Source organism: Camellia sinensis, chromosome 3, assembly GCF_055761805.1.
Source record: "Camellia sinensis isolate YWXY chromosome 3, ASM5576180v1, whole genome shotgun sequence".
Lineage (NCBI taxonomy): Eukaryota > Viridiplantae > Streptophyta > Magnoliopsida > Ericales > Theaceae > Camellia > Camellia sinensis.
In genome coordinates this window covers 16,039,685-16,111,773 of record NC_138963.1, presented here as the reverse complement: position 1 = coordinate 16,111,773, position 72,089 = coordinate 16,039,685, and the positions used below count along the sequence as shown (strand labels likewise).

The window sequence follows — 72,089 nt, the reverse complement described above, 5'->3', positions numbered from 1 at the left end:
CCACAAAAAATCGATGGTTTTCTTTAATAAACTGAAAAATGGTTTACATTTATCTGAACTTCTACTTATAAACCTGTTCAGGGCTACGACCCTTCCTGTCAGCATCTGTACTTGTTTTGTCGATGTTGGGCTCTTCAAGTCAAGAATGGCCTTGATTTGATCTGGACTTGCCTCAATGCCTCTTCTAGAAACCAGGTATCCCAGAAACTTACCAGATCTAACTCCAAATGCACACTTCGAAGCATTAAGTCAGAGCCAATATGTCCTAAGAATATCGAAAACTGCTTTTAAGTCAGCCAGATGATTCTCAGGTTCTTTGGTCTTCACGACCATGTCATTAATGTATACTTCCACTGTTCTACCAATCAAATGTCTAAACATCTTGGTCACCAACCTCTGGTAGGTTGCTCTTGCATTTTTCAACATGAAATGCATCATTCTGTAACAATACAGCCCTTTTGGGGTGATAAATGCATCATTCTCCTCATCAGGGGGTGCATTGCTATCTGATGATACCCCCTGTAAACGTTCAGGAAACTCATCCTTCCATACCCTGAAGTGGCATCCACTAATTAATTGATCTTAGGGAGTGGGAAACTGTCTTTGGGACAAGCCTTATTCAGGCTAATGAAGTCTACGCAGAACCTCCACTTTTCATTCTTCTTTTTCACAACAACTGCGTTTGACAACCAAGTTGGGTAGTTTACCTCCCGAATGGCTCTGGCCTCCAATAATTTGTCCACTTCTTTCTTTACTGCCTCCATATGAACCAACGTTGGCCTTCTTGCCCACTGAATAACAGGTTTAGCCGACTTGTTTACATTTAGACTATGACATGTGACCTCGGGTTCAATGTCAAGCATCTCATAGGGTGTCCAGGCAAACACCTCTATGTTTGCTCGTAAGAATTATTCTAATTCCTTCTCTTCCTCCTCAGCCAAACCTGAGCCGAGAAGGAAGAAGCACTCTTCATCCCCTTATTGGACTAGGATCTTCTTTAAGGCTTCCTCGCTTTTGTCGGTCGGCTCTTTGCCGACATCATCCAGGACCTCTATGTCTTCGTCCTCGTCCTCAATCTCTACTGTTTCTGCTTCTTGCACGTTGTAGGTAGGTTTCATGGCTGCCATGGAGCAATTCTTTGCCTGCACCTGATCCCCTCTGACCTCCTCAATTCCATGCTCTGTTGGGAACCGCAACAGCCGGTGCAGTGTTGAGGGAACAACCCTTACTGAGTGTAACCATGGCCTTTCCAAGATAACGTTGTAAGGGGAGGTGGTGTCAATTATTGTGAACTCTATGCTTACCTTCTTGGTGCCTGCCTATGTTCCAAATTTATTGCTCTCAAAGGCCATGTCAGCGTTCCATTGAACCCGACCATTCGGCTGTTGGACTGCTCCAGATCATCTTGGTGAAGGCCAAACTCCTTTTAACATCTAACATACATGATGTCACAAAAAATGCCTTGGTTAATCAGAATGCGCCTTACCTGGCATTCTCCAATCTTGAGGGATACCATCAGAGCATCGTTGTGTGGATGCTGCACCATGTCTAGGTCGGCTTCAATAAAGGACACCATTGGTCCGTAGTACTCGTCTATCCTAGTCCTCTTTTGCTGGACCTGATACACATGTTATAGATGTTTCACCCTCTAAGTCTCCCCACGTACCTCATTCTCATTAACCCTCGAGTGAATCACATTGATCACTCGAGCTCCGTTTGGTTGTAGTGATGGTAGAGGTGGTGCTGTCAGTGCCTGGGGCAGCCTTACTTATTATTCCCTCGTTTGGGCCTCATCTACTAGGTCCCTTAAGTGACCTTGTCTGACCAGATCTTCCAAATGCGCCTTCAGGGCTCTATAACCCTGCGTTAGGTGTCCATCTTCATTGTGATAGGCACAGTGCTTCCCAAGGCTTCTTTCCATAAATTCGTCAGGAATCTTTTCTGGTGCTCTATAATACAGTTGGTTCTTGATCCTTTCCAGGACTTTATAAACCGGGATCCGGAACACTGTGGTGACTACCTGTGCAGCCCTCAGTCTTATTTCTTGTCTATTAAAATTTATATTACCTCGGCCTCACTTCGGCCAGCCGTTCCTCTTCTTTTGTTTTGACGCCTTCATTCTTGGCGTATCCTCTTCTACTCTCGCATATTTCTCGATCCTGGCCATGAGCTCCTCCATACTCTTCGGCAGAGTCTTTGCCAGTGATTTTCGAAGCATACAGTCATCCTCTAGGCCGTGCTTAAAAGATACGACCTCCAACTCCTGATTGCATCCTAGTATTCAGTTGAACACCTTGTAATACCTTTTGGCATAAGCCCTAAGGCTCTCATCTTCGTCGATTTTCAAAGCCATCAGGGAGTCTACCCTCAACGGCTGCAGTTTGTTTGTAACAAACCTGGCCACAAATATCTCAACTAGGCCTTCCAACTTTTCACAGTTCCTTTCGGCAACTTGTGAAACCAATCTGATGCGATTTTCCCAAAGGATGAGGGGAACACCTTGCATAGCAACGGTTCATTCTCGGTATACAGTGCCATTGAGTTCAACTATAAGAAGACGTGAAAGTTCGGATCGGACTTGCCGTCATATGTCTAGAATCTCGGCATATGGAACCTTTTTGAGGCCTCAAACCAATCCAGTTCTACAGAGAACGGCGTCCTCGGCTTAACGGGGGATGTGACCTTGGCATTCTACCTCTTCCTATGGAGGTAGTCCCTTAGATCCTCTTTAGTCTGACTAGGAGCTCGGCTGTCAATAGATTTTAGCCTTTTTGGTGCACTGCTCCCGGTGTCATTATGAGTCCTCTTGGACTTCTCTTCATTTATTGTGTCAAAACAAAGTTCCTTTCCTTGAACATGCCGACGTTCCTTCACATAAGTTCCCTTGGTTCGAGGTGTCCTTTGAGACTCTCCTCTCATTGATTCTGCTCACCCAGCGTCCCGCGAAGGCCGATGTGACATGCTGAGGAATTGCTGGGATTGCTTTATGCCCCCCTTTCTGGGCATCGTTCTTGGCCGCTGGAATCGGCGTGTCCTCCAATGGAAACGGTGGCTGCATGACGTTGTTCTGGATCATGAAGTTGACAACCGATTGTAGGCCTTCCAACTTGTTTGCCATTCTCTTTATCTCGTCGTCCCTCCTCAGGCATTTATCTTTCCGTACCTGGAAGTCACTTTCGTTGTAATACTCGCCTTGACATGCTTTCTTCGATGCGTCTCCCTCTTGGCCGACGTTCTTTTTCCTGGGATTCTGATCTCGAGGTCCTTCATTATCGTTCTCCTCCTTCACATTAGGATCGACGTTCTTGCCACTACCACTAGGGATGTCATTCCTGACTTTGTCTTTTTGCCCGTCATTGGCCATCTATTCTCCTTATGTTCCCACAGACGGCGCCAAATTGTGGGTATTGATTTTTGACCACACAACCAAACAGGAAAACTCAGCAAGAGAGCACCGACATAATAGATTAAGCCCGAACAACCTGTTACAGAAAAATAAGAATCTGGCGGTAGTTCGTCCACTCGAGGGCACTCCGACGATCAAGTCAACAATCAATTATCTCTCAAAGATCACAAATAGTGCTTAACTCACTGGATAGAGCATAAAAAGCGTACCTTAGACCCACGAGGATACCTTACTTTTATAATCAGCATTAACTTGATCCTTGTAGAAGCCTAGTTTCAATAGACTGTGGCTCAATTGCTCATCTTGGACTCCTAGCTAGATAGAGATAAACTCCTTAAGAGTTCAATCTTTATTCAGACTGAGGTCCTTCCCCATTCTAAGATTCTTGTCCCTTATCCGCTCATCTCGGATTCTGATATCTCCAAAGATAACCTCGGCCTAGCCGAGATTATCACGGTACGTGACCAAATCACGTGACATCTCGGCTGACACTTCGACGTCACTTTGATCACGTGTTGTCATTTACAAAATATGTCCGCACAATTTGTGATTAATGAACTAAAGCAATGGACATAGTTAAACGACGGATTAAAAAATGAATAATTGAGTAAAATTAGACATGATATAATAGAAAGGATTTTATGATGAAAGCGACTGCCAATTCGAAGTTCAAAATGAAAAATGGCTGGTAGCTCGAAATTTGTGGCCCGATTTTGGGCCGAATGGCAAAACGACGTCGTTTTGCCATTCTTTTTTTTTTTTTTTCCTTTTCTTTCTTCCTTTTCTTCTTCTTCTTCGTTGAAACCAGAAGAAGAACAGAGGGGAAGAGGAGAGAGAGAGCCTCCGCCCGCCGTCCTCGTCGCGAGGAGCTCGTCGCCTCCGCCCGCCGTCCTCGTCGCAGCTCGCAGCTCGTTCGTCGCCTCCGTCCGCCATCGCAGCTCGCAGCTCGTCGGCTTCGCCCGATCGTGCCTTCGCCCCCCTCCTCCGCCTCCAGCCCTAATAATTGGGCCCCCTCCAGTCCTTCTCCTCCTTCCTCCTCCTCCTCCTCCTCCCTCCTCCCTCCCTCCCTCCTCCTCCTCCTCTTTCTTCTTCCCCCTAATTTCGAGCCAAATTCGAGCTCCTATATTCGAGCTACCAACCGGGGTTGGTTCAAAATACTCTCCTTTCACAGTCTATGCAGAGTTTGATTTTAAATTTTTTTTTTTTTTATGGGAGTTGTTATTTTCACATGAAGCTATACTATTTAAATTTTGAATTTTAAAATTATTAAATTACCAAATTAGATAGCACTTGTTTAATGCAGTTTATTTTAATTATTATTATATATATTGAAGAATTTTTGTATGAATATTTTGTGCAATTTTTATTTACGAAGTAAAATAATTTAAAAAACCAAATTTTTTTTTATTAAAATCTTTAAATTCATTTTATTATTTATTGTGAAAAATTGTATAAATGGTTCATAGAAAAGTTTTTCTATCAGATGTAGATCAAAATTATAAAATCAAACCAAATCATTTTAAAATTATTTTACGAATGCATGTTTCAAAAACCAGACTTTAACGGTGTAAAATATGTATAGAGTAATGTTAGAAATTTTATGAGTGTGAAACTTACATCATATAGATCCCATGAAATTTTTGAAATTTTTAATATATATATATATAAATTTTTAGTAAAATTTTTAACATTTTTCATATATATATATATATATATATTTTTTAAGACATGAACATGACTTTAAACTCTAAATTTAGGATCCATTTGGTTTAGTTTTAGAATTATAATTTGAATGTGGAGCTGTGTTTTGTATTTTGAGTTTTTGAATTATGATTTGAAAAAAGAAAATTTATTTGATTATGAGTTTTGAAATGATTTATACTTTCTTATTTTATTTTTATTGATTGATATATAGAATGTGATAGGAGAGAGGAGAGATTACAGTGAAAAAATGATTAATTGATTGATTAATAATACTAATTAAAAAAAAGAAAAGATTTTGAAAGTAATTTTGAATTGTATTTTAAAAATTTATTTGATCATAAATTTTGATTCAAATCATGGTTTGAAAATAAAATTGAGTTTTAAAAATTAAACCAAATGCTACCTTGTATTTTAAAAGTATGATTTCATATAAAAACAACTTGAATTTGATACTAAATAATTTTAAAATTAGTTGAATTTAAAAATTGTATGTCAAAATTTTTTATTTGATTAAACAAAAATGTTAGAAATTTGATCAAAATTTTTATTAAAAGTCATAAGATGATTCTCACACTTACATAAAACGTTTTTAAAAATGTTAATAAAATTTTTAAAATTTCTAATATTAATTAAAAACAAGGTTCAGAGATGAATGATGATGATGTTTCACATAAAAAAGCAGAAGGCTTGAAAACCAGAAAGAAGGTGAAAAGGCCCTTTTCAACAGAGTCTCCACAAATCTACATCTTCTCCCTCTATGGTTCTCTAGACACCCTTTTCGCTGCTTTTCTCTCCTCCCAAGCTGAAACTTGACACCTCGCTTCGTAGCTTTTGACTCACTCTGGGTTTCACAGAACAATGCTCATCTTCTAATCCTCTCATCTCTCTCTCTACTGCAATGGGTGCTCGTTGCTCCAAGCTCTCTGTCTGCTGGTGGCATTCTCACCTCAAACCCTCCGTTCTCGAATCCTCTGATCTGGGCAAGTCTCTCTCTTTCCCTCTACTACATGTAAAACCTTGTTTTTCTTACTAATTTGATGGGCTTTCTCTATGAAAATTGTTGCAGAAAATGGGGGGAAAAGTGACAGAAACTCGTTACCCAGTTTCACTGAGTTCAGTTTAGAGGACCTTAAAGCTGCCACAAATGGGTTTTCTTCAGAAGGCATTGTATCAGAGCATGGAGAGAAAGCTCCCAACGTTGTTTACAAAGGGAAGCTTGAAAACGACCGGTGGATCGCCGTGAAGCGCTTCCACAAGACTGCCTGGCCTGAATCTCGTCAATTCATTGTTAGTTGAACTCAATTTCAGCTCTTTATTACAGTTTGAATTTGTGTTTTTCATTCATTGCTATTTTGTTTTGAAATTTAAACTCGATCTCAGTTCGTAATTGCAGTTTGAATTTGGGTTTTTCAGTTGTTGCCTTTTTGTTTTGAAATTTGAATTCAATTCATGTTAGTTGAACTCAATTTCAGTTCTTAATTACAGTTTGAATTTAAGTTTTTTCAGTTGTTGGGTTTGTTTTTGAAATTTGAATTGGTTTGATTGGTTGTGGATTAGGAGGAAGCAAGATCTGTGGGGAATCTTAGGAGCGAACGATTGGCGAATCTGATCGGATGTTGCTACGAAGGAAACGAGAGGCTGCTTGTTGCAGAGTTTATGCCAAATGAAACACTTGCCAAGCATCTTTTCCACTGTAGGTTCTCATGTGTTGTGTTTGGTCAATTGAATATATTTTTATGCTGAGAATATATTAATTGGTTTGGTTCAACAACCAGCATTTATTATTTGGTACTTGTTAACTATGGGCTTAAAATTTATACTAATGAATTATTTTAAGCTTGTGCTGAACAACTACATAATGGAAAATTTTATTTTACTTCATTCAACAATGATGAATGATGTACAGTTTCGTCATGTGAAGTAATTTAATCTCTTATTTGAAATCATCTACGTCATACTTTTGTGCTTAAATGTTATTATGTGCCTTGGATTGCTGTTTTTGCTTAATTATGTGATGAATTGGCTCAGGGGAGGCACATCCCATGAAATGGGCAATGAGGTTGAGGGTGGCCTTTTACTTGGCACAAGCTTTGGAATATTGCAGTAGTAAAGGGCGGGCCCTGTATCACGATCTCAATGCTTACAGAGTCTTGTTTGATCAGGTAAGTTGGTTTACACGGATACTTTCCTCATTTTAAATTTGTTTTAGCGGATGAAACTTATTTTTTGACTATGATGTCTACAGGATGGCAATCCTAGGCTCTCTTGCTTTGGCCTAATGAAAAACAGCAGAGATGGCAAGAGTTATAGTACAAACCTGGCTTTCACTCCTCCGGAGTACCTAAGAACAGGTACACAGTAGTTGATTCTGGATTGGTATCTGTTTTTGAAACAGCTGCAGCATCTTTTGCAAGTTCACAATCCAATCCATTTGCGGCTTCGGTGAACCCAAAAACAAAGTCAGTTTAATCTGGATCCATTATTCTGTGAGCTCGTGGTTTTATGGGGTTGGGAAAAATGTGTTGCCTACTTTGGCTGTGTGAAGATGTTTGTTCGTCAATAGATTACTCTTCTGATGTTACTATTTGATTTCCCCCCCCCCCCCCCCTCTCTCTCTCTCTCATATATACATTCTGCATTATTTTTTTTCTATAGTTGTACAGATGCCAACTATGTTTGATGTAAGGTTAAAAGTAACAAGATACTTGCCTATTTTTGGCAGGAAGAGTGACAGCAGAAAGTGTAGTTTACAGCTTCGGAACCCTGCTGCTAGATCTTTTGAGTGGCAAACATATTCCGCCAAGCCATGTAACTTTCATTTCCTTAATAGTCATTTTCACTGGATGTATAATTATCATATTCCCTCATAATGTAAATTTTATTGGATTACCAAACATTGATACAAGCTTGTGGTTACCACTAATATTTGTTAGGAATTCTAAAAGTCATGTCATGAAAGTGACACCTTCTTCTAGGGATGGCGTCGTTGGCACTCATTGAAGACTGTTTTTCTTCAACTAACACTTGATATTGACTTCCAAGTCAAATTCATAGATTTGGTTATTAAGGTTTCATTTGGTTTGATGGAATTCCTGTTTGAATTATTTGAGTACTGAAGTTTGAGAAGCTACTTTCTTTGTGCCTTTCTTGCAGGCACTCGACCTTATTCGTGACAAGAATTTCCTGATGCTGATGGATTCTTGTTTGGAGGGTCATTTCACGAATGATGATGGAACTGAGTTGGTGAGGTTTGCTTCCCGTTGTTTACAGTATGAAGCTCGTGAGAGGCCAAATGCAAAGTCCCTCGTTACTGCCCTCATGTCTCTTCAGAAAGAAACAGAGGTATTCCCAGAACAGATGAATTTGCCCCTTTTCTGCAACTACAAAATTTTGAAGTATCGTCATAATTGATGACTTCATGCCTTGTAATTTTGCTCCATAGTGTCCCTATTGATACTTCACCTCATTTTAGTGCTTGAGGAAAGCAAATTCATTTTGGTATATTTATATCTTCATCGAGAACATTTGTTTATGCATGGTAAAAATGATTTTCTGTCTAACTTATGCTAAACATTAATTGTAATATTTAAGGGAAACTATATGCACGGTTATGTTACTCTTATTTTTTATGATATTTGTGAGAACTTTCAAACAAAAGTTTGATTTGTAAGTATTCTTTTGCATGCTACTTACATTTTTTCGAATCATTTCCAAATGGCAGTAAGCATGTCTACTATAAAAGCTGTGACGAGTTGTTTTCTCATTCAATGCGTTCAATCAGGTTCCATCATATGTTTTGATGGGTATTCCACACGGAACTGCATCCTCAAAACAACCATTGCTGTTGACACCATTGGGAGAAGCTTGCTTACGAATGGATCTCACTGCCATACATGAAATATTGGAGAAGATTGGATACAAGGATGATGAGGGGATTGCAAACGAGGTGTGTTACTGCCATTTTCTAACTTGGTATTAGATAATTCTCTTTGTTCTATCAATGATGTAAACCTAGATGATGTGTTCTAATCTTGCTATGATCTATTTGCTGTTTTTGTGGTTTTTCGTGTTTGTGCTCTACATCTCTATATCAGTTTCATTGAATCCAACTTCATTTTTTCTCCCTTTTCAAATGCTGTAGTTAAGATTGGTTCACTCGTAATTGCCTAATATCATTGTTCTGGCTTTGCAGCTTTCTTTTCAAATGTGGACAAACCAAATGCAGGAGACCTTGAATTCCAAGAAGCGAGGAGATGCTGCTTTTCGAGCCAAGGACTTTGCAGCCGCCATTGATTGCTACACCCAAGTGAGTACTTTGTTTAAAATCTCATTCGAACTTAATTAAGTAATGTAAAATATTAAGGAAATGTATAAGTTATTCTTATGTCTCTTGTAGTTCATTGATGGCGGGACCATGGTATCACCAACCGTGTTTGCTAGACGCTGTTTATCGTGCTTGATGAGTGACATGGCGCAAGAAGCTCTTGGCGATGCTATGCAAGCCCAGGTGGTGTCTCCTGATTGGCCCACCGCCTTCTATCTTCAGGCGGCTGCCCTCTTCAGCCTTGGGATGGATACAGATGGCCAAGAATCACTCAAAGATGGCACAAACTTGGAAGCCAAAAGGAACAAAAATTGAAAATGTATAGGTTTTCCTTCTCTTTGCTTTTTCTAATCTTTGCTCTTGTTTCTTGTATTTATTTTAAGAAGTTCTCTTTTTTCCATTTTGGTATTTTCTTACATCAAAAGGGATAATGATTTGGCCTTGATTTTTCTTACACCAAAAAGGATAATTATTGTTGGCCTTGATTTTTCTTGTTTTAGCTCCTCTTGATCTGAGGGCATATTTTAATGCTATTATGCAATTTCAGTGAGAATCACACTTCTTTTCCGTCCTCCACATTAGAGGCTCTATTGCAATTGTTGTTTTTTGGGGGGACAATTCTGCAAAAAGCAGCACTACAAAAAATAAAAACTCAATGCAAAATTATGGTTGACAAGTTTTGATTTTTTTTTACTTTAAAGTCACTTGTTTTTAAAAAGATGTTACTGTTATATCATTCTCATCATAAATTTTGTACAAAAATTATTATATCAAAGCTACGAATTACTTTTGCTTTCAAAAAAAAAAAAAAAAGCTACGTATTACTTCAAATTAACAATTTGATGGGACTTGCAAAGATCCAAAAATTTTAAAAATAAAAAATAGAAAATAAATAAATAAATATTGATTATTTTCAATTTCCTATCTTCACATGAGTAGGAAATGCAAAGATAGGGGGGAAAAAATTAAATCTATTTTTTTAAGCGACCAAGAATTACCTTAGGGATAAAAGGGGTAAACTTCCAAGCAGCATTTCATGTACAAAAATTATTGAGAAATGATACGGATTTTTTTTTTTTTTTAATCCCACATACATATGTCAGTCAGAGATAGGAGGGAAAAAAAAATAAAAAAAATTGATCAATCACAATGCATTGAGATGGTGGGGGTTTTCAGAAAAAGGGTCCCAACTTTTTTCCAAAATTATCTGTTTGCAAAATCGGCTTTAATCAATTATTTAAAGAATAATACTTAGGACCTCTTTTTTTTGGGACCCCATAATCTTTTTTAGATCTCAATCATTGATGTATGTGTGAGACTCATTTATGTATGTGTAGGACACACAGCCTCAATGATTGAGATCTAAAGAGATTGTAAGGGTTTTCAAAAAAAAGATCTCAATCATTGTTGATAAAATTTTTAAAAAAATAAATATGTTTGAAATAATTTTTATGAAAAATATACAAAAAGTATAAAGAAAAGAAAAATTTTGACTTTTTAATAAAAATGGTTGGCTTTTTAACTTTTTTTTAATGACTTTTTAACTTTTAAGTTAAAATATTAAATTGTCAAACGATGCCACAATTTGCTTATTTTGAAAAATTGGTTAAAAGATAACTTTTTAATTTTTTTTTGTCTGTTTTGAATCATATTACCTTTTTACTTTTTTTTGTACTTTAAAATAAAAAATAAAAAAAGTCAAAATAAACTCAAAATAAACTCAAAAAAAATCCGCTCTCAACCTACTTTTTAAAATATGCCAAAATCCGTGTTAAAACGAATGTCTATAATCCTTCTTGTTTGTTAATAGGATCACATAAAAAATGGTTACATAAATCGTCGTTTTTCTTGAGCAATTTTAAATCAACTTGTTCCAAAATTCGGAACAAAAAATATTAACATGTTCTAAAAGCCGGAGCAAAAATCATTGCCTTATCAGAAACCATTAACATGGTTTAATATAATATAATTTTTAAACTGTTACAGAAAAACCAACAAGAGATATTCATAAAATGGATTAAGAAACTCTAGAATATGCAAATATGGATTCAACCAACTCTTAACAAGTAAGGAGGAACAACTATGACCTAATAGATAGATATACCTAGATGAACGTGGCAGGCTTAAAACCGTCTTGTTGCTAATCATCAAATCCTCGAAATTTTTGCAGAAAAGAACTGCCATCAGGGGTTTTCACGATCGGATGTTGAAGTGAAAGAGCCAAGATATGACGAATGCAAAGACCATGCAAGCAAGAAGGAAGTTCACTAAGCGGTGACCATTCAAACATCTTCGCATCTCTGCAGAGGGAGGAGCTGAGACAGCGTTTGTTGCTGTGACATTGGTCTCATTCGTTTGCTGTGTTGACTCAATGTCATTTGCGTTAAGTACATTACGTGCAACAGAATTGCAAATTTCGCAAGTCCTGAAATATAGACTCAAACTTAGGCATTCAACAGAAATTCATACTAAAACCATGTGATGTTACTAGTTTAAGCTAGATAACAATTTGAAGCTTAAAACACATAAGAATTCACATTCCAAGCATATAACAAAACGAAAGCTCAATTCAGCAGGCTCTTGACACAGGCAAGGATTACAGCAGCATTCATTTAAAGCCATGACAAACAAACACAAAAAATCAAACCTTCTGTGAATGAGGGAAGAGCTAAAATTGAGCATTAAAGTGTGTAGAACAATGAATCACTTATGACACGAACATTATCAGATGTCAATCTTTCTATTTTATGTTATTTTTCAGGTCTAATAGGTCTGGAGCTTTTTCAGGTAGTCAGATTGAAATCAGCTTCTCTTTTTTTTTTTTTAGTTTTTAGTTTTTCTTTTTTGTTTTTTTGTTTTTCACTTTTTTTGAGAATATGTAAAAGCATTGCATAATATAATGTTCCTAACCGCGGGGGAACTAGGATATGAGATGCGACTCCAAGGCCCTACCACTGAGCTACAACAGCACGCTCAATCCGGCTTCTCAATGATCGCAATCAAGTTCTATGTGGACAATGATTTCGGCCCATTTTGCTTTAGTGGTGCCCAGTCAATTGCGCAGCTCTCATCAGTGACAATATCATAGTAAGTGGAACTAGGATATTTTGCCAAGAAATGGTATACACTGTGGCAGTCACGACATTGATACTGATGTAGATAACATATGACACTACCCGCACACAATTAGTTAAAAGTGCAAAGAAACAGAAGTATCACAAAATCTGCACTGCAAATTCAGTGAATAATGCAAAAAGTCTTGGGACATCGCCTCGGCTACCACCCCTCAAAGTATAAAAAATGTCCATAGCAAAGTTAGAGAGCATGTTTGGTTGTGTTTTCGTTTCTGTTTTCATTTTCTAGAAAACGAAATACCCAAAAAGCTGTGTTCAAAATTTTGAAAACTGTTTCAGCCCAAAGAAAACAGTGGGTGATTTCAAACTTATCATTGTTTTTTTTTTCGAAAGCACAAAAAATAAAATCCAAAATTATGAACATTTGGAAAGGAAGGCTAGGTAGCAACCATAAGATATCTAGTATAAAAAGAAAATCTGGAATCTGCATATAACAAACAAAAAATATACACGGTGGAGTAGCAGCAAGTAACAATCATTTTGCCAAGAAAATGAATATTATCAATAAGGTGTCATATCTCCACTTTCATAAAGAAGAAAAGAATCTCAAACATGACAGAAAATAGCAAGGAATCGTTACTGTTACCCTAACTATTGCTTTACTTTTTTTTTTTAATTTAAATTTTCGATATTTTAATTAGCACAATCACTTTCAATTTTCCTTTAACTAATCAAAACTAATGTATCCCCCACAAACAGAGCAACCTTATACTTTATGCTTTAAATTTAACAAATCTCAGAAATTATAACAGCAGTCAAACACTAAAAACCACAAATAAAAACCATTTCATTTAAAAAATTGAAAACAAAAATATGAATGTGGGACTAAGAATTAAAGAATATTTTTTACAAAACCCACATGATTTTGATCTTATTTTCAGAACCCATTATTTTGAAAACATGACTCAATTAAGTTACTGTAAAACTCTTTGAAAGTCGAAAAACATCAAAATAAGTTCAAAACTTGGATAAGCATAAATAGAGGTATTCACTGACACACATTTCATAAAAATCAAAACTTGCATAACTAAGCTAAACTTGGGTATATCAAATTCATCATAAAAACATAAAAATTAAAAAAGACACTAATCAAATAATGCAATTAAATTAAAAATTTATATATATATATATATATAGAGAGAGAGAGAGAGAGAGAGAGAGAGAGAGCATAGAAAGCTATGATTTTTGACTCACTTATTTCCCTTAATCTTGAACCAAGCTTCAGCACAACTCTTATGTGCAGCAGCCAAGTCATCCTTGCAAGAACAACCCAATTCGATTGCAATTCCAGACTCTGGATTAGTACTCTCCAAACTGAGTTGACAAATTCGACAATCTCTCTCTACTCTCCCCAAATGAACCTTGATTTCACGAACCCCATTTTCGATATCAGCAGAGTAATCTGAGTCCACCGCCGAGGACAACCACAGAGAATCCGAAACAACATTAGTCTCGAGATCAGACCCATAATCGTCGCACGACCCATCATTGATGGAATAGAACTGAGAATGGAAAGAACCTTCGTCTCCGTCGCTCACGGCGGGGGAGGAGAGGCGGCGATCACCACCATCACCACCGCATTCTAAGTCGATGTGTGACATTTGGAAAAACCCAGAACCAAAATGATAAAATTGAGGGGAAAACAGAGCACCAAAAGGTTCCAAAGTTCGAAGCTTGATTGACAGATTTGAACTCTTAATCAAGAGCTAAATTAAATCTCTATATATATTGAAAATAGAGACATTTAAGTAAGTGGGTAGTAGATTAGGTGAATTTTTAAATCGCATTTCATTCACTTTGCAAAGATATTGGGGGAAAAAAATGAAAAATTAAAAAAAAAAAAATGGGAAGGGAATTTGGAAGTAAGAGTTTTCAATTTGTGAAATGCAGAGAGGGAAATGAGAACAGAGGAGGGTTGGAGGAAGAAAACAAGAGTCTTCGAGATAGAACAGTCATGCTTTTGGTACAGAAGTTGGAGTGAGAGTGAGAGTGAGAGAGAAGCCTTTTGGAGAGTCCTCCCCTGCTTCTTGGAAGATGTAACCATCTTGGGTATGATATGATGGGTTTATCTAATTTTAAGCCATAATTAAAAATAAATTAAACGCAGTCCTTTTGCTAATAAATTTTTATTTTTTAGTTATTTAAATTATTTTTTTACCTCGTAAACATTTAAAACATATAGGCTTTGTTTGGTTTATTTTTTAGAAAAAAATTTTTAAAAAATTCTTCACAAATAAATTTTTAAGAGTAATTAAACTAAACAAATTTTTTTAAAAAAAAATCTCAAAATTTTGTTTGGTTATCTACTTTTCAAAATCACTCTCTCTCATACACATCAAATCAATTACTTTTTTTAAAACTTTTTCTCGAAAATAATTTTCCAAAACTATTTTTGAAAAAAGACAAACAAAACAAATTTTCGTACTTTTTATCTCAAAAACTACTCTACAAACACAAACCAAACACACCCATATTTTTTTTTTTTTTTGAGTAAAGGGCGAATGTTCCAACTATTTTGATTTTAAAAAGACAAACTGAAGTAATGTTAAAAAATTTATTAAAATTTTTATCAAATATTTTATATGAATATAGGAATGTGAGTCTCGTGTCCATGCGAGACATTTGGTTAAAAAAATTTATAAATTTTTTAAAATCTTTAGCTTGATTGGATGAACGGTTCCAAAGATATGTTTCTTTTTTTGAATAAGTGGCGAACTGTTCCAAACATTCCATACATATATGGTAGCAATCCCACCATATGTGACTGTTCCACCTATTTTGAGCTTATTTTTTTAAAATATTATAAAATTATGTTCAAATGTTTAGTGTAATTTTTATTTATAATTCATGTAATAAAGAACTTTTTAAAAAAATTAACCAAAAAAAAAAAAAAACTAAGGAGATGATGCTTTAGTATTTATTTTTAAATATTAATTTTTCACTTAAAAAATAATTACATCAAACTTAACTAAGCTTCCGTTTGGGAAGTAGGTTGGCTTTTTGATTTTTTGATTTTTTTAATTATTTTAACCTGGGCTAAAAAGCTTGGTTTGGAAGGACTTTTTAACTTTTTTGACTTTTTTTTGTGAGAGAAGAGTGTAATGATTATGGTTGAATGTGATGTTTTGTTTATTGTGACTAAAATAACATATTTTGTCTTTTGTGGCTATTTTAGCCTCAACATTCCTTGCCAAACGGACCCTAACTAGTCAAAAGAAGCGTCACATGTTATCAAATTGTAGGCAAAAATGCTAGAGGCCCCAAAAATTCTATCAAAAGTTTTACCAAATGTCTCACATGGGTGTGGTAGAATATTTGGGGTCTCTAGCATTACTCAATTGGTAGAATATTTGGTAAAACTTTTGGTAGAATATTTGGGATCTCTAGCATTACTCAATTGTAGGCTGTGTTTTGAGCAACTTTCTAAAAACTAATTTCAACTTATGTAGTGTTTTGAAAAGTTGGTAAAAAATTAATTTTTTGGTGAGTTATTTTGACAAAAAATTGAGTTATTTTGGGTAAAAAAAATTGACTTCTTTGGCTAAAAAGCCAAGAAGTTGGCTTTTTTAGCCTCTTCCCAAACTGCCCCTATAATTTAATGTATGTTTAGTTGATGTTTTCAAATAGATTCCAAATCAATTTCAAACATATTTTGAAAATATGTTTGGTAAATCAGATAATTTTTGAATTTTTGATCTACCCAGTCGTCCACCCGAACATCCTCCTGGATGTCTGGCCAGTTGTTCGGTCAGTTGATTGAAACAATATTTTTATTTTTATTTTTTGCAATAGTCGCCACCTTTTATTTGAAAAAAAAAATGTATATCTGTTTTTAATTTTTTTAAATACAAAAATTATTTTTTTTAGACCAAAATGATAAATTATTTTTTTGAATTAAATTTTAAAAAGAGTTTGATTATGAGTTTTGAATATAATTTTCAATAGAATTTTGAGTTGTGTGTTTGGTTATGAATTCTAAGTTTTTCAATTTCAAAACTCATAACTAAACAATTTTTCTCATTTCATATGTCACATCAAAAATTCAAAACTCTTTTCAAAACTCATAACTAAACAAATTTTCTCTTTTCAAATCATAATTTCAAAACCCACAATCTCAAAATATAATTTTATTATCAAATTATAATTCTAAAACTCAACCAAACACTACCGTATATTTTCTTATGACCGAAAAAAGTAAAAATCTATCCGTCTATTTTTTTAATTTTTAATTTTTTGACAACAAAATGCAACATATTTTAGGTTCTAAACCTATACAACCTCATAAAACTATGGTAGAAATAAAGACATAAAAAAATTATTAATCAAATGAAATTAGTTCATAGCAATAATGTCATTGCTATATAGGATACAAGCAAAGTTCATAAAATAAAATTACAAGAAGGAAGCAAAAAAAACTTGCAATATGCTTGGTAGGAGTGAAATTTAATAAATAAATAAATCGAAAGAGAAGTGAAAAAGATAGAGAGAGAAACAATGCGACAATAAAAATGTGTGTTTGGTTTGAGTTTTTTAGATTAAGTTTTTTAAAAGTTGAGTTTTTGGTTTTTCGTGTTTTTTTTTTTTGTTTTTAGTGAATATTTTTTAAATTTTAAGTATTTTTTTTATTTTTTTAAATACACCTTACTTAGATATATCTAAAAAGTAAAAAATTTGTGAAAAAATATTTTTAAAAAATTAATAAATACATAAAATACAAAATTTGTTTTGAATTCTCCTTTTTTTTTGTATTTTTGATATTTAATGAATTTTTAAAAAAAAAATTCACAAAAATTATACTTTTTATGTGTATTTATATTAAATGTGTCTAGAAATTAAACAAATTGCTTAAAATATTAAAAAAAAACTCAGTAAAAATAAAAAATAAAAAACACACAAAAAATAAAAAAATAAATCTTTTTAAAAAGTATTTTTACAAAACCAAAAACAAGTAAGCTAGTATTTTATTTTTACTTTTTTTGGTATAGATCAATTCTAATCAGTGCCTTAACTTATTTGTTTAAGCAATAATTTTTTCTCTACTCTACTCTGTCTATGAAGGCTGGGAAGGAATTCGTTCATGGAATGCTTTCACTACTTTTTGAAAACACCCATACGGAATAGACTCCGCCGAGGATATTGTAATTTGAATCAAAGGAGACTCGTTTTGCCAATTGTTTGGTTGGGTGTGGCCTTAGCCCCATTTATTTTAGGAGATGGACATAGGATTGAGATTCAGATGGAAGTGAAACTCATTATTGTTGGTTTATTTTTTTTATGAATGGAAATATCATAAAAGCGAGTGTGCTAGAAAGGATTGAAAAATCCTTACAGATTAAATTCAATCCAATTATCAAGCGATTGAGTTGACGGTTCTTTTGCCTCAACAAAGAGGACTTCAAAATTGCCAAAATGTAGAGAAAAGAAAAATTAAAAGAAGAATGAGAGACGGAGAAAGACGATTGAGTGAACAATCAAAGTAATAATTTCTTACCTCTACTCCTATGCTTCGAAAAGGAAGTGCATAAAATGCATCGAAATGAAAATGCTGAAAATAGATTTTCGAAATATAAATCTATGTTAAACTACTCCTAAGATAAGGAAAATGACAAGAAATATTGAAATCGAGTGTCTTTGATTTAAGTTCTGGCCCTTTACAATGTAGCCATTAATGGCTATTTATAGAAGAAAAAATACAGCAATAACTCCTTCCACTCATCCACTTTGTCCTCCCACTCATCCACTTTGTCCTTCATATTCTCCATTATCTCTATAACTTCTTTTAACTTCCAAATGAATAAGAGGATGCCACGTGTCCTGCAATTATATAAATAATAAATAATAATAAAAATTGCAGATTTATGGTGCTAACATTATCCCCCGCGGCCCTTAAAAATGATATTTACTTAAATTTTTGAAAGGCCGAACCAAACACATGACTAATCTAAGCAATAAAATGCTTCGAATAATATCAACAAAGTGCTTCGAATAATATAATAGCACCAATGAAGTGTTTCAAATGAGTATGAAATTATGACTAGATGTCTCGAATGCTAACTATTACGGACTAGTAACAAGCTTCGAAGGTAGTACAAAGGACCAAAATCATCTTTCGAAGGTTGAAAGTGCCGACAAAGGACAAATTACATCCTTAGAAATATTCGGCAAAGTTTCGAAGGTTCACAACAACCATTATTGTTTCTTCGAAGCTGTTAATGCAAGATGGAGTGCTTCGAAACTTACAAAATTATGGCAAAAGAGCCTTCGAAGTAGCTTTTGGCCAACATTATAGTTATTCACATTTTGTTTGTTCTGGTTCTGGTTCATACATAATTAATGAAAATATTAATTTTGTGTTTTGAACCAGTTATTAATTTTTCGAAGACACCAAAACTGTTGTTCTTTGAACCAACTTATCATGCCAAAAACATGCATTATTCGACAACTAATTAATTGTCATTTTACATATATTTGAAGAAATGTACACATTTCGAAAGTTTTTAAAACTTTATACAGTTTCGAAAGTGAAGTAATCAACCTTCGAAACAACTCTTGATGTTTCGAATGTATCTTCAAAACTTTATACAGCTTCGAAGGTGAAGTAATCAACCTTCGAAACAACTCTTGATGTTTCGAATGTATCTTCGATGCTTTGATTGTGTACATACAAACAACTGGCTATCAATTTGAAAAGATAAGACATTCTCAACCATTTATTTAAATGCACAGGCTTTTTCTAGCCAAATTTATGCATTTTAAATGGTCATCCCTTATTCTTAGTGCTTCGAACTCATAAGAACAATTTGTTAATTTTATTAGCCACATCATCAAAATTATATTTTGATGCGAACCACAAATCCAAAAAGGATTTTGAACACCAAAAGTCATGGTATAGTGTGACCATGAAAATTCATACTTTTTGACATTTTGAAAAATATCAAAAATTTTGAATTCATGAACAGTGGCTTGTTCATTATTTTTGACCATGTTTGTTTTAAAAACATGACTTTTGTCGAATAGGTTTTCATAATTATTTGGCAAAGTGGGTTGTTTTTCCATGTTAGCCATTAATGGCTTATGAAAATCACCCATAGATATGTTATTTTCATGACTTGATTATCTAAAATTTGGTTTTTGAACCCCCCGAGTCATACATAAAACATCATTCTTAGCCAAATTTGGCTCAAGAACATGCTCTTTCGTTGTGTTAATTTCATAATTTGACTCTTTTAAAACGGACTCTTGAACCTCCCGAGCCATTGATGAAATCAACTCTTTACTTTTGCTATTTTTAACCATGGAAAAATTTTGAAAAAATTCACCAATTCCGGCCATTAAAGCCTCAGTTAAAGACTTGATAGTGAGAGTTGATAACTCATCATTCCATTGGCGAATTTCCATATCAAATTGATGAATTTCTCCAATTAAATGATGTCTTTTTTCTTCCACCAAATAATATTGTAAGGGATGAAAGTTTATTTCATCAAGAAAATGGAACTCTTCTTGAAGATCCAAAATTTCTCTTTCACGCCAATATATTTCATATTGACAAGTTTGAATGGCGAAATCCAAATCGTTTGTCATTTCTTACACTTAGCTGTCCCACTAGGCGTGCCAAAAATTGTTGGCTTATTTTTCCTACGAAGAAAAATATCATAAATGCGAGCGTGCCAGCAAGGATTGAAAAATCCTTACAGATTAAATTCAAGCAATTATCAAGCGATTGCGTTGATGGTTCTTTTGCCTCAACAAAGAGTACTTCAAAATTGCCAAAGTGTAAAGAAAAGAAAAATTAAAAAAAGAATGAGGGACAGAGAAGGACGATTGAGTGAACAATCAAAGTAATAATTACTTACCTCTACTCCTATGCTTCGAAAAGGAAGTGCATAAAATGCATCGAAATGGAAATATTGAAAATAAATGCTTCGAAATATAAATCTATGTTAAACTATTCCTAAGATAAGGAAAATGACAAGAAATATTGAAATCGAGTGTCTTTGATTTAAGTTCTGGCCTTTTACAATGTAGCCATTAATGGCTATTTATAAAAGAAAAAATACAGCAATAACTACTTAGTAACTACCCATTCCTTCCATCTTCATTCTTGTCTTGCCATGTGTCCTTCCGCTCATCCACTTTGTCCTTCCACTCCTCCACTTTGTCCTTCATATTCTCCATTATCTCTATAATTTCTTTAACTTCCAAATGAATAAGAGAATGCCACGTGTCCTACAATTATATAAATAATAAATAATAATAAAAATTACAGATTTATGATGCTAACAATTATATATTGTGTTTATTTTGAAAGATGGAGAGGAGATTTATAATCCCATAGGATTAGGACGGACCTTAGGCCCTGTTTGTTTTCAGAGACAGAATGGAGGGGATTGATAGTGAGTGGATTAATAGTGAGTGAACTGTTAGTGAGAGGATTAATAATGAGTAGACTATTAGTGAGGGGATTGATAGTGAGGGTATTAAGTAAAATTGTGTTTGTTTTGATAATAGTTGTTAGTACATGGATTGTTAAATTATTTTTATATAAAATAAATATGAAATAATAAAACAAATAAAAAAAATACAAAAATTTTAAACATTAATGTTTTAAAAAAATGCCCAACATGTAAAAAAAATTAAAAAAACAAAAATAAAATAACAAATTTTCAGAAAAAAATAAAACAAATAAAGTAATGATTTTTACTTAACAAAAAAATACAAAAAATTAAATATTAATGTTCAAAAAAAAAATGCCCAACATGTAAAAAATAAAAAAAAATAAAAAATTTCTAATCTACCAGACTATTTTTCTAATACCAAGTCCTGAAGGCCCATCCGAATCCCCTTGGGGAGGCCCATCATAATCCGGAGCTCACTATCAATCTCCTCCTCATCTTTCAAAATAAATACAATATTAGTGGGTTCCACCTCACTACCAATCCCAATCCCCCCTTTAACTCTCCAAACAAACGGGGCCTTAGTGTTGGGACTGAGATGGAGGAGATGAAGATGGTATTAAAAAATTAATCCCATGGAATTAGGTTTTTTTTTTTATTTTTTATTTACATGGTGGGCGTTTTTTGAACATTAATGTTTAATGTTTTTGTATCTTTTGTTAAGTAAAAATCATAATTTTATTTTTTTTAATACTTCATATTTTTTTATAGGATAATAATTTAACAATTCCCACATTAACAACTACTATAAAAATAAATATTATTTTACTTAGTTCTCTCACTATCATAAACGAGGCCTTAGAGCATCCACACTAGTTTCTTCAAAATTTTAGTCAAATTATAGCTAAAAAAGTTATTTTACCATTTTAGCTAGTCACCTCTTTAATACTTACTGCATCAAATTTTCTATTCCAACTTAATCTTATTAAAATATTATTTTATTATTGGGTTCGTAATTCTTTCTTTTTTTATTAAATTGATGAGTTACTAGCCAAACTATTCTTAAAAAATTATAAAAATAAAAAATAGCCGTTGACCGGTTGACCAGCCAGATATCTGGTAACACTGTTGTAGCGATGAACAATACCTCGCTTGTTGTAGTGAGGTACTGTAACACTTATAAATTAGCGATGAACAGTAACGAGGTTGCTGCACGTCTATTTTTTATGAACAATATCACTAATTTAGCTAAAAAACAATTTTAGCTAATTTGACGTGGATGGTATGTGTATACAAAGATGGTGCTTATATATTAGGGACAATTACATGTGAGAGGATTTCACAGAAAAAAATTAAAAGAAATAACAAATATTATAAATATTAATAATTAAAATCATAAATTTTTTTCATTATTTTGTAATCATTTTCGAAAATACCTTGAATAGTAATTTCCCCCATATATTACGGGAAAATTATTTGTGAAGTATCTTCAAAAAAATAATTACAAATTCATAAAAAAATTATGATTTTGCTTTTTAATGTTTATAAAGAAAAGAAAAAAAGAAAAGAAATATTAAGGGCCTATTTGGTTTAATTTTAAAATTATATTTGAGTATAGAATTGTATTTTGAGTTTTGAGTTTTTGAATTATGATTTGAAAATTAAAAAAAAAAATTGTTTGGTTATGAGTTTTGAAAATAGTTTTGGAATTGTTTGTAATTTTTTTAATTTTATTTTTGATTGATTGATACATAGAATGTGAGAGAATGTGAGGGGAAATAAGAGAGATGAGAGAAAAAAATAATTGATTAATAATAATAATAAAAGAGAAGATAGGAGTTTTAAAAATAATTTTGAATTGTATTTTAAAAATATATTTAGTTTACATGTTACATCCAAATCATAATTTAAAAACAGAGTTAAATTTTGAAAAATAAACCAAACGTTACATGAGTTTTCTCTTTCTCTTGTTTAGATGCATAAAAGCAAAAAATAAAATAACTATTTCTCATATATGTTTGGCATGAACTTTTTTGACTATTTTAATTATAAAAAGATAAAATAGATTAAAAAAGTAATAAGATAAAATGTCATATCAAATCATAATTATTTTATTTTTCTTTCACAAAAGTCAAAAAGTCTATCACAAGCGAGACTTTTTATCTCAGGCTAAAATAATTAAAAAATCAACTCACATCCCAAACGACGGCAAAACATTTATTTGGCTAACTTAGTTGAGTTAAAAAAGCAAAAAGACAAAATAAGCTAAGAGCATCTCCAATGGTTTGCCATTGGAGCTGCCATTGCTATATATAGCAGCTGTCATTGAATTTTGATGCTCCAATGACAAAACATAGCAGCTGCCAAATTTGAGAAATGCCAAAGCTTGTGTCAAATTTGACACAAGCTTTGGCAGCTGCCATTCATGCCAACTCAGCCAAAACCAAGGGTTTCCCTCCCTCCCTCCCTCCTTCCTTCCTTCCTTCCCTCCCTCCTTCCCTCCCTCCCTCCCCCAACAACTGTTTCACCATTTTTACAGATTCAAAAATTATTCATCAAATTCATCAAACAGATTCACATATTCACAGAAAAAAAATTACAGATTCAGAATTAGAAAACATGAAAACACATTGAAACATGAAAATTACAGATTCAGAATCATAATTAGAAAATTCAATTAAAAAAAAAACTTGCTTAGAAAATTCAATTGAAAATTCAATTAAAAAAAATTCAATTGAAAATTCAATTACAAATTCAATCAGAATTAGAAAATTTAATTAGAAATCAAATTCTAATAGAAATATTTGGCAGTAACATCGAATATAGAATTACGCATAGATGGCTTCAGATTCCATAATTGGCAGCAAATCCATAAAGTGGCCATATGTAGAAAATTCAATTAAAAAAAGAGAGAAAGAAAACAGAAGAAGAAGAAGAAATAGAAATATTTGGCAGCAGAGAATTATTACCATTGGACCAGAGACTCCATAGAAAGATTCAATTCGAAGCTCTGTCAGATTGAAATACTCAAACCCATCTACACATTTGCTAACAAACCCAACAACAAATAGAACCCATAAACCCATAGCCAGTGAAGACCTCTGCTGGAACTCAAAAAATCTCAAAAAATGTTAAAGCTGAGATCTCAAAAAATCTAGCCAGTGAAGACATTTGCTAACAAACCCAACAACAAATAGAACCCAAAAAATCTCAAAAAATCTGAAAATCTAAGCAGAGATCTTTGAAAATGTTAAAGCAGTTACGCCATAGCCAGTGAAGACCTCTGCTGGAACTCGCACTACTCTGTTGGAAATCGGGACCGAGATCAGTGGAGAGAGATCGAGATCAGTGGAGAGAGATCGGCTTCATCGATGGAGACCGAGATCAGTGGAGAGAGGTCGGCTTTGTTAGGGTTTGATTTAGAAGATTTGAGGAGAGGAGATGAGAAAAGAGGAGAGAAAGATGAAGATCGGTGAGGGCAATGAAGAGAGAGCACACAAAGAGGAAGAGGAAGAGAGAGAGAGAGAGAGAGAGAGAGAGAGCTTGGTGTCATAGATAGATAAATATGGCTCAAACCAGAGGGTATATAGGAAGATAGATAATGCACGGATTGTTCTAGATATATGGATGGATGAGCCGTTGGATTATATAATCCAACGGTGCTATTTTGTGAAAGTAATGCAACGGCTCTTTTTCTTCCTCTTTCAAAACAGTTATAAATTAACGGGCATTTTTTTACAAACGGTCATATTTTATATTTCTATAAATAAAAACTTTTAATCTCAATTTCATTTCACACCAAACATTTTCAATTTCATTTTTCTTTTCTCTTCTCTTTTTCTGAATTTTATTTCACACCAAACTTCACAAATTATTTTCTTCTTTGTTTTTTCATTCAATCACTATGGAAGGTTCATCAAAAATGAAAAGAGGAAAATCATTTACCACTCAAGAAGATGTGGCAATTTGTAGAGCTTGGTGTCACATTACTGAAGATCCAATCGTTAGGAATTCACAATCTCATGCTCATTTTTTGGGAAGAATTTTTGAAAATTATTGTTCATTGCAGAATGATCACTCAAGAACACAAGTATCTATCTCATCTCGATGGGGTGTAATCATGAAATGTTGTAACAAATTTCGTGGGTGTTTAGCGCAAGTCGAAAATCTACATCCAAGTGGGGCGTCACAAGTTAATATAGTAAGATTTCATTTCCATTTATTATGTTAGTTTTTTTATTTTGTCTTACATAAAAATTAACTGATTAATTAATTTAATATTTTATTGATATAGATGCTTCAAGCAAAACTGTTATACCATCAAGATGAAAACAAACATTTTCTTTTTGAACATTGTTGGCCAATCTTGCAAAACAATATTAGGTGGCAAGATGTAACTCCTACGAACACGGTGAAGTCAATAATACATACACCGTTTTCCCCTAATTCAACCCCCGATTCCCCTATGGAAAACTGCATTTCTCTTGAAGATGACACCAGTCCAAGTGTTGGTAACAATCCAACTGTCGGTGAAGGCAGTGTCTCTGCAAGGGGTAAAAGGCCGATGGGTAGGAAATCTGCAAAAGAATTATTTCGGAAAAATCAAGTCGCTCAAGCTGAAGTTCAAAAAATGAGCACACAACTGGACACATTTAACCAATACCTTGCTGAGAAGGAAAAGAAAAAAGATGAAAGAGAAGAAAAAATGATTCAAGCACTGCAGGAGATGAAAGAACTCGAGATGAAAAAACATGACTTCGAGATCATAAGACAAGAACATGAGATGAAAAAACATGACTTCGAGATCAGAAGACAAGAACATGAGATGAGAAAGGAAGAACACCAAATAATGACTACGGACATTTCTCATTTGGACCCTCAGATGAAAGCGTATTACACAATGCGAAAAAATGAGATTTTCGTCAAATGGTCATCAAATGTGAGCAGCCCAAATTTTTATTTCCCCCTACCTCCTGATGAATAATTACGGGATAAATGTTAGTCTTTATTTTTTGCAATATCATTTATTTTTTAATGTAATTGTTAGTCTTATTTGATGTAATTACGGGATAAATGTTAGTCTTTATTTTTTGATGTAATTTTTAATGAAATTTCATGTTGTTTTAAGAAACATTTTTGAGTATTTTGTACTTCACAATGTAAAAAAAGACATTAACTGACATTAAAAGACATTGTAAAATAAAAAGACATTAAATGAAGAACATTTTATTAGAATAAAAAGACATTAACTGACATTAAATGACATTAATTGTCATTAAAAAGATAAAATATTGGGTTAATAATGGATGGTTGTTGGTGGTTGGTTGTTGATGGGTAATTGGTGATTGTTTATTTTTTATGTGTAGTTAAAAAAATTTATTAAATATGTAGTGATATGTTTTTTGGTGGGGTGAATTAATCAAACAAATTTTGTTTTTTTTCCAATTTTTCATTTTTTTTTAATTTTTTATATTTGTCTAATTTTTTTAACAAACAGATAAAAAAATGTCACAAAAGACAAAAAATAAATAAAAATAAAATCACAAAAAACCTATATCCAAACAACACCTACAAAGTTGGAGAGAAAGTTGGTTGAGATTTGTCAAAAATAGCAAATGACCATTGGAGCACCATTGCTATAATTTGGCAAAATAACACTATTCATTGCCAAATTATAGCAATAGCAACCCCAATATAGCAACAACCATTGGAGATGCTCTAACAAGACAAGGGCCTCGTTTGTGTGTTTGTGTATGTGGTAAAAAGCAACGTTTGTGTGTTTTGGTAAAAAGCCAAACGTTGGTTTTTTTGTCTAGAATCCCGTTTGGAAAGCAGCTTAAACGCAAAATGGCAATTTACAAATATATCCTCTCCATTCACTTTAGGTTCGCAGAAACACTTCACCAAATGGGATTTGGGTATTTTGGTCAATTTATAGTAAGGCATGGTGATGTGACCACATAAAAAAATATTAAGCAAAATAGTCAAAAGTTTGGTTAAGAGCCAAAAAAATAACTTTTTATCATCTTCCCAAAACATCTCAAATTGTTATATTCAAATCATAATTATTTCATTTTTTTTTCTTTACAAAAGTAAAAAAAATCAAATCAAACAACTTTTTAATTCCAAACTAAAAAAATCACAACTCAAAAATGCCCAAAAGCAACTCAATTTTTTTGAAGATTAGAGACAACCCTTTGGTGAGCATCATCGACACCACCATATAAATATTTTTTGGACGAATTATACTAACAGTTCCTATAGTTTTGGACTCATGTCACTTTGGTTCCTGATTTTTCAATTGTGACATAATTGACTCTAAATTTTGAATCTTGTTCCAAATAAGAACAATTGAATATACCATTTAATTTTTTTTTACCAAATTAATTTTTATTATGTGTTTAGATAATGATCATGTAATGGATGATTGTTAGGCTTAATGTGTAATCGATATATTTAATATATGAAATATTTTTAGTTTTGGATTTCTTGATTTAATGGATTAGTTTAATAATAATATCAAAATTGTTGCTATATTTGACTTTTAGAAAAATAAAAACTAATTTAATGAAAATAAAAACAATCACTCATCACATGATCATCATCCAAATACATAATAAAAATTAATTTGATAAAAAAATAAATAAATGTCTAAAAGATTTATCAATTTTATATAATTTTATCTTTAGTAGATAGAAATAATTTTTAAAAATTGAAAAATATCTTTTTGACATTTATTTTTGTCAAATTAGTTTATATTTTATCAAATTGACGACTTTGCCCTTGAAATTGAGCAATAATATCTTCAATTGTCTTTACTTAGAATAAGATTCAAAATTTAGGATCAAATATGTTACAGTTAAAAAGTTAATAATCAAAGTGACATAAAATCTAAACTATAGAAACTATTAGTGTAATTAGGGTTGGTTTGGCAAGGGCTCATTGGGCTTTTTTGGCTCAATGATCCATAAAAGACGGAATAGGCTCATGAGCCACAACAGACAAAACATCTCATCCAACCCCATAATTATTACACTCTTCTCTCACAAAAAAATCAAAAAAGCCAAAAAGCCAAAAGCCCTTCCCAAACTAAGTTTTTGAGCCCAGGTTCATATAGTTAAAAAAATCAAAAAGTCAAAAAGTCAACCCACTTCCCAAACGAGGCTTAGTTTATATATTTTTTTACTGTAGTACTTATTTGAAATTTTCATTATTTAGTGGTACAGTAAAAAATAATTGCATTATAGATTTTTTTTTTTAAAAAAATTGATGAATGAATTAATACCAAACACATAAATAACTTATACCATACATATAAGAAATTTACGCTATCATAAAAATATAAATATTTTTTCCCTGTCTTACGTAATTTCTTTAACAATAATGTTACATTTCTTTAATTTATTATTCTTAATCACCCCTAATGATGTGACACTAAAATTATACCTAACGTGATAAAATATTTAATAAATTAAAATTTAACACTTATCAAAACATATCATTAAAAATAATAAATTAAATATTTCAAACATTTAGGTAACATTTGATAGCATTTAAATTTTTTATTTATATTTACAAAAATTTTATAAACTAATTTTTATTTATTTTAAAAAAAACATAAACTATAAACGCGTTTGGTTTAAACAAAATGTTTAAAAAAATTTAAAACCATAAACTGAAAAATATGTTTGTTTAGATTTAAAATATTTATATTTATTTTTTATTTTTCATTATTTATAACAATAGAATTATACATATTATAATTGAAAAAAAAATTATTTGAAAAAAAATAAATTGAAAAAAAACTTATTTGAAAAAAAAAAAAAATTGCTAGTCAAAATTTTAGATTTTTGTTTAAAAATCAACGTAAACTAAAAAATGAATTTACGTTTTTTTTTCTTAAATTTATAAACTGAAATAATCATTTATAAACTAAAAAAATTATCAAAATTTTTTTTATAATAATTTTTAAAATTTTTTAAATATAAACTTACCCTGTCTCACAATTATTTCTCCTATTTTACAGCACAGTTGAGGATTTTGTATTGTTTGTTTTTGGGTAAGTAGGATTTTGTATTGTTGTTCACGCAAAGGCAGAGACCCAAACAGACGTCAGGCTTAGCTGGGTCCACCTCTGGTCAATGGTCACTCCTTTACTTACACTGACTACTGTTCGAGTCTCTGATGCTGAGAGAGAGACACAGACAGAGACAGCGGCATGCCCAGAGATTTGTTGTAGAAAAATGCTTGGAAGCACTAATTAGTGCTCCCACTAATTAGGTAGCAGTGAGTCTCGTCATTAATAATGTGATATTTTAGTCTTGAAATTTTATTTTATTTTATTTTTTTTTACTTTTTTAATGCATTAGTGCTATTAGTGGTGATATTTTTAATGGGATGAATCATTGTTGTTTGTTGTATGCTTCTGTAAATTACACTCATCTCATCTCCCATGAAATTTGAAAAATATATATATAATTAATTTAATAAATTTGATATAATGACACAGTTTTATTAAAATTCAAGAGATAAATTACACTAAACCCCATCAACTATTACTCCATATCACTTTGCCCCGTTAACTAAAAATGGTAACAATTAACTCCATTCGTCTACTAATTTTTTCCAATTTGGACCATTCTCATTTTCAACATTCTTCAATCCATCTTTTTCTTATATTCTGCTTATATTATTTTCATTTCCAACTATATTCTCTTATATTCTGCTTATATTCAATTTCAGTCTAAATGTTCTGCTTATATTCTTTTCATTCCCAGGAAATACCCAAAATCATGATTGTTCAACCTTAAGTTTCACTGTTGCTATCAAACCTCACCCTTCTAAAGTCTCATTTAGAAATAAACTATTTTAATAATTTTTTAATTTTTTATAAAAAAGATATACAGAAAAGTAAAAAGAGTGGTATGACACCTTGTAACTTTTTGACTAAAATACTTAATCCCAAAACGAGGCCTAAATCAACAATAAACAAATAAAAGTGAAACCGGACAAGCTATTTTGGTGATAAGCCAACCACCATCTCAACCCCCAATCCCCAAATAAAACTGTACAAACAAATAAGCCAAGTTCAACCAAGAGTGGACAGATTTGGGATGAAAGTTACTTGCCTTACACCAGAAACGGGGTATGGAAATGCGCTTGAAAGCCGGTGGCAATAGCTAACAATCTATTTTGCTCAAGAAGTAATGTTATCCCAAGTTCAGTCTTTGAAGATTACCTGAAAAAAAATTGACAAGGCAAGAAAGCAAAAAAGAAGAATCTCCATACCTTTTCTATGGAAGTATCTCACACAGAATAGGTTTCACAAATAACTAGAGTTACTTGATCTTTCTGTCTACTGTAAATGTGCACCATTGTGTCAAATAAAGAAGTAATAAAATAAAACAACATACATCTTTATCAAATAAACTTTTTTGTTTCCTATTTCCACCATAAATTAACCAGCAAATCAACCTCATAACTGCAAAATTTAGCCAATTGGCTACAACAACCATTTAATGGATTTGTGTTTTGGATGGCACTCTAGGTCCATTTTGTCATGCAACTCTAATCACTATCATGACCGACTTTTTTTCTCCTAGATCATAACGCTGCTCTTTTGGCAGTTCAGTTGGTTTATGCGAAAAAAAGTTCATATCAAGTCTGGCCTCCAACTTTAGCTGATACAGGAAACGATTGCCTACCAGTTGGGGTCGATAACGGATCAGCCATCAAACCCATCAGCTTATTCTTTCCCTCCTTGAAATGTAAATGGCCTTTCATTTTGCTGTCCACAACACGACCCATTTGGACAAGAGGCCCTAAAGAAGCAGCCCTGACATTGACACTCTCCAACCCACTCTTCTGCCAAGCAGCATTACTTATATCCGTGGCTATTGCAGCCAACTCGTGACATGGAAAGAATTGAGTCTCTGCATAGTCCACAAACTCAGGCCCCAACAAAGAGCTTCGAGGTTTTCCCTTACTTTCAGTCCCACAACAACCATGAGCACATTGGTGAGGTATTAATCGGTCTCCACAAGCTCCTTCAAGCAATTTGTAGATCCCAACATCTGGTCTCGAGGCTTGAACCAAAGGCCCTTGCATAGGAATAGAACTTGGAAACGAGGACACAGTTTCAGGACCATCCAAATTATTATATACATTAAATGCACTGACACGTGCCACAGGACGGAAAAGGGTAGGTGGTTCTTTTGCTTCATTAGTAGATTGACCTTCTGGTTGAGCCTTGTCTTCACATAGCTCTTCTATGTTTTCTCTAGAGGTGACATCTTTTCCTTCCAAGGAATTAAATGAATTAACATCTCCGCATGATAGAGTTTCTTCAGATGATGCTTTGGATATGTCCATGCTGAAGTCTCCCAACATATTGCTGGATTCTAGCTTAAACTTGCGACGTTCCGTGCACCGGCGCCTCAGGGTAGAATTCCAGTGGTTCTTAATTGCATTGTCTGTTCTACCTGGCAGAAGCCTTGCGATTGATGCCCATTTGTTTCCATGAATAGCATGGGCCCGAACTATGATGCGATCCTCTTCATCTGAGAAGCATAAATTTGGTGAGGTAGCACATATGTATATGCCCGCACATTGAGCGCGTGCGCACACACACACACACACTTATCATGAAATCACCACAAAGATGAAAAGGTCGAGCTACAATTCAAGCCTTCTCATCTGTAATAAATTCAGTACTTTGTGAGCTATGCTCATTCAGAATAAAACTAAATTTATGCATGACATGATGATAAGTGTTGTGTTTTTAATAAATAAGTGAGCGAAAATAGAACCACTACACATCTAATGTGGTCACACAGGGCATCATCAACACTTTTTGCTATGACTACTGATATCAGCATGAGCATCACAAGTTTGCTGGGAACCATGAACTTCTTGAGGTAGAATGCATGCATACACACGTGTGTGTGTGTGTGTGAAAACACACACATGCGTGCACACACACCATGAAACCACTGTAAAGATGAAAGGGTTGAACTTTGCATGCTGATTCTCACATTTGCCTCCAGATCAGACAGTCAGAAGTAGTAAAACATGTTCTATGTTACATAAAAATTTCTATTAACCTCCCACATTCCCGTGTCTACATGACATGACAATGGGTAAGGTGTGAGATATGTGCCACACAAATATAAGACATGAAAGCTTCTATATGTAGACGAATTCTCAATAATTGGTGTGACTGAAAGTTCCCTAAATTTGACTCTTCGTGGCAATTTCCCATAAAACATAAATCACTTGGGGTCTGTTTGATTAGAAGGATTAATAGTGAGGGGATTAATAATTCCACAAAGTTAGTGTAGGATATGTTATCCAAATAGATTAGTGGGATAAATAATCTCCTTATTTATGTTTGTTTTGCAATCAATATGGAAGGATTTAGTTGGGGTATTAAACCTATTTTCCTCTGCTTTGCTTTCATTACCCTGCTTACAAATACTCTGATCATGTCGTTTTAGTTTATACATTCAGGACATGTTTGTTTGGATGGACATGGGCTTAGGATTGGACTAATAGTCCAAGAAAATTATTAATTCGTTGTTTGGTTAAAAAATTAAAATACGGATTAACAATCCTTTCGGATATGATGTCCCCCATTTGATGGATTATTCAATCCCATAAAAAGGTGTGGGATATAAATTGGGAGATTAGCCAAAATCAGGACTAACTCATCAAATGACCAAATTAACCCTCACTATATATCATATTTGTTGATTATTTTATTCTACAACCTTCACTTCTTCCACGTTGCTGTGATGAGATGAGAGTCTTCAAAGTTCATCGCCGAGCTTGAGCCACTAATCACTGATTTGGAGATCTGGAGCAACTGTTCATCGATTTGGATCCACCATTTGTTGATTCGTTGATCTCAACAAGGCAACTGTTCATCGATTTGGATCCACTATTTGTTGATTCACTGATCTCAACAAATTTCAGTGAGTAATTCTTTTTTTTTTGTTCCATTGATGTTCGGTTTGAATTAAGGTGCTATTACGTGGTTTGATTTGCTATGAATCTTTGTTTTACATTGGTGTTGTTATAGTGATTGCTCTTTCTCTCTCTTCATCTTCATAGATCCATATCTAGGGTTATGAGTTTTCACTCACATTGAAATCGCAGATTTGTTGATTGTGAGTTCATAAATGGATTAATTTATCTTCAATACGATTATATGATACTATGTTAAAAATATTGATAGAGAGAGAAAGAGAATAAATTGTATTATTGATGGATATCTTGATGTATTACAAGATTGATAAATTACAATTCCTATACAATCTATATATAGAAGAAAATGTGGTAGTAGGTGTAGTGGAGGTGATAGTGGGTTAGGTGAAGTGGAGTGTGTGGTGAAGTGGAGTGTGTAGTGGAGTAGGTGTAGTGGAGGTGATAGTGGGTTAGGTGAAGTGGAGTGTGTGGTGAAGTGGAGGTAGGTGAAGTGGAGTGTGTAGTGGAGTAGGTGAAGGTAAAGATGGGAAATTCTAACAGCCCCCCGCAAACTCAAGGAGGAGAGAAACTAACTAACTTGAGTTTGGAGAGAGTAACAAAACAAGAAAATACATAAAAATAAAAAAGGATAGGTGACACTGTATGGTCGTGTCGGACCGTTGTAGCAGACAGTTTACGGGGTCATGTCGGACCGTTGTAGAAGACAGTTTATGGGGTCATGTCGGACCGTTGTAGAAGACAATGTTGTGACAGTTTACGGAGTCTTGCTGGACCCTTGTAGAAACTAACCGGAATCAATGTCGGGACAGTTTACAGAGTCTTGTCGGACCCATAAAGGAGCTAACCGGAATCAATGTCGGGACAGTTTACAGAGTCTTGTCGGACCCATAAAGGAGCTAACCGGAATCAATGTCGGGACAGTTTACAGAGTCTTGTCGGACCCTTGTAAAGTTGCACCCTCAAAAGGTGTGCCCAATTTTGTCAAAAAGGCGTGCCATCAAAAGGCGTGCCCAATTCATCAAAAGGCGTGCCATCAAAAGGCGTGCCATCAAAAGGCGTGTCCACTTTGTCAAAAGATGTGCCATGAAAAGGCGTGCCAGTTTGTCGGGCGGCAAGAGGCGCGCGATACGCGTGGCTGCCTCGGCTATTTAACCAAGACGAAGGCTGAGGCTGAGGCATACCATTCTGAAACCTCTGAAACCAACCCTTCGCTGAAAAAACTCTGCCTCTGCGGAGAGAGAAACTGTGGAACACTTTGTTGCCATTCTGTCACCAACCCTTCCGAACATTACCAGTCTGAAATTGCTATTTCGCTGAAACACTTAGCAACCCAAAAACATGGCCTCTTCTTCCCGTCCAGCTACCCAGAACCTGCTCACGCTCTTTCCAGAACTGAACGAGCCCACAAGAGAAATAACTGGTGCGGTGGCCAGTGAACCTCAACCAAACACCTCTGGTTTTGCTCCATTGAACTTTCCGATGCGGTCGGTGGAGCAAAAAATGGCGGTGCAAACTGATATTGAGGCTAATCAATATACTCTGAAGTCATGCGTGGAAACCATGACGGCGGTCACAAATTTGTCAAACCGGCTGCAGAGTAGGACAAATGAGGTGCAGCATTTAAACGCCCAACTGGCTCTGCTCCAACGCATGTATAAGGATGCGCGAGCAGAGATAAGTGTGCTGAAAGCAGAAAATAAGGAGCTGAAGCGGAAGGCCACCGTGATGTTCCGATTTGGAGGTCCACCATATGCTGCAGTGGAGGAGCAGGGAGTAGTGATCATGCCCAGTGGAGTGGGAAACACGGAGGCAGCACCGTCAAGGGCCGCCCAGGACGGAGGCAAGAAGAAGAGACCGGCTGCAGAGTAGAGAAGAAAAAAATCCGCCAGTGGATGTGGTTGTTTTGTTTGTTTGTTTGTTTGTTTTTTTTTTTTTTTTTTTTTTTTTTTTTTTTTTTTTGTGTAACAATGTGATCGGGGTTGATCCCTGAGATGAATAAAATATGGGTGTTGTGCAAACTCGAATGGTAGGTGTGGTAATGCAGAAAAATCAACAGAAAAATTGTTGCTCCTTAAGTTGCTTGGCCACATCTTTAGCAGAAGATCCAGAAACCTCAATCCAAGTTTTTTGAGAACAGTGCACAGGCTGACAGCATGAACTCTAAATAGAAGAGAGCACGAAAGGGATTGGCTGCCATGTCTGCCAAGTTTGATGGTGCAGTGACATAGTAAGCAAGACCACCAACTGGGATAGACTGGCCTGAGGAACAAACATCAATGACTGGAATATGAACAATAGGGTCACACATTAGAGGTGTGAATGGTAGGATCTGGGGTGAACTTGATCTAGATAGTGGCAACCTGACCAGTGGCTCAGGCAGCAAAGTAGGAAAATCCAGAGGGGGGAGATCAGACACATTAAGAGGTGATATTGGTGTCAACACACTAGAAGACCTTGTAGCTGGTAGTAAAGAAGAAAGTGGAGGTAAAGATAGTGATTCAGTGAATGACATAGGCAGTTGTGGAGGTTTTACTGTGTATTGAAAAATTGATGCCATAGGAGGGCACCAACAATAATAGGGAGAAAAAAAGGGATGAGCCCATTGAAGGTTCTTGAGATCCTGGGCATAAAAAGGGTGGTGTACCAGACTTGCCAAGTGATTCCAACAAATTTGGAGAGAATAAGCCCATTCCAGTAGCTTCTGGATGTTTATCCTTTCCAGAAAGATTTGAACCAGATGCATCCATGGGGCTTACTGGTGAAGAAGCAACAGACAGGTTATCAACAACTGAAAATTGGATGTCCCCACGTCTCCTCAGCTTTTCTCGGGTAACACTTTTCAAGGAAGTTGAGTTTCTGAGAAGGTAGCAGATTATGTTGCTGAAAATCTGGGAAAGAACATTGTGAAAGCACTTGAATTTGTCAGAGACGAAGAAGATCAGTTAGAAGCAGCCATACATAGCGGCTATTTGGACACTGATAAGGAATTTCTTAGTCAGGGAGTAAATGGAGGAGCATGTGCAGCAAGTGTACTGTTTAGAGATGGAAATCTATATGTAGCGAAAATACTGTTTAGAGATGGAATAGGTAGAGGTCCGGCGGGCGGCCAAGGCGAGGCTGCCGCCCGCCGGTGAAGCAAAATGAGTAGGTTGTTAACCTTGCTCTGATACCATGTTAAAAATATTGATAGAGAGAGAAAGAGAATAAATTGTATTATTGATGGATATCTTGATGTATTACAAGATTGATAAATTACAATTCCTATACAATCTATATATAGAAGAAAATGTGGTAGTAGGTGTAGTGGAGGTGATAGTGGGTTAGGTGAAGTGGAGTGTGTGGTGAAGTGGAGTGTGTAGTGGAGTAGGTGTAGTGGAGGTGATAGTGGGTTAGGTGAAGTGGAGTGTGTGGTGAAGTGGAGGTAGGTGAAGTGGAGTGTGTAGTGGAGTAGGTGAAGGTAAAGATGGGAAATTCTAACATACTACCATCTCCAAGTTTTTCCAGCAAATGAAAAGCTCCGATCCCTGCTTTGTAGCTACGTCCCTTCCTCAATTGCACTCTCTTTTAGTCGTCGTATTGTCGTGTTGAATCAGGTTCGTCTCTTCAAGTTGGGTTTGTGTTTTGTGACTTGTTTAATTTTTTTTTGATTGATCAATAATTGCCTGCTTCGTTATGGTTTGCACTTCAATTCACGAACTCTTTAAAAGCTATTTACGATCCGTACATGTAATCCTGTAATTCTCATCTTCTGGAAGGAGAATAGGGTAGTTAGGTGATTTTGGGTTGATGATACATATATATATATATATATATATTTTTGTTAACTCTTAGAAAAGACAAACATAGAAAGATGTATAATTGTATTTGTAATTTTTAAAATCCAATTACTCTAGTGGATTTTGATTTCAGAATATGTTTTCTAATCTTTTCTGAATCGCACCGAATCATACAATTTACTCATTTTCCGATTCAGCAGAACGATTTGTATGTGTCTTCTCTTCCTCCCATTTAGAGGTATCAAACAATTTTTAAAGAATTAAAATAGCTTTTTTTTGTGAATTCATGATGTAATAAGATATTTTCCTGAAATATCTTATTACAGATATGGTGAGAGTGAAAAGTTTCAGGTCAGATATGAGAGAAAGGACATTCTCTAAAAATGTTCAGAGGTTTCTTGTCTTCTCATGAGCTGAAATCTTATAGATATGATGTGCATGCATTTATTTAGGACTTACAGAAAAGAAATGTAGCCTGTTTCTGTACATTTGGAAGTTTGATCAAGAAAGAATTAAACCTCTTGTCATTGGCTTGCAATCAATTTTATTAAGTATTCGGAAATTAGAGTAACAGGTTCATAATGTGTGTGTGTGTGTGTGTGTGTGTGTGTGTGTTTGTATTCTAAATTAGTTGAAATTTCATAATGCTAGAATCATTCAAAATAGGAGTGCCATCAAACAGAACTTTATTTCATCTATCTCTTCGCAAAAGCCATGGTTTAAATCCCAAGGCCAACAGCATGCTACTAGACTAATAGATACACCAATTGAAAAGAAAAAAGAAACTAGAAGAAATGAACTTATATAAATGAGAAGAATATGATGAAGGTGGAGGATTAAAAAATAAAGAAATGCTAAAAAAAGAAAGAGTGCAGTATTAGATTGACCACTTTTGACAAGAAGTTAAAATTCAAATACCAAAATTGCTGCTTTATCTAAATCAACTTCATCATTGGGGAAAAAGAAATGAGAAAAACCTCCAAATCTTAGTTTATCAAATACACATGTACTAGCCTACTTTCTGTTTTTCATTTTTCACTAAAAATAAAGATAAATATATTTAATATTTTATGTAACGGAAAACAATAAATTTCTTCAAACAACTCTTGAATGTTTTTATCATTTTCCCACTTTTTTTTCCCTTCTACAAATCCAATAACTATGATTACGAAACACCAAAAGAAAACTACAGAACAACACATACAGAGTTGCTCTAAGAATTGCACATAGAATGGGAAAGAATAAAAACTGCAACTGTTGACAAAATCTTGTTAATGTTTGGTTTTTCTATCATTTCTGCCCCTCTTTCTGAACTGTCGCTTTTCCACAGTATTTCTTTTTAATCAACAAGCAGTTGAATTCCCCCCGGTATATCTCTATCTTCCAACACAATTGAATCAAGCTCACCAGAATCAGGATTTGTTTTGCTAAAACTAGATATAGCCCTCACACGGGCCAAAGATGTGGAATTTTTTATTTATATATATATTTTTATTTGAACTGATTGTTATGCTCATATGTTCTACATTATTATTATTTTTTTTGTTTTGTTAATTTTTTTTGGAATTATGAAGTTTTCTTATACTCTAATATATTGATGTGCATCACTATTTGCATAGATGGAGTACAATTTCGATGGTCTTGGAGATGAGAGTAATGAGGAGCTTGAGCTATATGTAGTTTTGCAAGTTGTAATGCAAGAATTGTACACCTTATGCGTTGTTGCATATATTGCCATTGAAATTGTCTTGAAGAGGTACATTCATAAGTATCCTCGTACCGTTATTCGAGGGCCCAATCGATTGCAAGAACAAATGGAACACATTAATCGGCTAGTGAGAGAAAGCGACATTACTTGCATTGAACAACTTCGTATGGATAGGCGTTGTTTTATGACGTTATGCCATATGGTTCGTACAATAGGCGGGTTGGGGCATTGAAAACATGTTACCTTAGAAGAAAAGATGGCCTTGTTCCTCTATGTCTTGGCACATGACCTGAAAGTACGAAAACTTAAGTTCAATTTCTTTAGGTCCGGAGAGACTGTAAGTCGACATTTCAATGATGTCCTAAAAGCTGTATTGCGCCTTCAAGGCCACTTACTTAGGACACCAAATCCCATAACACAAGCATGCACTGATCCAAGGTGGAATTGCTTCCAGGTAAATGTAGTTTGTAAAACATTTAATAAAATACATTACACATTTTTTTTTACAACTCATAATTATTACAATGTCTTCTATGTACTAGAATTGTCTTGGAGCACTTGATGGAACCTATATTAAAGTTCGTGTACCAGTGGTTTACCAAGCACGATATAGAACGCGGAAGGGGGAGATTGCTACCAATGTTCTAGGAGTTTGCTCTCAGGACATGAACTTCATATATGTGTTGCCGGGGTGGGAAGGGTCAGCTGCAGACTCTAGGGTTTTGAGGGATGCGATTAATCGACCCAATGGCTTAAGAATTCCAACTGGTAATTAATAAATAATTAACTTTGCTTGATGGAATTACTAAGTTTTATTTAATAATAGATTCTAACATATAACATCTCATACAGGGTACTACTACCTAGTAGATGCCGGGTATACAAATGGACAAGGATTCCTAGCACCTTATCGGGGCCAACGCTACCATTTGTTTGTTTGGAGAGCAGGGGCCACTCCAACTAATTATCAAGAATTTTTTAATATGAAACATGCATCAGCCCGAAATGTCATAGAAAGGTGTTTTGGTTTGTTGAAAATAAGATGGGCAATACTTCGTTGTGCATCATACTACCCCATTAGAACTCAAAATCGTATCATCACAGCATGTTGTTTGTTACACAACCTTATTCGTCGAGAGATGCCTGTTGACCCAATAGAAGAGAGCCTAAATAATGACATAGAAGATCAACCTCAATTGGGAGATGATTTTGTTGACACCGTTGAGACATCTAATGAGTGGACTGGGTGGCGGGATACACTTGCAATGCAACTATATAACAATTGGTTGGCTAGTAGGGAGGCATGACAAGGATAGTTTCAATATTTGTAAAAGTACTTGTTACAAGTATGATGTAGTTTCATTTGATTTGTAATTGGAACTTGTATTAGCTTGTGGATGTTGCACCATGTTTTGCAAAAATTGTATGGTTTTTGTTGGTGATTGCATATTTTTTAAGTGACGATATTTTTTTTTCTCATGGATTTGTTACATGCATGTATGGGTTTGAAATTTTTTGAATATTGAAATCTATTTATGTATTGACTTGTTTTGGCACATTAACAGGTTGATAATTATATAATGGAGACTAACATGCACACTTTTCTTTTTTCTTCTTTGCTAGGCATGGATAGTGAAGTGTCTAGTTCTCGTAAAAAAGTAAAGGAGAAAGTTGATTCGTCAAAACCAAGGCGATTATGGAGCCCACGAGAAGAGCAATGTCTTATTAATGCCTTGATGCACATTGTCAACAATGGAATGAAACAGGACAATGCCTTCAAGGCCGGCTACCTTATGAAATTAGAGGAGAAATTGTTGGAGATGCTACCCGGGACAAATCTTCGCGGCACTCCCCACATCGAATCAAAGATAAAGATATGGAAGAAGCACTACAACTGTGTAGCAGGAATGCTTGGTACTAGTGGTTTTGGATGGAATGACACCGAAAAAAGAATTGATGTTGAGAGTGATAGTGTCTGGGAAGCATATGTTCGGGTAAAATACTTTCTTTTAAGTTACTTTGTATAATTTATTAATTTTTTAATTCATTTTTCTTTAATCTTAAGTTGGAGATATTAATTGAAATTGGTTATTGTAGAGGGAAAGCGATGCGAAAAACTTACGAAACAAAAGTTTTCCGTATTTCGACTCATGGATCCACATATTTGGTAAGGATCGAGCTACGGGCGAGTTTGCTGAAGGGCCTGCTGATGCAGTTGATGCTATAAATGCTGAGGAAGAATTGTTGTTCAACAGTCTTGCAAATGATGGCACATTTCTTGAACATATGGGTATTAGTAGTCATATCGGCGAGGGAATAAATTGCTCCAGCTCATCAAGTCAACGACCACCTGAAAGTTCTACAAAAAAGAATGACAACAAGAAGAGGCCTAGAGGCAATGATGATGTAGTGGAAGGGTTGTCCATGATTGCTAACAAGTTGGGTGAGGTATTTTCTGCCACCAATGAAAAGCTAGATTTCATTGGTCGAAGAATGGGCTATGAACATGATCTCGCATCTAAACGGGCAAGTTTGAATGATGAACTCATTAAGTTGCCAATTGCTCTTGATGAAAGACTAGATGCTTGTGAGATCATATCACAAAGTGCTCAAAAGCTTGACATGTTCTTCAGCTTGACACATGATGACAAACTAAGGTGGGTGATGAGGTTGCTACGTAGGAGTGCTCCATGATAGACTCGTGGCTCTTTTATGTCCTTCTACGTACTTAGTTTTTTTGATTACTCTAATGCATGTAATAAGGACTTGACTTTTGGTTATTTTTTTTTGTTGAACTACTCATATTTTGCTACTTCATATTGCAATATGCTACTTGGAATGGTTATTTTGAAATGATGAATGGTAGATTTATATTTCTACAATTTCATAGTTGAATGATTTTTGATATTTTTTTGTTAAAAAAAAAAGAGAGTTAAATTTTGTTTAAATAAATGCCTTTTTGAATTTGGGCAATGAATGGTTGGATGATTAAAATAACAGGGCATATTTTTTAATGATTGTTTGTGTATATATAAATTTTATACTTGAATGGTTTTTGATTTTTTCTATTAAAAAATAAGTGGGGGTTAAATTTTGTTTAAATAAATACTTTTTTGAATTTGAGCAATGAATGATTTTTTAAAATGGCTCCTTAAGGTATATATAAATTTTATAGTTGAATTATTTTTTATTTTTTCTATTAAAAAAAAATGGGTTAAATTTTGTTCAAATGAATCGAAATGGATGTGGAGCAACAATATGAAAATTTGCTTTTTAAAAATTATAGCTCATTTTAATGCAAAATTTTACATTAATTATAACATGGGTATTATGGTCAATATATTGGATGTCTCATATCTTGTCATGTCCTATTCATTCAAATCTCCTTAAACAAACATTGGATTGGATAATATTTTATTAATCCCCCCTTATAATCCTAACTCAATCCAAACATAGGATAGGATAGACAATCCAAAGGATTCATAGTCCTAGGACTATTAGTCATTGGAATGCTAATCCAACCTAATCCAGTCCGCCCAAACAAACATGGCCTCAATGTGCAAAACTGTCCTATTTACTTTCAATCTCATCTCTGGATAATCAGTACCAAAGGCCCCCTGGTATTCATCATACCACGTTTTCGTGGGATTGTCTGTCCAACGGATAGGTAATCCGAGCAACAATATTACAACCAAACGTCGGAAATATGGGCCACGGATATGTAATCCTAATCCCATGCCTTATTACTGCAAATCAAACAGCCCCTTAAAGCCAGATCAATGCATTGGCATACTAACTTCAAATAAATAAACAATTTCTGGGAATTTACTTTGCCCAACACTTCATGTTAGTATTGAAATGTGATATTCCAGTTCATTTCAACACAACATAATTCTATGTAGTAAATTTTGTTTGTATAGGTGCATTATGATTAAGTAAATACATGAAAGATCAACTATGGAAATGATGCTGCTCATAGACAATCATTATCCTCTAATTGGAATACTGTTTCACACGCACAAAGGAAACACTAGTCTTAAACAACATCTGTTCATACACATCGATATTGTGAGGTTATAAGCTATTGCACATGCAACAAAGAAAAAGAAACTATTTTGTAAAAATAAACTGATGTATTATTGATTGATTCTGATTGATTACAAGATAGATGAATTACAATTCCTATACAATCTATATATAGAAGAAAATGTGGTAGTAGGTGTAGTGGAGGTGATAGTGGGTTAGGTGAAGTGGAGTGTAGTGGAGGTGATAGTGGGTTAGGTGAAGTGGAGTGTGTGGTGAAGTGGAGGTAGGTGAAGTGGAGTGTGTAGTGGAGTAGGTGAAGGTAAAGATGGGAAATTCTAACAGCCCCCCGCAAACTCAAGGAGGAGAGAAACTAACCAACTTGAGTTTGGAGAGAGTAACAAACCAAGAAAATACATAAAAATAAAAGAGGATAGGAGACACTGTATGGTCGTGTCAGACCATTGGTGAAGACACTGTATGGGGTGTCATAACGTTGTAGAGGACACTGTATGGTGGTGTCAGACCGATGTAGAAGACAGTTTATGGGGTCATGTCGGACCGTTGTAGAAGACAGTTTATGGGGTCATGTCGGACCGTTTGTAGAAGACAGTTTATGGGGTCATGTCGGACCGTTGTAGAAGACAATGTTGTGACAGTTTACGGAGTCTTGCTGGACCCTTGTAGAAACTAACCGGAATCAATGTCGGGACAGTTTACAGAGTCTTGTCGGACCCTTGTAGAAACTAACCGGAATCTATGTCGGGACAGTTTATAGAGTCTTGTCGGACCCATAAAGGAGCTAACCGGAATCAATGTCGGGACAGTTTATAGGGTCTTGTCGGACCGTTGGTGAAAGTGGCACCTTCAAAAGGCGTGCCCAATTTTATCAAAAGGCGTGCCATTAAAAGGCGTGCCCAAATCATCAAAAGGTGTGCCGGACATGATGACGAGGCACGTGGGCGTCTTGGCTTGCGTGCCCGTTTGTCGGCTGGTGGTAAGAGGCGCGCGATGCGCGTGGCTGCCTCGGCTATAAAACGGAGGCTGAGGCTGAGGCAGACGAGTCTGAAACCTCTGAACGCTCGGAGAGCTTGTCTCTGCAAATCTTGAAACACCTGGAAACCAACCCTTCTCTGAAACACTTAGCAACTCAAAAACATGGCCTCTTTTTCCCGTCCAGTTACCCAGAACCTGCTCACGCTCTTTCCAGAACTGAACGAGCCCACAAGAGAAATAACTGGTGCGGTGGCCAGTGAACCTCAACCAAACACCGCTGGGTATACTCCGTTGAACTTTCCGATGCGGTCTGTGGAGCAAAGAATGGCAGTGCTGTCGGATGTGGAGGCCAATCAGTATACTTTGAAGGCATGTGTGGAAAGCATGACGGCGGTCACAAATTTGTCGAACCGGCTGCAGAGTAGGACAAATGAGGTGCAGCATTTAAACTCCCAACTGCCTCTGCTCCAACGCATGTATAAGGATGCGCGAGCAGAGATAAGCGTGCTAAGGGCAGAAAACAAGGAACTGAAGCGGAAGGCCACCGTGATGTTTCGTTTTGGAGGTCCACCATATGCTGTAGTGGAGGAGCAGGGAGGAGGCAACGTGCTTGGTGGTCTAGGAAACACGGAGGCAGCACCGTCAAGGGCCGCTCAGGACGGAGGCAAGAAGAAAAGGCCGGCGGCAGAGTAGATAAGAAAAATCCCGCCTGTGGAAGTTTGTTTTTTTTTTTTTTTTTTTTTTGTAATGTTGTTTTGTGGTTTTTGAAAATGTGGATCGGGGTGAACCCCCCATGAATAAAAGAGTGTGTATTTTGTTTTGTTTTGGTTTTGTTTTGTTTTGTTTTTTTTTGTTTTTTTTTTTTTTTTATGTATTTATTTATTTTTTTATTTTATTTTATTTTATTTTATTTTGCTGGGACAGATGAATAAATAAAGAAATAAATAAAAAGAAAAGGAAAGAAAGAAAAGAAGCGAAGGTGGAAATATTAAAAACGAAAAAAGGTGTGGTGGGAATGGATGGAAAAGATGTGTTGGTGGGAGAGAAAAGAAAAGTAAAAGCTGAAGAATAGGATGATTGTGTTTGTGGGTGGAGAATAATTTAAAATAAAAAAATTTATATAATATATTTAATCCTTTGAAACTAGATGCTTGTTTTGATCAAAACCGTGTGCCAAAAGGACCACCCACGTGAGTTCAAACTGGCAAAAGGAAAAGAGAGAGGAAAAGTGTGGTAGCAGTGAGGTGTGTAGGTTCAGGCCGCACCAGAATTTTCATCTACAAAGCCAGAATTTGTGTCTGGTGGCCAAGGGCAGGTCGTTTCCGATGGCGGCGGCGGCAGCGCCAGAGAATGTGGGTCCGAATGTAACGGACTGTTGGAACGGGTTGCCGGTCGGACCTACGATGGAGAGCGAGTCGAGGATGGAGATGGCGTAGATCCAGCAGGCGAAACCGGAGGCGAACCGTTCTGAGCCGGCGGTGGTTTCAGTATCATGATGCTCCTCGTTACCCTCATACCCTCCTCCGCACCTCCACCCTCCGAGTCTTTGCTCGGTCGCACAGTGAAGGTGTGTTGTTTACGGAGCTTTCCGAGGCCGTTTTCCGGACGAGGACCAGCAACGGTGTCGTCCCAGGGCTGATCTAGTAAGCTCATGGCTTAGGTTAGCGAACTGTCTTCAGGCTCTTATGGAGGATTTCCAAGTTCTAACCCAGCGAAGATGTGGTCTCAGAATTTTGATAATGAAATTGACATGCATGGGCTTGAGACATACCCGGGCGTGAAGAGGATCACGATTAAGCCCCAAACAGACAAGTGGGTTTTCCCCGACACCAAGTCAGGCATCATTAGAGCTCAGTAAGTTGATTGAGCCATTGTAAGGCAGAGAAGAGTTCATATGGAATTTGTGGCAGCGGAGTGAAGGTATGTGTAGAGATCCGGCGGGCGGCCAAGGCGAGACTGCCGCCCGCCGGTCAAGCAGAATTATTTGATTCTAAACCTGCTCTGATACCATGCAAAAATAAACTGATGTATTATTGATTGATTCTGATTGATTACAAGATAGATGAATTACAATTCCTATACAATCTATATATAGAAGAAAATGTGGTAGTAGGTGTAGTGGAGGTGATAGTGGGTTAGGTGAAGTGGAGTGTAGTGGAGGTGATAGTGGGTTAGGTGAAGTGGAGTGTGTGGTGAAGTGGAGGTAGGTGAAGTGGAGTGTGTAGTGGAGTAGGTGAAGGTAAAGATGGGAAATTCTAACATATTTCAATACTGGATTGGAGTGCATCAAGTTAAGATATGGGATTTCTTTCATGTCAATGTAATGAAGTTCTTTTATAAAGCCAAAGAAAAAAAAAAAGAAAAAGAAAAAGAAAGAAAAGATATCACACATAAATGTCATTAGAAAGAAAAGAGATCATACACAAAGTACAAACAAAAGCACATAAATGTCATTAGAACATATACAAGGCTATGCAGCACTTACTAAACTTGGTGGTCAACGAAAGATTAATCATACAAAAGTATTTCCTTTTAGACCAACAAATTTGTGAGTGAAATGACCAATCAAGATTGGCCATCAAGAAATTTAAGCCAGGAATACTACTACGGAATAATGGAACCAACTCAAGTTAGAACAATTTCAAAAGACTAGTAACAAGGACTAAAAACATTCTTTGCAAAACAACTGAAAATAAAATTAATTAGCCATGCAAAGCAATACGTAAGACCTATCGAGTGTTGGACATACTAACTTGTGCAATAACTACATACGCGCTCTTAATTAATAATCAGTAAAGCCAGTTTGTTACTCAAAACCAGTATGAGCAATCAATGGCTACACATCAAAATGCACGAGACAATCTATAACTAACATAACATACCAACCGTTGGATTCCAAAATCATTATTCAGTGTACCCCTTGTACGGTTGCCGTCATTTTCTTGTTCTTTTTCTTTCCTTTCGTCTTAAATTTGATTGGAGATATTTAAAAACCACTTCATTGGTTATTCATTTGAAAACACTTCTCGACCCTAAAAATCCAAGTTTAGTAAAAGTAATGACTCTTCAAAGGTCTAAAATCAGGTAATGATGTACATAAAAGTTCTTAATAAATCTAAAACCTCACAAACCCAATTAAATCACAAACAGAAACTGCTTTCCACAAAAAAAAATAAAAACAACACCACCACAGTGATGTTGCTGCATTCTTGGACTAGAAGAAGAAAACATCAATCCTATCATGCAGAGAAAGATTAAAAAAAAAAAAAAAACCGAAACATCACATCACAAGAAAAATTAGTTGCAAAGACAAGTTATTTATCATGAAAAATTCATCAAAAGCCAAAGAAATTGATTTTTTAAGTCCAACCCTCGATTCAAAAACCATAAATAAACAGAACCCAAATCACAAAACATACAATGCAGAATCTGGAGATCCAAAACAAAGGGTTTAAAATTACCAGTAAAGGGTTTGCGCTTGACAGCAGGGTCGAGCTGATTACACCACCTAAGGCGGCACGACTTGCCCGATCTACCAGCAATTCCTCGGGCGATCAAGCTCCAATTCCTCGCCCCGAAGTTGCTGACGAGCCGACTCAGAATCGCGTCCTCTTCAGGAGACCAGGGGCCTTTTACTCTGTCTCTTGATTTCTTTCCAGCTTGGCCGCCGCTGCTTCCGCTTCCCTCTCCTCCTCCGACCACCGCCATGTCGATATCTTCGTTCTTTTCTTCGATATCGCCCCCGTCTGCGGCGGCGACGACGACGGTTACGTCGTCGATTGCTGAATCAGTGGGCATTGTTTCGCTGTGTGTAGAGAGTATCTTTTCGTACTGTAGATACCCGCCTAATTGCACAAAAGCGTTTTCTTTTTTGTTTGTTTTTGTTTTTGTTTTTTGGGTTGTAATAACTGAGAAGTGAAGTGAGTGAGATAGATTCACGGGGCTGGTGTTTTTCGGGGAATCAATTGTTTGGTTTTCAAACTCAATATTTCGTTGGATGTATTGTTTTAGTTTTCATAATTTTAATTGATTTTAATTTTGACTTGTAATTTTAAATTTTAGGGTCATTGACCTAATTAATAATATTGTTAAAGTTTTTGATACAAATTTTTTAATGAATTAATTGAGATAAGCTTCTAAATTGATTAAGTTTATAATTTTTCGTACAAGTATGACACGTGTCGTTCTTATGTGCATTTGTCATTAAAAATTTTAACATTTGAAAATAATTGAACCAATTTAAGACCCAAATATATATATGTATATATATTGTTTCATCTACCGAATATGAGAGCCTGAGCTCTTCTTGAATGAAGTGGTAGTCCCCACGTGAATTCTCTACTCACGTGAGTGATAGAAAACTCTTTTCAAACGCTCATTTCTCTCTTTTCTCTCCTTCCACCCTCCTCTCTTCTATCTACATCCCTCTAGTTACCATTATTGTAACAGCCGCCAACGACCTTTTTTCTAGCCTGGCGAGATAATTCTACCATTTCTGGTGGCAACCCCATCGACAATTTCCCTTCCAAGCCTCTTTCCTCCAGTGGCAATCTCTTCCCGGTTGTCCCTTGCCTCCCTCTCTTCGTTCTCTTCCTCGATCGCCTCTTGTGCGTCACTCTCTGCTATATCGTGACCTAACCATGCTGTCTCCCCCTACTTGCCCATCGCCTTTTGTCGTTGCCTTTTCCAACTGTCACCTAACCGGATTCTAAACCATATTTGAAGATTTCTAGATATGGTATAAATGTAGGAAGAGAAAGTTAAGGGACTGCGACGAAAGAAAAATATTTTCTTACTGGAGAGTTGTCGGATGAGTCGATTCAAGCAAGATAGATGGGTTTTTTTTAGAGATTTGAAACAGGAAGGCGAAAGGAGAGGAGATGTGGTCGGTTTGTGTTACACCCAGCGGTGTGTGTGTGTGTGTGTAAATTAAATGTGTAAATAAAATAAACAACAAAATAAAATAATTCAGAAAATAATTATATAAATTAAATTTCGAATTAAATGCTTACAGAAATTAAAGTTAAGGCTTGTGTTAGATACAATCTCCTTAAAGTAGATTTCGGCGTCTACTTCCCAAGATGTAACGACTAACACTTGAATTTGCAGCACTACAAAAACAAGTATGGCGAACCAAATTATATTGTAACTCTTTCTCTTTCTTTTCCTAAAAATAAATGCAGAAACAGATACTATAGTGCAGGAGGACGAATTGAAGAAGAAAGGGAACAAGTTTGGAATTTTTTTCGATGCAAATAAATGCTGGAATGACAGGGTATATATAGGAAAATTAATGGCTATTCGAACAGGTACCAAACAGATAGAAATCTGTTCGGACAAATTGAGCAAGTGTGATTTGAATTTCAATAGGTAAAAAACTTGTTCGGGTAGAACTCAACAGGTAGAAAACTTGTTTGAACCTTTTGAACTTGTTCGGGTGGGTTAGGATCTGTTTAGGTGAAGGAAAAAATTTGGACCAATTTATTTTGAATTTTGAAACCAAAATAAAAATAAATAAATAATTTACAAATGTTTTTGGCTCAAAAAGAAAAGTATTGGTCCGGACAAGCCCAACTTAACCTCACACCACGCACCTGCGCCCAAGCCCAACCCAGGCCGCCCGACTGGACGGCGACGTGTGTGTGATTTTAGTTTTGCGTCCAATGGGTCTAGTCTACTTTACACATAACCTCACCCTTCCATAAACTTGGGTACCCTTTGGGGGCCATCCCAAGTATCTCAAGCTAAGGTATATAAACCCATTCAAAATTTTAAGCCTTTCCAATGTGGGATAAGCACATTTCACAAATGTGTAGGAAACCCACCTAAATTTATTTCCACGAACCCAAAAATGCGCGTTGAATTCTCATTCATCCGGAAATGGTTTTGAGCAGCCAAATACATGATGTTATTCACTACGCGACATTAAACATGAACCTAATGAAAAACGTTAAAAATAATACTTGGGTCTTACCTTAATTTATGCTTAAAGTTAGCAAAAAATAAGGAATTTTCAAAGCCATTTTTCTAACAATCTCCCACATGAATGGAATTCATGAGAGCGGACATGCAACAAGATACAAACAAAGAAAGAGTACATTAAAAAAAAACACCACATCGAGGTATGTAGCTTTTGGCTTTGAACCTCCTCTAGTGAAAGCTTATCGGACTTACTGGCTAACCAGTGGACGTGATGCCTTGAACTGTTCAATTGTTTGTGTAAGCTAAGGCAATAGACTACACATAGTGTAATCGCAGACACAGTTTGGTTTTTACGATTGTGTTCATTTTGGCCCTGAACAACGCTTGATAATTCATGAGTGCTCTAGAGAATTTAGCCTTCGCAATTCTCACAAAATGGACCCAGTTCACACTCATATAAGTGATTTCTTGTTAAGAGTATCTTGTTATACCCCACTTGGATGCCCAAGCTATAAGAATCATTAAAAGCAAAGCTGATCTTACTAACGCTACAGGTATCACTCTTCTTATCATAGAAATGGGTAGGAGTAAACTTCTTTAGTGATACGTGAGGTCATCCATAATTTGGTTCTTGGGATCTCCAATCAACTAGGTTTGGTTGCCATTATAGCGACTTTTAAGTAATAGGCTTTAATCTCATTCTCTTCGATAAATGGTACACTTACTCTCTGGCTAGCCCTTTAGTCAATGGATCCGCAATGTTCTCCCTTGACTTTACATATTTTATGGAAATTATTCTATGTGAAATCAAATGCCTAACGGTATTATGTCTTCGACGAATGTGTCGAGACGTGCCATTGTACATATGATTATGTGCCCTTCTTATTGTTGTTTCACTATCACCGTGAATGCATATAGGTGGCACATGTTTAGGCCACATTTGAATGTCTTTTAAGAAATTACGAAGCCATTCTACTTCTCCTCTTGTTTTATCTAATGCGATAAACTCATATTCCATTGTTGACCTTGCTATGCATGTCTACTTGGAAGATTTCTAAGAAACTGCAGCACCTCCCAGGATAAAGACGTATCTACTAGTGGATTTTAAGTCTTTAATATCCGATATTCAATTTGCATCACTGTACCCCTCGAGTACTGCTGGATATTTGGTATAACGAAGGCCATAATTTTGGGTATGTCTTAAATACCTAAGTATCCTAATTATCGCTTTCCAATGATCGGACCCTGGATTACTTGTATACTTACTTAATTTGCTTACAACATAGGCTATATCTAGCCTAGTGCAATTCATTAAGTACATCAAGCTTCCGATTATCCGAGAGTACTTTAATTGTAATATGCCTGCACTTGTATTTTTTGACAAATGAAGACTAATGGCAACAGGTGTTTTAGTAAGACAGTCGTCATGCTTTCCAAATTACTCTAGAATCTTCTCAACGTAGTGAGACTGAGATAAAGCATATCCTTTAGATGTTTTAGTAATTTTTATTCATAGAATTACATCTGCTACTCCCAGATCTTTCATGTCAAACTTTTTGTTCAGCATTTTCTTTGTGGATTTAATCATGTCATTATTGCTTCCAATAATGAGCATGTCATCTATATAAAGACAAACTATGACATAGCCTTTGTCTGTGCTTTTAACATAGACGTATTTGTCACATTCGTTTATCGTAAAACCATCTGAAAGCATAGCATGATCAAATTTTTCATGCTATTGTTTCGGAACTTGTTTTAATCCATAAATGGATTTGACAAGTTTACAAACCTTTTTCTCTTGGCCGGGAACTTGAAACCCTTCTGGTTGTTCCATATAGATTTCTTCACCTAACTCGCCATTTAGAAAAGTTGTTTTAACATCCATTTGATAGGGGTGAGCATGGTCCGGATTGGACCGGATTGGGATAAAACCAGGACCAATCCGTTATTTACGGTTCCTAAAAAATTGGAACCAATCCAATCCGTTTAAATCATGGAACCAATCCGAACCAATCCATTTAAATACGGATTGGATCGGTTTAGGACCACGGATTCACATAATTAAATAACAAAAATATATATATAACACTTGAATTTCATAAAAATATAAACATAGCGCTATATTAATTCCATAATAGCAACATGTTTTTCTATAATAACGACATACTGTTCTAGAATTTAAACAACCATAAGAAAACTGGTTTCACCATAAGTATTTAGACCATTGCAAATTAAAACTTAAAACTAACAAACAAAAGTAATAAAAGAAGATATTATACGATTTTAGGTTTGAGTTTAGATTTTACATAGAATAAGAAAAGATACTATGGGGGAGGATGTATAATAAAAATATAGACTATTTGTATACGGTCCGGATCGGTTCCAATCCGGAACCATGGGATTCAATCCGGAACCAATCCGTGAACTACGGATTTTTAATTATTCAATCCGGAACCGAATCACGGATTCAAAAAACCAATCCAAACCTATCGGATTGGACTGGACTGGATCGGATTACGGATTTCACGGATTCCTTGCTCAGCCCTGCATTTGATGTATTTCCAGATTATACAAAGTTGCAATCGTAATCAACATGCAAATAGTTGTTATCCTTGTCACTTGCAATCATAATCAACATTTTTCTCTTGAATATCCACTTATATCCAAGAGGTTTGCACCCTGATGAAAGATCCACCAGTTCCCAAGTATGATTTTGAAGTATTGATTCAATTTTACTATTCATATCCTCTCTCCACAATGGAGCTTCAGGACTTGACATTGCTTCCTTGAAGTTTTGATGCTCATTTTCTAACAGGTATGTTAGAAAATCTGGACCAAATGATTTAGAGATCCTAGCTCTCTTGCTATGTCTAGGTTCATCTACTTCATTTTCATTGTGGTCTTCACTGCTACCCATAGCAGTATCAAAAGTTCATTTATTTGAACTTTTCTCTTCAGTTTCCTTGCATGAAAAAATGCGTTTAAAAAACGACGTATTTTTTGACTCAATAATAGTGTTTACATGTATATCAGGATTTTCAGATCTGTGAACTAAAAATCTATATGCACTACTATTATTTGCGTAACCAATGAACACACTATCAATAGTTTTTAGTCTTCTCTTAGTCATTTTGAGACTAGGGACTATCACCTTGGCGAAACACCCCCACACTTTGAGGTAATTGTAGGTAGGTCGTCAACTTTTCCATAATTCATAAGGTGTTTGATTGAGTTTTTTGTGGGGTACCCTGTTTAGGATAAAGTTAGCAAACAAAATTGTCTCTTCCCACAAGTTCTGAGGTAACCCTGAACTAATCAACATGGCATTTATTATCTTTTTCAAAGTTTAATTCTTTCTTTCAGCAACTCTATTTGATTGAGGAGAATAGGGTGCAGTGGTTTGGTAAATAATACCATGTTCAGAACAAATTTCCTCAAATGGTGCATCATACTCACCACCTCTGTCACTTCTCACTATCTTAATAGTTTTGCCAAGTTGATTTTCAACCTCAAGTTTATATTGCTTAAAAGCTTTTAAGACTTCATCTTTACTTCTCAATAAGTAAACATAGCAATATTTAGTGCAATCATCAATAAAAATAATAAAGTTTTTCTCACCCCCTCTAGTTTGAACAAATTTTAAATTACAGATATCTGTGGGAATTAAACTGAGAGGTTTAGTACTCTTTTCTACTTTATTAAATTATGCCTTAGTAAGCTTTGCTTCAACACAAATCTCACATTTATGATTAGGATCAAACTCTAAATTTGGAAAACATTCTAAAGAAACAAGTCTACGCAAAGAATTGAAATTAACATGTCCTAATCTACCATGCCATAAAAAAAGAAGATTCAGCAATATAAATAAAAGATGTGTTCTTATTTTTAATAGCCAAATTAGGTACAATAGTATTTATATTGAGCTGAAAAAGTCCATCACTCATATAACCTCATCCCACATGCATGCCACTTTTGGAGAGTACAACCTTATCAGATTCAAAGACGAATTTAAATCCATTCTTGATCAACAATGACTTAGAAATCAAATTTTTGTGAATTTTTGGCACATGGAGTACATTGTTGAATGTGAATTCTTTCCCCGAGGTCATTTTCACGATCTTTCCTTGTTCTTCCACGATTGAAGTGGAGGAGTTTCCCATAAAAAGTTGTTCCTCATTTTCCACCACTTTGTAGGTTATGAACATCTTCTTATCTGCACAGATATAGCGAATTGCTCTAGTATCTGCCCACCACTCCTTGGGATTGCCTACCAAATTTGCTTAAGAGACTACTGCAGCAAGATTGATGTCTGCCACTCCATCGGAAAGATAAAAATCCTCGACTATGTTGGCTTGTGTTGGCTTTTTGCTTGAACTCCCTCCGTCCTTGCGAACGTGACAATCCTTAGCGCGATGTCTATTTTTTCCGCACACAAAACACTTGCCTTTGAACATCTTGTTGAACCCGTTGTTGATCTTACTAATGGATCTTTGTTTGGGACTATTGCCATCATGTTTTCGTTTTTTGTTGTTGAACTTTGACCCTTGTTCATGTTCCACAACATTTGCTTTAGCTTGCATGACATGGTTTCCTGACTTCTTGTCGGAACCACGGTTGTTCTCCTTAATTCTGAGCCATACTATCAGTTCCTCCAATTTCATCTCCTTGTGCTTATGCTTCAAATAATTCTTTAATTCTTTTCAGAATGGTGATAGTTTTTCAATGATTGTTGCTACTTGGAAAGATTCATTAAGAACCATCACTTCCGCATGAATGCCATAGAGAATTAATTGGAGATCTTGAGCCTAGCTAATAACCGTCTTGGAATCCATCATTTTAAAATCCAGAAAACGGCCGACAACAAATTTCTTTGTACCGACATCCTCTATCTTATACTTATGATCTAGAGATTCTCATAATTCTTTAGTAGTATTTTTGACACTATACATATTGTATAGTGCATTGTCCAACTCATTGAGGATATAATTCCGACATAGAAAATCATCATATTTCCATACATCGACTGTGGCAACCACTTGCCGGTCAGTTTCTTCCTCGTTTAGTGCCGGAGTTATTTCATGGGTGAAGCAAGCCAAATTCAATGTGGTAAAACAAAACATCATTTTTTGTTGCCATCTTTTAAAATCATTTCCATTGAATTTTTCTGGTTTCTCCCTATGATTTACCTGTACAGCTAGAGTCATCATCAAGTAATAATAGTCCCAGTACTATTTATTTCAGTTGTCATAATTCTAACGAAATAATAAGACACCAATCACAAATTTATACTAAAAATAATTTACACACAAAAAATACAGAATAATATTTTGTAACAAAATTCCAATGATAAACAATATATTACTACTATGCTATCAAAGAAATCATAAACAATATATTACTATTATTTAAGAAATTAAACAGTATACGACTACTATTTAATTTCTCGAAACAAAATATTCGTCTGTCTAACACAGAAATAAATAAAAAATAATAAATCTAGTTTAAGATTGTTACACCCAGCGGTGTGTGTGTAAATTAAATATGTAAATAAAATAAACAACAAAAATAAAATAATTCAAAAAATAATTATGTAAATTAAATTCCAAATTAAATTCTTACAGAAATTAAAGTTGAGATTTGTGTTGGACACAATCTCCCTAAAGTAAATTTCGCCCTCGCTCCGGTACTTCGAGTTTTAACCGCCGTCTACTTCTTAGGATGCAACGACTAACATTTGAATTTGCAACACTACAAAAAAAAGTCTGGCGAACCAAATTATATTGTAACTCTTTTTCTTTCTTTTTATAAAAATAAATGTAGAAACAGATGTTGTAGTACAGGAGGATGAACTGAAAAAGAAAGGAAGAAGTTTGGAATTTTTTCCGATGCAAATGAATGCTCGAATGGCAGGGTATATATAGAAAAATTGGTGGCTATTCAAACAGGTACCAAACAGATAGAAATCTGTTCGGACAAATTGAACAGATACGGTTTGAATTTCAACAAGTAGAAAACCTGTTTGTGTGGAACTCAATAGGTAAAAAGCCTGTTTGAACTTGTTCGGGTGGGTTAGGATCTGTTTGGGTAAAGGAAAAAATTTGGATCAATTTATTTTGAATTTTGAAATCAAAATAAAAAATAAATAAATAATTTACAAATGTTTTTGGCCCCAAAAGAAAAGTAATGGGCCGGACAAGCCCAACTCAACCTCACATCACGCACCCACACCCATGCCCGATCTACCTGACCATGCGTGGTTTTAATTTTGGATCCAATGGGTCTAACTCATTTTACCCATAATCTCACCATTCCACAAATTTGGGTACCCCTTGGGGGCCATCCTAAATATCGCAAGTTAAGGTATATAAACCCATTCAAAACCTTAAGCCTTTTTAATGTAAGACAAGTACATTTCACAAATGTGTAGGAAATCTACCTAAACTCATTTTCACGAATTTGAAAATACGCGTTAAATTCTTATTTATCCAGAAATAATTTTGAATAATAAAATACACGATATTATTCACTACGTGACATTAAATATAAATCCAATAAAAAAAGGTTAAAAATAACGCCTTAAGCGCACCTTAATTTATGCCCAAAATTAACAAAAAAATGAAGATTTTTTAAAGTCATTTTTCCAACAGTTCGTTAATGGTGATGGTCAGTGGTGATTGTCGTTTGCCGTTTGAAAGAGACAGAAGCCACTGTTGTGTTTTGGTTTTGTTGTGCATGAGTTTCACGCATACATGTAGCAACTGATTGGCAGCAAACTTTGCCACGTCATTCAGGTGGTGTATTTACTGTGGATGTACAGAGAAAAAAAAAAGAAAAGAAAAGAAGTTAAGGTTAAAATTAATCTAATTAAAATTACAGGACGAAAATGACATAAAAGAATTTCAAAAACTAGCTATAGATTCATAAAAATATTTATAATTTTAATTATTAATATTTATAAAAATTTATCACTGATTTGTAATTAGTTTTTTAAAATATCCACTAATTTGATATTTTTCCATTTTTTTTATATCATGTTTTAGTTAAATTATGTTGTTTTTAGATGTATGTTATATATATTTTATTTTTTTAGACATATGTAGCCTACATATATTTATAAATAAATTTGAAAAAAAAAAATCACTAACAACTTTTTTTTTTATATTTTTATTAAAAAAATTAAAAAGTAAAACAAAAGCTTAGCAGGCTGTTTTAGCAATTTAACCAGGGCAAAGCTCTGGGCTATCAATAATTATCATGATGGGTTTTGCATGTGTCAGTCCATCACAATTTCCACTCGTAGCAGTCCAACAATGTACCAAACTCAAACAAAATTCAGGCCCAAGTACATTTAACAGCCCAATTATAGTTGTAAAGCCCATGTAACTTATAAGTTGTTGATTCTGCTAGCTTTTGATGCCCAGAAAATGCAAATGAAATTTGCTTTGGGATAGAGAAAGAAACCTCTAAAACAATCAAGCCCTGTGTGACATTTTCTTTTTAATTTTTTTTTTCTTTTACTGTAAACTAAAATTAAATAAAATAGGATAAACATTTGTATAATTCAGCATTTTCAATAACTGCCCGGAAGAAATTTTAGAAGAATTTATGTTCAATATGTTGATCAAAGTATAAAATTAAAAAATTTAGACAAAACATAATAGAAGAAATTAAATTACTATAACTAGTGTCTATTACAAGCCTTAATTTGTAGATTGAGAGGGTAATTTATATGTAAATTGGGCTGAGCTGGGTATGGGCCATTCTGTGGGCCACAGTAGGAAGGACTGAGTAAAAGGGGCCTTGTAATTAGTCCGGTCCAGAGGAGCCTTGCAGATAGCCCGATCCGAAAGAGCTTGGTGGTTAGCTCGGTCACCACTGTCGGCGCGGTGACAGTTAGCTCGGTCAAACCATCTTGAGCCGAGGTATTTTTGGCTTCTACTCAGGACCTTGTTATTGAGTAGCTCGGTCAAAGTACGCTATGGATAGCACGGTTTACAGGCGAAGCCGAGGTACATGTTATACATAAAGCGCCGGGATGAATGTAACATGAGTATTGTTAGCTTGGTTACATTGTCATTGTGCCATGGCAATGCTAGCTCAGTCGTTTGGACATATCACCGAGCTAGGATCATCTCACTTGGTTTAAGTAGTGAGGGGGTGTTGAAGGATAAGCATTATCTTTTAGGAGAGTAATTCCTAAGAGGACTCTGCATGGAGAAATAAGAGTCCTACTAGGATTGTGCCATACGGAACCTATAAAAGCTCACAACATCACTTATGGAGAGGTAACACAACTTTGATTCTCGAATACACAGAGTTTGTCTATTTGTCTATTTTTGCTGACTTAGGCATTAGAGAGGTATCCGGCACACACCCGCCGGCTAGCTCACGTATGTGTTTTCAGGGAGTAAAGCGACGACGTTTGGAGGAACGCAGACTTGATCAACAGGATTATACGAGAAGATTATTTTTTGCTCATACATAGATGATAGAACAAGGTGGAAGACCATGAACAAGTTACATGATTGTATTTATTAAGAAAAATATTAATTGAGATTTTATTATCAATTTTATCATAAATGTTTTTAATGACATTAAAGTGTGTCGAATACATCTAAAAATGTCTTAATTTAGCATATTGATTGTATTGTAGTTGTTATATTTGTATGTCAATGTATAGATACAATAACATGTTACTTATATATATTATTATATATATTTTGTTTCTCTGTTTATATTTGATATTTGTGTAAATTTATATATTTGAGTGATGAAATTAATCATTTTTTAAATATATTTTTATCATGTGTTTTTCTTTTCCTTTTTTTTCCCTCAACGTATGTATCAATTTAAGTTTTATTTTTCTTTCAAGTTTGAATTTAAACTAAACTTGAGTTTTTTAAATACTTGACCACTGAGTTTGAACCCGATTGTTTAAGCTCAATTTGAGATTGACTTGAGTTCTCGACTAAAATTTTTAAAAAATCAAGTTTGAATACTCTAAATTCGGCTCAACTCAAGACTCGACTAATTTGGAGCACTAACACTCCGTTTGTTTGGGCGGAAAATATTTTTCACTTTTTCTACCGTTTGGTATAATGGAAAACAAAAGTAAATGGAAAACGTTTTTTATGATCAATGGAAAATAAATTTATTGGGGCAGAAACTATTTTCCATTTTTAAAAGGTGAAAAATATTTTTCAAACCAAAGTTTTATGAGTGCCACCACAGTACCTCCATTACCATCATTATCATCACCTCTACCACCACCACGACCACAACAACCATCACCATTGTCGTTGCTACCACCTCCACCGCCCTATAGCTGCTGCCACTATCATTTCTATCTCATTATTACTATCACCACCACACCACTACTGCTGTCGCTGCCACCACCACCACTGCCCCCAACACCTCCACTCCCTCCTCCAGCCTACTGCCGCCACTGCCACTACCACTACTAATGCAACCATTAGTACAGTAATTTCAAGAATATAACTAGACATAAGAAATACCAAAACGAACGGATACCGTATATACGATTGGTGGTCAACCATCCTTGTACACACGAAAGAACAATTGGATACGCAATCTTTTGCCTTTTTTTGCAAGCTATACAAAGCGTAAAGTTTCATACTTGTAAATTATAACAAATGACTGTTCTTATTATGCTGATGTGGACGAGTTTAATCCATCAAAATTCATCATTGTTTAAATTATTTTCCTAGACTAAAAGCTTTCACCCACCACTAGACTTTTTATGTATGTTTTGGGCTTATACGTAAAAAAAAATTATTATTTATTTTGAAAAATCAATGTACTCTGATACCAATTGAAAAATATAAATTGATTTGTTTTAAGTTATGTTTGAATTATAAATTTGGATAGAAATTTAGAAAGGAAAGAAAACAAGTGTGCGAAATGTGTATGACATATAACTATATTTCATTGAATATGCGGTCAGTATTATGCCCACAGCTCCTCGTGGTGTCTATTTTGAGTCATATTTTGATGATTTAAATTATTCATTTTTTTAGAAAATATCAAGTAGAATATATCTGAAAAAAATAAATTGATCGGACATCAATAATACCTTCATCAAATCACATTTATTTTCAATTTTATATTGACAATCATATTTACAATTCATTTTTTTTTAATCCACAAATATGATTTGATGATGTTATTAACATTTGATCAACTTGATTTTTTTTATAAGTATGCTTTACTCGATATTTTTAAAAAAATTAAAGGTTCGGATCATCAAAATAGGACCCAAAACGAGCCACATTAAGCACACAACAGTCACTGTTGTGCTGTGGGCATAGTAGTAGCACAATTGTAAACCCATATCATATTTCATTCACATCTCAGTTACATTTTTCTTTCCCTTTTCAAATTCATATCCAAATTTATAAAACAAATACAATCTTAAGAAATTGTTAAAACTTATACAAATCAATAACTCCTTTTCATGCCTACTAGAGAGGACATATGAAAAATGAGCTACAAGTAGTTTGCATGTGAGAAATTATGGGGTTTTCAACTAAAATAAGGTGTAAAACTATCACCCACGTGAATGAGATAGTGACAAGAATAATAATATATAAAAGAGATTTTTTTTTTTTTGGATTCAAATATATAAAAGAGATATAACTCTTCTTTAATCTATCTTTTTGCACACAAATGTCTAAGTTCCAATGCCATGAAGTGAGAACTCAATATTTTTTGTGTATCTAATCCAAATATATATTACACCATGTTGAGTCCAACTTCTCTTATGACTTGATAAAAAAAAATTCAATTAACAGCTCAGCATTGCTATCTTTACCAATTCCGTAGGCATAGGTGTTTTCCAAATTAAATATATACATTTTTTTTAACAACAATTAAATATGTTTGACCCTGTAACAACTTCTTACCATGTCTTTTCATTTTTTAAAATTTTATTTTAGGTACATCTGCTCTGCAATGTGATTTTAGTCTTCTTTTCATTTCATTTTAATTTTTTATATATGAGGTTGAAAGGTCTATAGACCAAGCTTCTGTAACCTGGCAACCAAGCACATGGCTAGGGTATATATTGAGGTTTCTTATCTGTATGTCATCTTTTACTTCGAAAAAAATGGTCTTTGAATGAGCTGTTTCTTGAACTAAATAAATAGAGGTTACTTTATTTTTATTTTTATTTATTTTTTAAACATGAGAAAGAATAGGAGGGAACACATAGCAGTTTTTTTTGGACATAATCATACAGAAGGGCTTTATATGAATTCAGAAACATGGGACTAAAATACATTGGAGATTTGCAAAAATTTCTTTAAAACGGACTTGAGTCATAACTGCACACCAACTCACTAAAAATACAGTGACACAAACTTTGTGACCCAAGATTTATAGAGAGGTTACTTCAATTGATCCAATCAGAGATAGGGAGGGCCTTGGCCATGAGTTAAGTTCTTGGCCTCCCTTAAACGAAATTCCTGAACTCAACCTTGATCCAGCATTCAACAAATCCATATTAATTTATAATCTTTGTAACGTTCATTTATAATCTCTGTAGCATTTTTTAATCTCTAGGATTGATTAAAAAAATACACTGGCTAGCTCTTAAATGATAACTACACATGAAAGTTTTTTTAATTTATATTTATTTAATTATTTATTTTTTTAATAATAGATACAAGAGTGCCCAAAGGGAGAAGGCCTAGGAAGATATTATTATCAAATGTCAGCCAGCTTAGTCTTCTCTTTCGCTCCCAATCTGATCTTTGAATGATGAGAGACGTGGGAATGGGATTTTCAAATAGACATTTAACTATTATAAAATTTCCCTTAATTTTCTTCTCTATATGTTTTTATATTCATAACGCAATTGGTTGGATTGATTATATTATAAAGAGGAACTTGTTTTCAAAAGTGATTAATTATTCAATAGTCTTTGTGTATTATGTGATATTATTCACGTGAAGTAATATTAATTCATATTTGTTATATAGTTGAGAAATAAGAGATGACTTTCTTAGTATGTTTTATGATTTGTTATTTATCAAGAACATTACGTAAAAAATACTACATAGTACTAGGAGACAACCTAATAATTTTATCTGAAGTCTAATTTTCATAAATTTAGGAGGACAAATGGCATAAGAAATTGCTCCAATTCTATGAACATTTATTATAAATTATGAAATTAATAATAAAAAGTTCAACACATTCTAGACTAGCCCCATTGTTAGTTAGGATTTAGTCGGTTAACTTAATACTAATAAGAAATGAAGAGATTCAAAGTGCAATGCCATTCATTTTACTAAAAAACACGTATTTATTTGTCCCGTGCCATATGATATGACACATTGGAAAATAAAATAAATTTTGTCAATATTTTATCAAAATAATAATATCTACCACCATTATTATATAAATGTATTATTTATAATTCACTACAAGAATCTGCACTTTTAGCGACCACTTTCTGCGATCAATATAAAAGTTAGTAGCTAAAATTACCTTTTGGCGACCAAATATTAATTAGTCACAAATGATCATTATTTTTGGTGACCATATATGAGTTGGTCGCAGAAGGTCATATTTTGGCGACCAAAAAATGAGTTGGTCGCAAAAAGTGGTATGGTTTTGGCGACCAACTACAAATTTAGTCACGGAAGGTCACATTTTGGCAACCAAAAAATAAGTTGGTCGCGAAAGATAAAAAATAAGTTGGTTGTGGAATTGGCGACCAAACTTTGGCCGCCAAAAACTTATTTTTAGCGACAAAAAATATTTTAGTCACCGTATATTGAGTTTTGGCTACTAAAACAATGTAGTCGCCGAATGGAAAATGAAAAATTATTTTTTATCTTTTGGTGACCAAAATTTTGGTAGCAAAAAAACTTATTTTTAGTGACTAAAAATATTTTAGTCGTCATATATTGAATTTTGACTACTAAAACTATTTAGTCGCTGAATGAAAAATAAAAAATTATTTTTTATCTTTGGCGACCAAAATTTTTGTCGCCAAAAACTTTTTTTAGTGACTAAAAATATTTTAGTCGCCGTATATTGAGTTTCGACTACTAAAACTATTTAGTCGCTGAATGGAAAATAAAAAATTAATTTTATCTTTGGCAACCAAAATTTTGGTCGCAAAAAACTTATTTTTAGCGACCAAAAAAAAAATTAGTCATCGTATATTTATTTTTTCCGACCAAAAACAAGTTAGTCGCCAAATTAATATTTTTTGCCGACTAATATTTTAGTCGCTGTTAATTAAGCTTTGGCTACAATAAAATTTTAGTCACCAATTATTAACATTTGCCAACCAAAAACTATTTTTGTTACCAAAGGTGTGAAAATTTTAGAGGGAAACCATTTAATATTGTTTCCACCTGTTCTCTGTTTAAACAAATCAGATTGTTCTCTCTCTCACACAGATTCTCTTTCACCCCCACCTCACTGCTGGTGCCTCTCTCTCTCTCTCTCTCTCCTAAACACCCACCGCACCAGCTGGGCTCATCCTTCTTCTCCTCCACTGGTGCCTTCGCCGGATCCAAAAGATCGTCGAGATCTGAATCAGATTTGAGTCCTTGTCTCGATTCCTGATCTCTCTTAACCTTCTCTCTACCACACCCCTCGAAACAAGCCAAACCCTAGCCTAACCGCTCAATCTCGACCCTAAATTGGAGTCCTCTGACCCCCTCTCGAGCCCCAAATCGCCGTGAAATTGACCAAACGCGCTTGCATTGTCGAAGTCGCGCTCGATTGCTACTTCAAAGAGATCATTCGATCTACCACATCCCTTGAAACAAGCCAAACCTTAACCTAACCGCTCAATCTCGACCCTTAATCGGAGTCCTCTGACCCCATTTCGAGCCCCAAATCGCCATGAAATCGACCAACCGCGCTTGTATTGTCAAAGTCGCGTTCGATTGCTACTTCAAAAAAATCTCTCAGATGCTTAGTTGGTCCAAAAACTAGCTTAGAAAACATGAACCAGCTCAGATTACCCAAAGTCATAGGAATGGGCCAAGTGCTTTGGGTGTTTTTCAAAAATATTTTCGAAAATCTTCATCTTCTTCCTCTTCATCATCAGCTAGGGTTTCCTGATTTTCGAGCTCTTCGAAGATGTCAATGGCGTCGCAAGAGCATCTGGACAAGATGCAGCTCCGCCAGAACTACCGTAACTTCTGGCACACCGATCTCATGGGCACCATTCGGGTCGACACTCCATGTACTTTCTCTCTCTCTCACTTCCGTACTCTAATATGGTATTAATTTTGGTTTGTTTTCTTTGATGATTGTTGCCTTGCGTTTTGGTGGTGAGTACTCTGATGATCTATTTCTTAGATCTGTTTTTTTGTTTTCAATTTCTCTTGTTTTGTCAGAGATCTGTAATTGCTTGTGGACTTACTATTATTATGATTGACTTGATCTGTGCTTTGAAAATTGAATCTTGTTCTGTTTCTTATTATGTATTTCTTTTGATGGAATTGATGGAATCTTAAGTACAAGAAAATACACAATTGCCGACCACTTTTGCCGATTAAAAATATTTTGGTCGCAAAAAATTGACATTTGCCGACCAAAAAAAATTTTGTAGCTAAAACTTGACACTATTACTGACTAAAAATATCTTGTTGCCAAAAAGTGATTTTTAGCGACCAATTTACTATTTTAGTCGCAAAAAATTTTCATTTGGCGACAAAAAAAAAAAAAATATGGTCGGCAAAAGTCGAAGAGGGAAGACAAAAAAAAAAGTGGGAATGAAAAACTTTTAGCAACTAAAATATTTTGGTTGCAGATAATAGCATTTGCCGACCAAAAACCAATTTTGTCACCAAACGTGTGAAAATTTTAGATTCCCTCACCTGTTCTCTGTTTAAACCAATTAGATTGTTCTCTCTCTCTTTCATACAGATTCTCCTTCACCACCAAACCTCACCCCACCTCACCTTACCTCGCCTCACCATCAACGTTGCCGTCCGTCGTTCTTGCCTCTCCACTGTCACCACCGTACGTTGCACTCTAGGTCATTTTCTTGTACGCAAGCCCTAGCCTTTTTTCTTATGTGTTGTTCCTTCGATGTTGTCTCTCTTGATATCATTCTCTCTGTTTCAAGCTCTTTCCGTTGCCATGGTGATCTGAAGAACAAGAGCGGTATGAATCTCTCTCTTTCACACACACAATCTCTTTCTCTCTCTCAATCTACCTATAAATACTTATTTAGCTTTCTCACTTTTCTCTCGCGATCTCTTTTTTTCTCTCTCTCTCTCTCTCTTTGTGGTCTCTGGAATCGCCTCTCTCTGTCTTTCTCTCTTGAATTGGCTCTCTCTCTCTTCTCATCCAGTTCAAATTTTCCCTCTTCGATATGTCGAAGGCTCTCGAGTTCGAAGAAGAATCGATTTTGAAGACTATTAAGTTTCGATAAATCTTCAATAAATTCATTTTCACTGATTCTTCAATAAATCTCAATGAAAGCAAAAAGAGCTGCACTGTGCAAACAAGGGGGAAAAAAAAAACCTTTGGAGCAAAATATAATAGTATAAAGGATATAAAACTACAACTAAATTATGAAAACAAATAGCTCCAAATTTTAACCTAGTTTCCATTGTTGAAGCACAGGTCAATACTGGCAAATTGTGGACCAATAGTTAGAATTGTAATGTTTATTGGATATATACATATGAATGTTGTTGTTTTATTTACAAAATGGTAATGATAGTCAATTGATTTGTTCATGTTACCTTTAATTTCCATGGACATGTTTCATTTTTTGTCAAATTTTACAATAATGTGATGTGCAAATATTTTCATAAAAAAACTACCTAACATATAGCGACCCCGGTTTTCCCCTCCATTCATTATTGTATCCCGGGCTTAGGTTCCATGGTGTGAGATGTTGTATATCTTGTTTCCATCCTTCAATACTTTGTATTTGAGTTATAGGATGTTTTGGGCTGGTTTGTTATAGGCTGGGAGTGATTGGGAGCAAATGGTTGTTGCCCAGAATTTTGGTTCTTCGCTCGAACGAGGATTTTGTCGCTCGAGCGAGCTCTTTGTTTTAGTTCCTTCGCTCGAGCCAAGGTTCCTTCGCTTGCGCGAGAGTTGGGTCTTGTGTCTGGTGGCTCGAGCGAGAAGTCTTGCACTCGAGCTTGCGTCTGCATCTCTTTTTGACCTGATGGTTTTGATTCTTGGCTCGAGCGAGCTTTCTTTTGCTCGAGCGAGCGAATTGTATATTTTGAGTTTCTTCGCTCGAGCGAGCTTTTCTTCGCTCGAGCGTGCTTCTGGATTGCAGACCTGAAGATTCAAATTGTTAGCTCGAGCGAGGCTTTCTACGCTCGAGCGAGTATCCTTTGTGTCTGGTCGCTCGAGCGACCACTCATTCGTTCGAGCGAGCCTGGTGTATTTCAGTTGACAGCAACAGTATTACACTTCACTTTTTTATCTCCTCTTTTACACAAACCCTAGAACAGACTCTCCCTCTCTCTCTATATACCTTCTCTTTAGGGATTGATCTACTTATAGTGTGTTTCTACCCTAACCTCTTTGTAAGAAAGATAGAGGGTGACTTGGGCTTCCTTTTAATCTAAAAATTTGTGAGTTTGGAGCACTTTGGATTTTTGCCATCTTCTCCATTTGGTCTCTCCATTTTGAGGTAGGGATAACCTACTCCATCTTATGAGTTTTGACATAAGTTTTATGTATTTTGATTAGTTGGTGGTGTTTGGTAATTTTGAGAAAAGTTAGGGTTTGGTTTTGAAATTTATAAAGAGGGGTTTTCAAATGTTTAAATCCATGTGTACATGAGACCTTGGAAAAATGGTATTATTGTTGTTGAAATGGTGAAATCGAACCTTAGGGTTAATATTGAGAAAGGAGGAAAAATGCCCTAATCATTGTAATAAATTAATTTGTATAATTAATGTGGGGAAATACGAAATTGAGTTGAAAATCATAAAATTGAGAAATTATGAGATTGATTGATGTAGTTGGACAATTTAATCACTCACCCATGAGAATGTCGATATTTTATCTGTTGATAAATTTATTATCTGCTTAGAGATAACTGCTTTGGGCTATCGGTGGAGGATAGTCTTGATTGTTGTAGACACTGTATGTCGATTAGGGAAAACTGAAACTAATCACATTGATTATGTCATTGAATATGATGGTTGGGTTAATACAACAAATATGTGTATTGATTGATTATTGTGTATGACAAGTGTTTAATTACATTGTATATGCATATTGTTTGGGAGGAGATAGGGGATGTACTCCATGGTTTGAGAGGAGATAGGGGATGGACTCTCAAACCTATTTTGGGAGGAGATAGAGGATGGACTTCATTGATACAACAAATATGTGTATCACTTGAAGTATGAAAGTGTTTAATGTGAGTTGTTATCTCATTTGAAATGGAAGTGTTTTAATGTGAGCTTTAGGCTCATTTGAATTATTAATATTGGAAGTATTTTTATATGAGCTGTTGTCTCATGAAAATTGTTTGGGCCAGGTTCTGAGCCATGTTTGTATAAATGGAAAATTGGATAAGTAAAGGAAAGTGGGACGTAACATGGACTTGATTGTCATGGAATTATATTGTGATATAAATTGGTTTATAAGTGTTAACCATCTAGCAAATGCTAATGTTTTAGTCATTGCTTATATCTCATTTAGTATATCTCTACTGGGCATTGGCTTACCCTTTATCGGACGGACATGAGCAAGATGAATGGGTTAGAGAGATAGGCTCTGACATCTCTCTAGAAAACTCTTGTTTTCTAGGGTTCAATGCCTCATTGATTGCAATGCTTCCCCTAATAAGAGTAATGTGAGAGTTAATGCCTCTATTAGTTCCATAGATACACAACTTTTGAACGAGAGTATTCGTTTGGGAGATTCAGAGTTAGAAAAATAGAGCGTTCAGACTGAGTTCAAAACTATGGATGTTTCTTCATTAAAAATGATCGGTTCGCACCCTCAGTGTGGTATCGAGTCCAGAGACGAGCAAGGAGTTGTGGTGGAGAGTGATTTGAGTACGAAGATCCCAAATTCGTCGAGTTTAGGTGAGACTGGGCAGATCGACTTGGTAGAGCCGTCTCGACAGCGATATGAGCATATTGAAGGGGTAAATCGATCTGTGGATGTTCTGGTCGGTGTAGATGTTGATACTCAGAGCAATACTGATCGTTTGGAAAAGCTTAAAGCCCCAATGACCCTTGCTTCTGAGTTTCTAGGTAGAGAGGTTGACCCATCGACTCCGATCGGTCCGATTTCAAACCCCAGGTGGTCAGAAAGTGTGGAGAACGAAGGTAATATATCTCAATATCTACCAGGTAACCTTGATGTTACAAGAAACAGAGAAGAAGGGAAGCGTTGTTTTGCTCTTGGTGATCCAGATGTTGATGATGTTTCTGAAATTCCTGTGGAGAATGTTCGTTCTATCCATAACCAGGTTGATGGTCGAGGTAGGGGTGGTGGTAGTTACCGTGGGGCTAGAGGAGGTAGAGGAGGTAATGGAGGAAGGAGATCTATGGAAGAAGAGGGCCCTAATCAGCCTCAGCCGAGGTCGTGGGCCAACGTAGTTGCTGCATCTACACGCTCCAACATCAAACTAAGGTGTATTCCCCCAACCCATGTTAATGATGCTGTTGTGGTTAATATGCCTCTGAGATCAGACCCTTTGGAAAGATGGGATTCATGTTTGGTAGGTTATTTCATTGATAAGGGTGTTGGCTACAACTACCTTTGAAATAGCGCCTTCGATTTGTGGAAAAACAAAGGTCTAAAGGAAGTGTTAACTAATGGGGATGGATTTATGTTTTTCATTTTTGAATTCCCTGATTGCTGCAGGGAGGTGCTTGAAGAGGGGCCGTGGTATATTAGAGGATAACTTCTAATCCTAAAACAGTGGAAAAGGATGATGAAGTTAGCCAAAGAAAAATCCACCAAGATCCCGGTTTGGGTCAAGTTCTTCAATATACCGTTGGAATATTGGGATCCAGATGGGCTTAGTAGGATTGCTAGCGCTATAGGTAGTCCTCTTTGTATGGATCAGCTTACGACAAGAGGGACTAGGGTGGCTTTTGCGAGGATATGCATTGAGATAGAGGAACTTCCAAACTGCCTACTTATTTTCAGATGCGTTGTGAAGATGAAGCAGTTTTGATCCGTGTTGAATACCAAGGCTTGCCTTCTATCTGCTAACATTGCCAGATTTTCGGACATGATACTCAGAAGTGTGTGTCTAAATAGGTAGCTTACCTAATTGCTCTTCAAAAGAATTTTGAGGAAACAATTGAGGTGCAGGAAGGGGGATGGACTACAGTTAAAGCCAAAGGCAAAAGAAAGGTGGGGGACTCGGATCCAGTTATCCCTGAAAATGTGGAAGCCTCTATCCCACATCCAGGTCCTTTAGTACCTGCAACAACTACTCCGGAAGTGGAGAGTCCTATTCCAGCAGCGGAAACTAGCTCATCAGTGGAAGAATTAGGGTCAGCAGGAAATGAAGTTACATTGTCCCAAGATAGTGTTCTGGAGCTTACTAAGGTGGTTCTTTCGCAAGCAGCAGAACTTTTAGAGGTAGTGATTGCTGATACCATCCCAGCAAAGGTGAGTTCCTCAGGGGTTGCTCCTGTCCACAAGACAACGTAAGCTCATAGTAGCAAATCCTCTAGCAAAGGTAATAGCAGCCAGAGGAAAAAGAAGAAGTAACTGCTGTTTCAGTTGGTTAAGGGATTTTGTGTTTTTTGTTTTTGTATCCAATGACTTTAAACATTGCCTATTGGAATGTTAGAGGGTTGAATAACCCCTCTAAACATAAAGATCTTAAAAAAACTTGTGCTTAATGAAGATATCCATGTCATTGGTGTTTTGGAGACCAAAATTAGACAAAGTAATGAGAATAAAATTTTTAATAAATGTTTTGGCAATTGGTCTTTTTTGTCTAACTCCCAACCAACTGAAACTGGTAGGGTATGGGTGTGCTGGAACAGTGAGACTTGGGATGTTAAATTGTGTTCTATGTCTAACCAGCACATTTTTTGTGAAATCTTGGTTCTGGCCACTAAAGCCAGTTTTTTGCAATCTTTGTGTATGCTGAAAATAAACATACTAGGAGGAAAATCTTCTTTGAAAAATGCTTCGCATCTCCCGTGCGAAGTCCAATTCCCCTTGCATTTTCCTGGGTGATTTTAATGCCATTCGATATCGTCAGGAAAAAGTGGGGGGCTCTTCTGTGTGGTCTAATGAGAGTGAAGAATTTAACACTTACATTAACACCTCTGAATTGACTGATCTCTTTTTTGGTGGTTGTCAATTTACTTGGGCTAATAAGAGAAGTGCTGGGGACTATATAGCAACAAAAATTGATAGGGTGCTTGTCAATGAGGGTTGGCTGGACAAATTTCCTGAGTCTAGTGCTTCTTTCCTTCCATTTGGGATATCTGATCACTCTCCTATAGTAGTCAATATCAGTGAGTCCAAAAATTCATTTAAAAAACCTTTTAAGTACTTTGATTTCTGGTCCAAGCATCCTGAGTTTCTGAACTGTGTGTCTGCTTCTTGGGATCAATTTATTAGAGGTGTCCCCATGTTTAGGGTTTGTCAAAAGCTGAAACAGCTCAAAGCTGCCCTAAAACTGTTGAATAAGAAAGACTTTAGTGATATCTCTGTTAGAGTCCAAGTTTCTAAAGCTAGTTTGGAATCTGTCCAGATTAAGCTTGACAAAGATCCTTTGAACTGTGACCTTCAGGTCCAGGAGAGGGAGGAGCACAAGAAGTATCTGGATCTTAGCAAAGTGGAGGAAAGTCTTGCTCTCCAAAAATCTAGGATACAATGGCTTAATCTGGGTGATAGGAATAGTGGCTCCTTTTTTAGGTCTGTGAGGAATAATATAAACAGAGGTAAAATTCTGAGTGTTGAGTTGGGGGATGGTACTAGAACTACGGATATCAATGACATTCATAATTCATTTGTTCAGTTCTATACCAATCTTTTTGACTCCCCCTTTGTGGACCAGTATAATGGTTTTGATAGGATCAAGTCTTTGGTGAAAACTAAAGTTTCCTTATCTCAGTCTGCTATGCTCACCAGGCCTATTTCTGATTCTGAGATTAAGGATGTCTTTTGGTCCCTCAAGGCTAATAAGGCCTCGGGACCTGATGGTTATTCTGCGGGTTTTTTCAAGAGTTCTTGGGATATTGTGGGTAAGGAGGTCACCATTGCCATTAGATCTTTCTTTGAATCTGGCAAGCTTCTTTCCGAGGTTAACAATACGATAATTGCCCTTATTCCTAAAATCCCTAACCCCATGAAGGTTGGAGATTACAGGCCCATCTTCTGTTGCAACACGATTTATAAGTGCATAGCTAAGATCATTGCCAATAGAGTCAAGATTGTCCTTCCGGATCTCGTTGACCCTGTGCAGTCAGCTTTTGTCCAGGGTAGAAGGATTTCGGATAATATCCTCTTGTCTCAGGAGATTATGAGAGGTTATCGCAGGAGTTCTAAAATTCCTAAGTGTGCTATGAAAGTGGACATAATGAAAGCTTATAATAATGTGAGGTGGGAGTTTATTCTTGACATCCTTTCTGCTATGGATTTCCCTCCCTGTATGATTAATTGGATCAAGGCTTGTATGACAAGTCCCTCTTTCTCGATTTGCATTAATGGTAGCCTTCATGGGTATTTTAAAGGGGCTAGAGGGCTTAGACAAGGGGATCCGATGTCCCCATATTTGTTTGTTCTGGCTATGGAAATCCTAGCTAGAATTCTTGCGGAAAAAGCTTGTGATCCTCTATTCAAGTTTCATTGGAGGTGTGATAAAACCAAGATTGTCAATCTTTGCTTTGCTGATGATCTTATGATTTTCAGTAGAGGTGATCCTGGCACTGTCAACCTTATCATGCAAGGCTTAGAGGAGTTTAGAATGTTGTCTAGTCTCACCCCTAGTCCTAGTAAGAGTAATATATACTTCTCGGGGTGTAGTCGTGAGCTTAAAAATGATATTCTTAGTATTGCTAAATTTTCTGAGGGCACCCTTCCGATGAAATACCTGGGTGTGCCTTTGATCACCACGAAGCTTAAGGCTATTGATTGTCAAATTTTGATTGAGAGGATCACTAAGAGGATTAAGAGCTGGACTAATAAACTTCTTTCTTACGCGGGTAAAGCTCAACTTATCCAGACTATCCTTTTTTCAATGCAAGTTTATTGGTCTTCTCTTTTTATCCTCCCTAAAAAGGTGATTAGAGAGATTGATAGCATTTTGAGATCCTTTCTCTGGTCTGGTGTTGAGTTGAAGATGCATAGTACTAAGATTGCTTGGAACAATGTTTGTAAGCCTAAAGGTAAAGGGGGCTTAGGGTTTAAAGAGATGGGTGTTTGGAATAGGGCGGCTGTTGCTAAGCATGTTTGGTTTTTGTTCTCTGGGGGGAAAGGGTCTATGTGGTGCCAATGGGTTAAGTCCTACTTACTCAAAGGTAAGAGTTTTTGGTATGTTAAAATGCCTAGTGACCTCTCATGGGACTGGAGGAAAATTCTGTCTCTTAGAAAAAATATCTTCCCTCTTATCAAGTTTATGATTGGTAATGGGGAGAAGGTATTTCTGTGGTTTGATAATTGGCATCCTCTTGGTTCTTTATGGGATAGGTTTCGTCATAGGATATTGTATGACACGGGTCTTCCTCTTAATTCCAAAGTTAGCGCTATCATCTCTA

General features: G+C 35.3%; 4 protein-coding genes and 1 long non-coding RNA gene across 7 annotated transcripts; 2 read left to right on the top strand and 3 right to left on the bottom strand.

Moving 5' to 3' along the window:
* The first annotated feature begins 4,156 nt into the window (after window positions 1–4,156).
* LOC114280540 (serine/threonine-protein kinase BSK5) lies at window positions 4,157–9,987 on the top strand. The gene is made up of 10 exons (XM_028222922.2): window positions 4,157–6,090; window positions 6,177–6,397; window positions 6,668–6,803; window positions 7,139–7,272; window positions 7,356–7,461; window positions 7,833–7,918; window positions 8,264–8,452; window positions 8,892–9,056; window positions 9,303–9,416; window positions 9,507–9,987. Exons 1-10 carry the CDS (start codon window positions 6,009–6,011, stop codon window positions 9,747–9,749), a joined length of 1,476 nt encoding a protein of 491 aa, XP_028078723.2. The 5' UTR covers window positions 4,157–6,008; the 3' UTR covers window positions 9,750–9,987.
* A 1,342-nt stretch (window positions 9,988–11,329) lies between these two features.
* On the bottom strand, window positions 11,330–14,594 carry LOC114280537 (uncharacterized). Its single transcript, XM_028222919.2, has 2 exons — window positions 13,763–14,594; window positions 11,330–11,859 (listed from the first exon to the last, which is right to left on the bottom strand). The coding sequence occupies exons 1-2, from the start codon at window positions 14,167–14,169 to the stop codon at window positions 11,628–11,630; spliced, it is 639 nt and encodes a 212-aa protein (XP_028078720.2). The 5' UTR covers window positions 14,170–14,594; the 3' UTR covers window positions 11,330–11,627.
* A 15,687-nt stretch (window positions 14,595–30,281) lies between these two features.
* Window positions 30,282–47,394, bottom strand: LOC114280539 (transcription factor MYB1). Its single transcript, XM_028222921.2, has 2 exons — window positions 46,911–47,394; window positions 30,282–31,520 (listed from the first exon to the last, which is right to left on the bottom strand). Exons 1-2 carry the CDS (start codon window positions 47,245–47,247, stop codon window positions 30,619–30,621), a joined length of 1,239 nt encoding a protein of 412 aa, XP_028078722.2. The 5' UTR covers window positions 47,248–47,394; the 3' UTR covers window positions 30,282–30,618.
* Window positions 32,768–41,312, top strand: LOC114301015 (protein ALP1-like). 3 transcript variants are annotated; one of them, XM_082919156.1, is made up of 4 exons: window positions 34,235–36,539; window positions 38,342–38,884; window positions 38,973–39,198; window positions 39,283–39,874. In XM_082919156.1, exons 2-4 carry the CDS (start codon window positions 38,687–38,689, stop codon window positions 39,735–39,737), a joined length of 879 nt encoding a protein of 292 aa, XP_082775282.1. In that variant the 5' UTR covers window positions 34,235–36,539; window positions 38,342–38,686; the 3' UTR covers window positions 39,738–39,874. The 3 variants fall into 3 exon arrangements, with proteins under 3 accessions (XP_082775280.1, XP_082775282.1, XP_082775281.1); XM_082919154.1 differs by lacking the exons at window positions 34,235–36,539; window positions 38,342–38,884; window positions 38,973–39,198; window positions 39,283–39,874 and adding exons at window positions 32,768–32,933; window positions 40,054–40,424; window positions 40,528–41,312; XM_082919155.1 differs by lacking the exons at window positions 38,342–38,884; window positions 38,973–39,198; window positions 39,283–39,874 and adding exons at window positions 40,054–40,424; window positions 40,528–41,312.
* On the bottom strand, window positions 42,439–46,899 carry LOC145822349 (uncharacterized). Its single transcript, XR_014363477.1, has 2 exons — window positions 45,710–46,899; window positions 42,439–42,540 (listed from the first exon to the last, which is right to left on the bottom strand). It is a non-coding gene; the product is annotated as an uncharacterized LOC145822349 (long non-coding RNA).
* Window positions 47,395–72,089: the final 24,695 nt, after the last annotated feature.

What these genes read in the sequence shown, in the direction of transcription:
- LOC114280540 (XM_028222922.2), top strand. Translation starts at nt 6,009, where the DNA reads ATGGGTGCTCGTTGCTCCAAGCTCTCTGTCTGCTGGTGGCATTCTCAC. An exon ending in TCTCGAATCCTCTGATCTGG is followed by an intron (nt 6,091 to 6,176) that starts GCAAGTCTCTCT and finishes AAATTGTTGCAG; the next exon opens with AAAATGGGGGGAAAAGTGAC. An exon ending in CCATTGATTGCTACACCCAA is followed by an intron (nt 9,417 to 9,506) that starts GTGAGTACTTTG and finishes TGTCTCTTGTAG; the next exon opens with TTCATTGATGGCGGGACCAT.
- LOC114280537 (XM_028222919.2), bottom strand. Translation starts at nt 14,169, where the DNA reads ATGTCACACATCGACTTAGAATGCGGTGGTGATGGTGGTGATCGCCGC. An exon ending in TTCAAGATTAAGGGAAATAA is followed by an intron (nt 11,860 to 13,762) that starts GTGAGTCAAAAA and finishes TCTATATTTCAG; the next exon opens with GACTTGCGAAATTTGCAATT.
- LOC114301015 (XM_082919154.1), top strand. Translation starts at nt 40,056, where the DNA reads ATGGATAGTGAAGTGTCTAGTTCTCGTAAAAAAGTAAAGGAGAAAGTT. An exon ending in TCTGGGAAGCATATGTTCGG is followed by an intron (nt 40,425 to 40,527) that starts GTAAAATACTTT and finishes TGGTTATTGTAG; the next exon opens with AGGGAAAGCGATGCGAAAAA.
- LOC114280539 (XM_028222921.2), bottom strand. Translation starts at nt 47,247, where the DNA reads ATGCCCACTGATTCAGCAATCGACGACGTAACCGTCGTCGTCGCCGCC. An exon ending in CAAGCGCAAACCCTTTACTG is followed by an intron (nt 31,521 to 46,910) that starts GTAATTTTAAAC and finishes TATGCTTCTCAG; the next exon opens with ATGAAGAGGATCGCATCATA.